This window comes from Patella vulgata, chromosome 6 (assembly GCF_932274485.2).
Source record: "Patella vulgata chromosome 6, xgPatVulg1.2, whole genome shotgun sequence".
Taxonomy (NCBI): domain Eukaryota; kingdom Metazoa; phylum Mollusca; class Gastropoda; family Patellidae; genus Patella; species Patella vulgata.
The window spans coordinates 72,311,712-72,383,800 of NC_065884.2; the positions used below are offsets into that span (position 1 = coordinate 72,311,712).

At 37.4% G+C, this 72,089-nt stretch overlaps 3 protein-coding genes and 1 long non-coding RNA gene across 4 annotated transcripts; 3 read left to right on the forward strand and 1 right to left on the reverse strand.

Annotated features, from left to right (window-relative positions):
• Positions 1 to 14,962: 14,962 nt before the first annotated feature.
• LOC126825225 (chymotrypsin-like serine proteinase) lies at positions 14,963 to 20,618 on the forward strand. The gene is made up of 4 exons (XM_056101982.1): positions 14,963 to 14,976; positions 16,225 to 16,392; positions 18,040 to 18,124; positions 20,379 to 20,618. Exons 1-4 carry the CDS (start codon positions 14,963 to 14,965, stop codon positions 20,514 to 20,516), a joined length of 405 nt encoding a protein of 134 aa, XP_055957957.1. The 3' UTR covers positions 20,517 to 20,618.
• A 17,602-nt stretch (positions 20,619 to 38,220) lies between these two features.
• Positions 38,221 to 40,028, reverse strand: LOC126825568 (tripartite motif-containing protein 30A-like). The gene has a single exon (XM_050555226.2). The coding sequence runs from the start codon at positions 39,770 to 39,772 to the stop codon at positions 38,453 to 38,455; it is 1,320 nt and encodes a 439-aa protein (XP_050411183.1). The 5' UTR covers positions 39,773 to 40,028; the 3' UTR covers positions 38,221 to 38,452.
• Positions 40,029 to 48,004: 7,976 nt separating this feature from the next.
• Positions 48,005 to 57,455, forward strand: LOC130013189 (uncharacterized). Its single transcript, XR_008788544.1, has 3 exons — positions 48,005 to 48,120; positions 53,590 to 53,684; positions 56,991 to 57,455. It is a non-coding gene; the product is annotated as an uncharacterized LOC130013189 (long non-coding RNA).
• A 1,020-nt stretch (positions 57,456 to 58,475) lies between these two features.
• On the forward strand, positions 58,476 to 59,911 carry LOC130013188 (uncharacterized; the record flags this gene model as incomplete). The annotated part of the gene is made up of 1 exon (XM_056101902.1): positions 58,476 to 59,911. A coding segment is annotated over one exon (1,227 nt), but the record flags the coding sequence as incomplete, so codon positions are not given.
• Between the last annotated feature and the right edge of the window lie 12,178 nt (positions 59,912 to 72,089).

The following is a 72,089-nucleotide window of genomic DNA, read 5'->3' on the forward strand; positions in this document are numbered from 1 at the left end:
ATCCACTTGATTGAAACTAATACCAGCGGTTCCAAATGTTCCTGATCTCAATATCCGACTATGTTCATACCCCATCTCTCTACAGACAATATCAGCCTCCACAGTATCAAAACCTTGTGCACAAACTGCCCGCCAACTGGTTGTAAATATCGACACGATACCGCTATCGACCGTTCCTTTATAAAGCCGTACTGTAATACACGGGATAAACAGAATTACAAAAAAAGTAAATTATCCTACAGTTCTGTTCTGACTGGGATAAACAGAATTACAAATGAAATAAAATAGCCTACTGTTCTGTTCTTACTGGGATAATGAGAACGGCCATAACCCCAAAGGCTACAGTGTGAATTAAATTTTGCCCGGGTAGCGGCGCTACGGCCTACTCTTATATCGAATTCCCACTGCCAAATGATCTGTTACGTACATATCAACGTGTACATGGGACCTCGTTTTTTTTGTCCCATCCGAACGACTATCCGATGTCTCTTGCCAGACCCATTGTCCTGCACAACTGACATCCCGACAAACTTTCTCATCCAACACAGGGATCGAACAAAGGACATCCGGGTCAGCAAGCCAATGTCTTACTGACTGAGCCACCACGGCTTTACTACACTAGGATCTGGAAGTGTTGTTATATAACCGGCCTTTTTGATTGAAGTGAGGAATTGGCCAATCAATTTTTTACAACATTTATGTCGTTTGAATGTTGAGTTCTATGCTCATATTGGCAGTAGAATTATCAACTGTTTAAACACTCTTTTCGATGGACCACCCAATCCATAAAAATGTATTGAACAGAACATAAATAGTTTTAAATTTCAGAAAACCAAAACAATTACAGAAAAAGCAACACATCCCCAAATGCAAAAAGGGTCTTGTGTTGGTCAAAGTTCAATCGTTTTTTATTTATCAGAAATCTTACCGTCGTTATGACAACGCACAGCCATATCATGAGAATGATCCGAGCACGCCGAACTAACTGACAACCATTGTGACGTCATTGGACAATCAAAGATGGAGGGTGCCTCGCATGTGTCGGTTTCCAAATACACGGGTCCATTACTAGAGCCGAACGACCCAGGAATTAGAGCCGTTCCACGTGTAAAACCCAGCTCGTGACACACAGTTGTAGCATATTCATCGGATTGGCTGTTATCACATATCGATCCACGTACACCATCAAATATCAGCTCCACTCGCCCATATGTAGATGTTCCATTCACCAGTACTATGCGTGGAGGCTCTATAAAACAATACAATCATTATCATAAACTAGTTGGGCGGTCAAGTGATCTAACGGCGTCAAGTTGAATGGTTAAAATCCCAATATTAAAGGAGCTAAATCGCTAATATTTGGGACCAAGAAATTGACACAGATTGGTCGCAAACGCATATAATATAATCTGGTTGTATATAAACTGATTTACATTCAACTGTGTCCATTTTGACACAGTTATATCCAGCGAAATACGGAATGCGTCTCAACAGAATGACAATTTCTAGCGTCTGGTTATTCCAGTCTACTGCGCTTGCTTCCAGATAAGACATGGCGTCACCGTTCTAGGAATCCCTTATTACCAATGGCGCTGAAATGCATTATGGTACACGAAATCGTGTACCAATGGTTCAATGTTTATGTTGTCTTAAATATTGGATATCAGAAGTTTACCTTTTCCCGGTAAGATCACAACATCAATGTTGATTTGAATTGACAAATAGTTCGTGTTTTCAACATGTAAGACTTTGGATGATATTGAGTTAGAGACTTAGCTACTTTAAAGTATCAACTATCAAGAAGTGTCTCAAGAGGTGGGTACAAGCAGTTGAGTCGTCCACTCAACCCGAATTACACTTTTTGTAAACCGGACTACAAATAAAAATACTAAAATCAAAACATTACAACACATTCGCCTCGTTCCGCCAGATATAAAGGTTTCGATTCCCACAATTTGGCATACCATTCGTATAGCATATAACTTCAGCAGCATCACTTGATACAGAAACGACTTCTCCCCATGTAACAACACACTGGTCTAATTGAGTCTCATTTCCTATGCAATCTAGCTCGGTTATCCAGAAAGGTATACCATTTACTCCTGTCGAAGCTAAAACAAGCAGATAATCATTATTGGAAAACGTTAATAATGCGTGTGATTCTGTGGAGGGTTGTGGATGAGTGGTTCCTGATTAGCTTTGCTCTTGGGTCTGATTCCTTCCTAGTATTAGGGGTATGCTTCTCTGAGGAGAAGAATGATGTTAATCAAGATGTCGGGACTCAACTGTGGTTCAATAAAATAAAACCAAGTACGAAAAATCCAAACCATTTGACAAAATTCGAAGTCTTAAAAAACGGTATAGGCAAAATAGTGTAATGGATTGTTCACCGTGTACAAAATACACGACAAACAGTGGTAACAGGTGTTCGGAAGAGTAAGCTAACCCTGCCTGGCGCCACACCCGCCATAGCTGCATCCAAACCATTAGACGAAATCTCGGTAAAATAGCGTAATTGACCAATGGACTATCCGTACGCAATGGACTATACGCGTCAATTAAATATATCTAAAATAATAGCCGGAAGAGACATAGTATATTTATTTATTGATTTAATTTCCAGCGAATATAGTGTACTAAAGGACATTATCCCTAATAACCATTGTTAAGTGTGTCCGGTCAAGTGAATGAATTGATGTTTAATGTCTTACCAGAAATAATGAAAACAGCCTTAAAGCCTATTATTATTTCGAATTCCTACTCTAGTGCACTATAAATTCATTCACGGAATCTAGTTTTCTTTGCCCAAGCGCAACTATCATAAGCTTCCTACACCACAGACAAGGGTAACCCATGTGAGTAAATCCCTAGAAACTTACATTTACTTCAAGTAACTTTCAGAAGAATAGCAAATAAAACGGGTTTTACCTCTTTTGTACAAAACTCCACCGGCAAAACCCATGCTCTTGCAAGTTATATTGGCGGCCACCTTGTTCCAGCCAGATGATCCAACAACTCGACCCCAAAAACCGAACCGTCTTACCTGAACACCCCCATATGACCCATTTTCTAAACGTATTGCGAAGTCTGCAAAAGAAAACGGGATAAATTTAAACTGTTAATGACAATAATGTCATCAGTAATACAGTCGGAACCAGGCCCGTAGCTAGCGTTGGATTGGGGTGGGAGGGGCAAGATGGACAGCTGCCTCCTCTGGAAAGAATCGGTATCCCCAATGGGCGCCTTTGGCGACCTTTCCATTGGACGCAATACGAAGTCGTGTTGGTTTTTGATCGCGTCTGTAGAATCATGAGTGGTTATCAGCTCATGTTTCTCTAGGTTACATAATTTGGAAATGTTGGATGCAGTGGAAGAAATATAATATTTCAGTCAATCCTAAAAAACAATCAAATTTCATTATAGTTCGGACTCTTCCAAAGTCGTTCTTGTGCTTATTGCTATTGTGTTGGCTGACAGTCAGTAGAGCAATAAGGGTAAGGTCCCGTTAATGTACCAACCTTGAAGAGAGAGAGAGGGGGAGAGCGAGAGAGAGAGGTTAACAATGACAGACCTTTTGATGCAGCAGCGATCTACCTCCCACCCCCAGCACTCCACAGCCTTGCAATCTTAAAGGTTAGTCGTCGTAACAGTTTTAACATACCTAATTAAGTTAAGTTATTTACAGTTCCAAAGATGGCAGTAATTTTTGTGATAAAATTGACCAATATTCAGTTTTATCGAAACATGTCAAAATATGATACGCTGTAAGAAGGTCTTGTGTGCTACTTTAGGGTCCAGAGTGCCATCCCTGTGTTAACCGAAACGGTCTTCATTATTCCAGTAGGAGCAGAACAGTAGGACGTTAAACTCCATTTCAGTTTAGTCATTTCAAGTGCCTACAACCGTAGACACGGGACGTCGGTGTTTCGTCTATCCGAACGATTATCGTCCTGTACCACGTACAAAGAGAAACCAAACTCACTGACAGATCCTGCCAAACTGCCTAGTCAAACAGTGGGATCGAATCCGTTAGCGGACCAGGTCATTCTACCGTTCTCGTATTTCACATTTAATTAGATTACAACCTTCCTGTAAAGTTATGATCCCAAATAGTATATTACCATTATTCACTTCATCCAATGAAGTATTGTAACAAATAACAGACGCCAGGTGTTGGGTCGGACAACCGCCACGCTTCCTGGTATACTGACAGGTCTGTAAACTTGTGTCGTTATTTGTACAATTGAGATTGGTATATACAAAACTCCGTGAATCAGTACTAGGATTACGTGTTAGAAAGGTCAGTTTCGAACAACATAGTGCTTTTCCAGACACAAATCCCTTCTCTCTGCATACTACTCCAGCAGCAGTATTGTCCCAATCTTCATCGCATACATCTAGCCACCCATTGTTATCTTCCATTACCAACACTGCTCCAGCTTGAGAGGGCATTTTGTTGACGTCGGTTATTATTTTAACTGAAACGAACACCAAATACAATCAATAAAAACACACTTATATGATTGACGTGTTCAAAATCAACAATGGAATATGTGTGTGCTCGAGATTCAATGAAAATTAAACACCCAGCGGTATCAATAGTTTCCTGTAAACGTATCAATCAAGAGTAATTTGTTTAATTTATGCTAGGCTCCCACTATCACGATTCGTGCTACGATTGAAATCTTTGTTTTAAATTTGGAGTAATCGTTGTGATCCTATAAGGTGTTACCATGTATTGTTGTTAGTTGTAGCAATCGAGTTGATCATATCGAAACGTAGTCTATCCGAATGTATCTGCACGTATCAGATCCTGACGAACCGACGATCCAGTTATTGGGCATACAGTGACTTCAAAATCTGATTAAAACATGATCATTGGCTTATAGCAAGTTGAGTTCCATCAGGTCTTATCATATATAATTGGTTTCACTCAAAATTCAATCAATGGTTTGTTTCGAGCCATGAAAATAAACAAAAAACCCCGCAGCGGTATCAATAGTTCCCTATAGTCGCATCAATCCACATTACGTTTCTTTAAGTGACTACATGATTAATGGCACACTGAGTTCTGTTGGCCTTTATTATATACATAGCTGCAAAGTTATATATTCGAAGTTATACGAAACCTTAACTTTCTGATTTGGCCAGTTATCAGTAGACGGCCTTCACAGGTATAGAAAACATTTTTATATATTTTTGAGGAGGCCTTGGTGCTGAGAACATAGGACGGACTAACACAGGCATGATATCTTTAGTTTGATCCAAAGGGGTGTAATGTGGTCTACTGAGACGAAAATTGAGGAGTCTGTTTCACGAAATTTTAACTAAGATAAAATCCAAATTTTAGTAATTTGATTGGATTTTAGTAATTTGATTGGATAATATTAGATTGATTTTAGTGCTTAGCCAATCAAAATTGAAGTATCTACTAAAATTTGGATTTTATCTTTAGTTATAATTTCGTGAAACAGGGCCCTGACTAGCTGTAAAAGCAAACGCCTGGTGTACAGATTCGATGACGAGTACTTACCTGTATCGTTGGAACACGCAACGCCAACATCATTGGAGTGGATGGCTTTTAACCAACTACTTCCGCTTCCCCAAGTCAGTCTACAAGCAAACAGGGTTGACTCACTTCCAGAACAATAAGCAGATGATATTACAATAGGATCATTTCCTTTACCGTATACAGCTTTTGTTTTAGCCTTAGAAAAAAAGGAAAACATACGATAAATAAAGGATGCTATAAAATCATTATAAGCACATTATTGAATTAGAACCATATGTTAGTCCCGAAATTACCAATTGTCATCACGGCTGTGTACATGGAGGGGTTGAAAGGTGTAGTGATTAAACGCGTGTGCGTGAAATCATAAGGAGTAGGCTAACCTGTCCAAATTCGTGGTTTCCTGGCGACGCTAAAGACCCCCACGCGCAAGCGAATTATTAAAATAAAATGGAACCATAATGTTAGTTCCGAAATGACCAAATTTGTGTCGAGTGGACGCTAAATGGTAAATACCATCAAATTGTGTAGGAAATGATTTAACTAAGCTTGAGAAAAAAGGATGTTCGATATTTTAGTACCGAAGTAATGCTAGCTAGGTTCCCACTGTCGGGCGATGCGTTACAATAGGCTTGTCCCTATTGAGTCTACGATCTAGTCCAAATACGTTTCAATACAATCAACACGATTGCCACGACCGCACTCAATATAGGATAAGACCTGATAGGATCGCCACGATTATTCCAAGATTAAAAGTACGATTTCAATCGTAGCGCGAATCGAGATAGTGGGAACCCCTAGCATAACATACAATACTCTCTCTTCCCTCTCTCTCTCTCTCTTTCTCTCTCTCTGTGATTTGGAACTATCGGTAGAGGGGATAGAATGGTCTAACAATATACCAGTGGCACACAGTGTGTATTGATCTATGAAACACTGCTATTAATTTCACCTCTCCATATCGGTAGTTCAACATTTTACACACTACCGCGGCTTCTTCGCGACCCCATCCATACTGTAGTGCCACAGTGCCCCATGAATCATTGGCTGTTCTTCTCACTTCAACACGGCCATACGACACTCCATCCCCCGCCGCTAACCGTATTTCCTCCCCTGAAATAAAATAAAATAAATAATTGTAACATGCTTAAGGAAGAATCTTGCGTTTTGATTATTGGTCAATTAGACACTGTTTATTGGACAATAACACCCCTCTGGTTTAGTAATTGCTTTTAAAATCCTAAAATAGCATGTTACAATGTCAATAAACACTTTCTGTTTCGCCTTTAGAGGGGTGTTATTGTCCAACAGACATGTCCTGAGATTTTACATTAGAACCCGCGACGCTAAATGGAAACAGGAAGTGTTTATCTCCTAAATAAGGTCTGTACTAATACTACTACTACTACTGTGATTGTCACCAATACACTACTGCTACTGCTACTATGCCCATACCAGTACTGACAAAAGCATTTCAGTGCACACAACTCAATTTGCCGACTAACAACTATACCATCCTTGAGCTGAATAGCAACAATGCCATCGATCCATGCTCATCCCTACTGCAAAAGTCCGGCGTACTGTCTATATTCCATGAACCAGGGCCCTGTTTCTCGAAATGTTAACTAAAGATAAAATCCAAATTTTAGTAGATACTTCAATTTTGATTGGCTAAGAACTAAAATCAATCTAATATTATCCAATCAAATTACTAAAATTTGCATTTTATCGTAATTAAAATTTCGTGAAACAGGCCCCGGGAAATTATGTAGTGCAGGTATTTTTATTTTTGCCTAGTGATGGTAATGCTCCTATACTGGGCTAATGAAGGCGGACATACGCCATACAGTGTGCTATGAGGGAAATTTTGCGCGGGCAGCGGCACTATCTCCTACTCTTATATCCAATTCCAACTCCAAAGGGATCTTTTACGTGCATTCCAATGTATACATGTGACTTCGGTTTTTTCGTATCATCCGAAGGACTAGACAACTGTCCTTTCGAGAGAAAGACAATTGTTTATCGATTATAGAGAGTATCTATATGTAGATTACATTGATGGTTGAATGAAATGTTCACTGTATGTTTCACTGCTGATATATATATATATATATATATATATATATATATAGAGATAGAGAGAGAGAGAGAGAGAGAGAGAGAGAGAGAAATGGGTTTAACGTCCACTCGACACAAACAAGGTCATTTCGGGACTAACATATGGGTTAATTTTATTTCAATAATTCGTTTGCGCGTAGGGGTCTTTAGCAGTGGGAGGAAACCGGAGGACCCGGAGAAAACCCACGAGGTTGGACAGGCGACCCTACTCCTTGTCACCTACAACCGGGGATTCGAAACCCCGCCAGTTAACTCAATGACAGGCCTTATCACTGCTGATATATAGTATAATAAGGACAATAAGGATTAGTAACAACACCCACCTGAAGTGAAAGAATAAACAAAGATTGTAATTCAAACTGCCAATCAGGAGCTAATCTCCAATTGATTGTGGATAGTATGTGATTACAACGGTCACTATGTGTCGGATAAAGGACGAGACTGGGGTTATGCTTGGAAATTATAAACCTGTAACGGCAAATCTCTTTGATCTTTGGGGTATATTCTGTGTAGGATAAAGCACGAGACTGAGGTTATGCTGGGGAAAGAAAGACTGAAGAAAATAACCTGAGTAAAAGAAAAACCGAGGCCGGCAGGCCGATGTTTTTCTGTCGAGAGTTTTTTCTTCACTCTTTCTTCCCCAGCATAACCGAAGTCGAGGACTTTATCTTGCTTATAAACCGTCTATGTTGACATGTACGCAAAATGAGAATACCCCAGAATTCCAATAAGAAAAACCTTAGATCATGTTTTCCTATGAAAAAAAACCCCACCCCGAAAGAATGTAACAAATTCCCCTGTGTATATCCAAAGCCGCCCCCGACTTTCAGACCTCAAGTTATTCCGGGTATAGAATATACCCCAAAGATCAAAGAGGGGTCGTTTCACGAAATTTTTAACTAAGATAAATTCAAAGTTTAGTTATTTGATTGGATAATATTAGATTGATTTAAGTGCTTAGTCAATAAAAACTTAAGTATCTACTAAAATTTGGATGTTATCTTTAGTTAAGATTTCGAGAAACAGGCCCCGAGTTTACAAAGCATTCTCAGACTTAAGTTGAGAATTTACTCAACTTTCAATCACTGTTTATGAGAAATATTTTTGGTGCAGAAACACAAAACTTTGCACATAGTTTCTTATTGATGTATTTGATACATTAAAACAACAAAATTATTATAAAGGGCTATATTTGAGTTAAAATAAGGCGAACAATTTTGATTAAATTCTCAACTTAAGTCTGAGAATGCTTTGTGAACTTGGGTCCAGGGCCCTGGTGTTGTAACTGTATGGGTTTGAAAGATGAATTGCTAGTAAAGATAACTAGATAAAAGTCGTAATCAATCCAAAAAATAATTGGCCTGTATAATTGGTTAGTGGGCGTAAATAATATGCTGAAATAATATCTGATATATCATAGGCTGATAATACTTGTCGTACTTTGTATCAAAGAAGTTTTCCCCTTAAGAACTACTAAAGTTTAATCTGCATGATAACTAATCCGACAGATCTAGAGTTTTAAAAATAAAGCTTTAACGTCCTGCTGCACCGTAATTAAGATCGTTAGTTAAAGTAGCTAAGTCTCTAACTCAGTATCATCTAAAGTCTTCGACATTAAAATCTCGAATTATTTGTGACCGTGAAGCAAGATAAAAATAATTTTTTGTTTCATGTTAAGTAGCCACACAATGAATTGTCACGAGAAATGTAAGCTGTATAGCTAATGGTAGCAAGTGCTCTATTGTGAAATCACCAATTTTGTACTGGTTTCAAATTTAACGTGTACTAGGTCGAGGGTTAAACACAAATTAATCCGATTACAATGGATATTAGACCTTGATACTGGTTCTATTATAGCTATTATAAACGTGTAAATTGCTATTGAGAGAGAGCGAGAGGGGGGGGGGGGGAGAGAGAGATGTTTAACGTCCACTCGACACAAATTTTGTTTGAGTTATTCGCTTGGGCGTAGGGACATTTAGCATTGGGGGGAAACCGAAGGACCAGGAGAACAGTACGAAGACAATGAATATACCTTTTTCCAAACTTATCTAAATCTTTTAGAGACTGACATATAGTACACAATTTGAGATGACCTTTACCATTGGGTGTGTGTGTGTGGGGGGGGGGGGGGCGGAATGGTTAGCACGTGCGCGCTGTGATCGAAACCACGTCAATTGACTCAATGACAGACCTTATGATCTGAAGCGATTCCCCGTTTTTTCTCCGGGTCCTCCGGTTTCCTCCGATTGCTAAAGACCCCTACGCGCAAGCGAATTTTTGAAATAAAATTGAACCACGTGTTAGTCCCGAAATTACCTAGTTTGTGTCGAGTGGACGTTAAACCCCATTTTTTCTCTCTCTTTCTCTCTTTTTCTGTCTCTCTCAAACCGACAATCTATTCAACCAACTAGAAACAATCCATAACGTAAACCCATGACTGTGTGTAAGCAGTAGACAATAATTTAAACATACATCATGCAGGTCTTTCTTTAGGTCTTAAATGTCACATAAATCATTAATTAGACATTTATTAGAACGGAAAGACTTTAATCAACACTCGAAGCAATTTTCACTGGATTTGAACCCGATCTGCTGCTCAACGCTCATTGGTGATTAAATGCAAAAATGGATAATCGAGACAGGTTTGTTTTATCGTACCGACGTTGTAATGATGATCAAGGCTTGGCATATAATTCAATCGCTAATATCTCGATTTAAAGTGGAGCAATTTGATTGAAATTGTCAGCATATTCCCTTTACATTATCTAGTTTTTAACTATTATAGTGAGAACTGCCGTCTCTTTATCTAATCTTCCACAATGCCCCTTTAAGTAAGGACTATAACTTCAGTTAGGATAAGTTAATTCGAATCATTTCTTTAACACTATATTTCTTTAAAGGCTCAATACCACTCTTGTTGTAACTGAATAATATGTCCCAATCTTTATTCTGGTCAACAAATTGTACTATTTTACAATATTCCAATTAATTGATGATACAAATTTCATCTTAACACACCTAATTTCAAAATTGGAAAAATTCAACTAAATGATTGGAAAAGCCTGACGTAAAGCTTTTCAAATGTGACTTGGATTTAAAAATATTTTTGAACCCTCTGGACAAGTAAAATAGGATTTAATGGATAATTTACACAACAGGTAGGACACTAACACATCTAGTACTTAGAATAAGGCTATTTTTTTTATTTTCTGGAGCTGTCAAGCCAGCAAGAGTGTTATTGTCCCTTTAACACTATATTTGTGGGTACTGGCGGTTTGTCAAGGTGTAAAATATACATTGTCCTTGGGAATGGACTCTCGAAATGCATGAAATATGTATAATGTGGAGGATGTTATATAGCTAATATGTATAATGTGGAGGATGTTGTATAGCTAATATGTATAATGTGGAGGATGTTATATAGCTAATATGTATAATGTGGAGGATGTTATACAGCTAATATGTATAATGTGGAGGATGTTATATAGCTAATATCTAGTCACACAATGGAAATTTACTAGAATTATGCGCTTATACGTGCATGGAACGGCTAATCATTAAAGATGACAACCCGAAAAGGGCAAATTTCATGCAGGGCTACGCCCATCGAATTTGCTGGTAGCATGATGTAGAAAATGTGCATATCTAGGTCCAAGGTTAGGGTTGGGATTAGCGCCAGCCCTGTTTACATCTCGTGACCTATGACGAAAAATTGAGCTGGCCTTATCATTTAGCACTAACCTACAACGAGCAAAATTCGTATACAAGGATGTGACGTCACAATGTTTTAGTAATCTCTATCAAATATTGACTTCCCGCTATTTTTCAATTCCGTCATGAAGTATATTATAATAAAAAGGTTCTTTCTATTCACTATGATGATTCTGGGAGACATCTCAACATACTGTTCAACATTCGTATAAGATCACGACGTCACTGAGCCATATTTCTCCTATATTTATCGGCGGGGGGGGGGGGTATGGTCGAATGGTTAGAGTGCGCGGTGTATCATAAGGTTTGTCATTGAGTCAACTGGCGTGGTTTCGAGTCCCCTGTTGTACGTGCCAAGGAGTAGGGTCCCACCTCGTGGGTTTTCTCGGGGTCCTCCCACAGCTAAAGACCCCTACGCGCAAGCGATTTATGTTAGTCCGAAAATGACCTGGTTTGGGTCGAGTGAACGTTAACCCCCCCTCCCCCCAATATTTATCAAATATTATGGACACCTATAGAATAGCTCGGATTTCACAATTTTACCACACTTGTTTCTAAGTAGAAAATACTGTTATTAATTAGCCGAGTTAGTATTTATCTTTCTTACCTTGTGCTGTTATAATTAAAATATAAATAACAGAAAGAAAAATAATCAAATTGTATTCCATTATTTTCTAGGTCAGCATCAATCTTTCACCTTTCCTTCTCTCCACACTTTCCTCCATCAAGCGTAACTCGAAATGTCCTTTACTATACTCTAATCATCTTAAACCGATCAGGCGATGAATCAATTAACAACTGATAGCTATTGTCCAATATCCAATTACCTGTGATTCTCAACCAGTGTGCCGTGGCACACGGCTGTGTTGCGAGATCTTCCTACCTCTGGCGCGAAATATTGAACGACACACTTAGAAAATTTCTCATTAAAGATGCTAACTATTTGACTGATGAAATTCGAAACACTGCAATAAAATAAGCTCATAGCTGTGGGTTTTTTATTTAGTTTGAGTCATTCTATGTTTCTATGGCTAGTCTGTATCTACGGATGTATGCCGTCCATGACTTGCTATGTTTTTATTTTGCAAAATTCAAATATTTTTTATATATATTTAGCCAGGTGTGCGGCTATTTTTTTCATGTTTCCCAAGGTGTGCCGTTGGCAAATCCAGGTTAAGAACCACTGGTATAGACGCATAGAACACATTATTTTATAGCTGCACAAATTCCCCCGAAAAAAAAATGGTGTTGGATAAGCATGTATACAACATAAAATTATTATCCAAAAGTTTAGCTACATGAAGACCCCGATAGCAGGAATGGTATAGGGGGTTCATGTGATGAATAAATGACAACAGAAAACTAGTTTCCAATCACTATTGCCAAATATTTCATTAATGATCTAAGTATAGATGCACAGCAAACTTAGCTACATGAACTCTCCGAAATGAGAAATGATATCATATATTCCAGAAAGGGTCAGCATATATGCCAGTCCGACACTGATTATATCTAAAGATTAGCGAGAGATACCTTGGACTAAAATTAACAGTCATGAAAGCAAATAATACAAAAATGGTATACTGACTTGGAGTTCTCCAATACCAGAGGCACCCCACCTTTGCACAGTCATCTTAGTTCAATGTTTTCAAACCTGAGGTCCAGGGAATTAAAGTCCTGTTTTTCTAACAAAGACGTGCGTACGAATTGCAGTGTGCTATTGGATAAATGTTGCCCAGACAGCATACTGTTTTAAGGAATTCCAACTTTTAAAGGGATAGAGAGATAGAGAGAGGGCGGAATTAACGTCCAATTTCAATAATTTGCTTGCGCGTAGGGGTCTTTTAGCAGTGGGAGGACCCGGAGAAAACCCACAAGTTTGGACAGGTGACCCTACTCCTTGTCACGTACAACCGGGGAATCGAAGCCACGCCTGTTGACTCAATGACAGACCTTATGATGCAGCTGGCATGCGCTAACCATTCGGTCATCCACTCCCCCTCCAACTTTTAAGGATTCACTTACATACACGTCAATCTGTACACGTGACTTCAGTTGTTTGTCCCATCCGTACAACTAAACAGTTGTCGGTCGAAAAGCGTTGTCGGGGAACACTAATTCAACAAGTTAGCAGCAATTGAGTGGTGATTGGATCCAACGGGATGGGAAACTTCAGTTCAGTTTTAGCATACACTAGACAGGGTTCAATTTTAGCCTAGACTAGACAGAGTTCAATTCTAGCCTAGATTAGACAGAGTTCAATTTTAGCCTAGACTAGACAGAGTTTAGACAAGAGTTCAATTCTAGTCTAGACTAGACAGAGTTCAATTTACTGAAAGGGAACACGAGAAGGACAAATTCCAAGGAACCTTCTCAGTCAACGCTGGGACTTAAACCCGGTCGTCCTTACTCATAGAACCACCGTGGCGCCCTTACTTATAGAGCCACTGTGGCGCCCTTACTCATAGAACCACCGTGGCGCACTTACTCATAGAACCACCGTGGCGCACTTACTCATAGAACCACCGTGGCGCACTTACTCATAGAACCACCGTGGCGCCCTTACTTATAGAGCCACTGTGGCGCCCTTACTCATAGAACCACCGTGGCGCACTTAGTCATAGAACCACCGTGGCGTCCTTACTCATAGAACCACTGTGGCGCCCTTACTAATAGAACCATCTTGGCGTCCTCTTCAATTTAAACGTTTCACCTTTGCTCGTAAACATTACTAGATTTAACATTTAAATATGTATATCTTAAGGTCTTATGAGTAATAAAGTTTGAAAAATGAATTATAAAGAACTAATTACTTATAGAGCCACTGTGGCGCCCTTACTCATAGAACCACCGTGGCGCACTTACTCATAGAACCACCGTGGCGCACTTACTCATAGAACCACCGTGGCGCACTTACTCATAGAACCACCGTGGCGCCCTTACTTATAGAGCCACTGTGGCGCCCTTACTCATAGAACCACCGTGGCGCACTTAATCATAGAACCACCGTGGCGCACTTACTCATAGAACCACCGTGGCGTCCTTACTCATAAAACCACTGTGGCGCCCTTACTCATAGAACCATCTTGGCGTCCTCTTCAATTTAAACGTTTCATCTTTGCTCGTAAACATTACTAGATTTAACATTTAAATATGTATATCTTAAGGTCTTATGAGTAATAAAGTTTGAAAAATGAATTATAAAGAACTAATTGCATGTGTGTATGAATGAATAATGACCAAATGAAATATTATAATACCATTTTGTAACTATAATTAATAGCTAATTGTTAAAACTTGAAGGGTAATAAAGAGTCATATTAAGTAGGTACCTACCATCTTTGACTCTACACGACAGTTGTTGAAATCCCACGCTATAAAACAGTAAAATTAACCAAGTTTAGATCTTATTCATTTAAGTATAAAAGTTAGTGTTATCCTTCTGACCTTTTCTCATATATGAAGTATCAATTAGTATAATATCGTTTGTTGTAAATCACTCTATGGAAGACTCTTCAACATGATCTATACAGTATATAAGACATCCGTTAATAGATGGAAGTCGTCATCATCTGTACACAGACTGAGATACCATTCGTCAAGATGCAACTCTTTATGTCTATGTGCTTTGGCTGGTAAGTTACGGTTTTATTTTGATTGTTAAAAGAAGGACGGATTGCTAGTAACGACACCATTAGAGTTAGATCAATAACCTCACGGTAGCATCCTCGATCCGGGCTGTGTGTCAAAAGATTTTATCCTTGAAAAAGATACGTTGCAATTGTCTTCCATGTTACCAAGCTAAAATTGGGTACTGGTAATGTAGCATACAATTTCATAAGAGTTAGTCAGTTAGATCTTTAACCTCACGGTAGCATCCTCGGATCTTGCTGTGTGCCAAATGATTTTATCCTTGAGTAAGACACCTTATAATTGTCTTCCATGTTACCAAATTAAAATTGGGTACTGGTTTAAGATTGTCCAAATCCAATGTAGCATAAATTTTCAGTATCATAAATATGACGGTTTTATAGACAAAAGTTCGATCCCTGCATTGGCCGATAAAGTTCGTCTGGATTTTCCGACGTGGTTTCCCCTTGTCAGTGGTGCAGAATGGAGGGCCTGACAAGGCCAGCTGTCTAGTCCTTCGGATGAGACGAAAAACCGAAGTCCCGTGTATACATTGGAATGCACGTAAAAGATTTCTTGGCAGTTGGAATTCGATATAAGAGTAGGCGATAGTGCCGCTGCCCGGGCAAAATTTCCCTCATAGCACACTGTATGGCGTATGCCCGTCTTCATTAGCCCAGTATAGGAGCAGAACAGTAGGACGTTAAACCCCATTTCATTTCATTTCATTTATAGACAAGAGATCTCCAAAGTGAGGGAACAATATCACCGATAATGCATCTTTAATATGATACCATTTTTAAAGTTGCAATTTCATATTTTTAAGTTATATTTTAAAAATTTATTATAATAAAGCCTTAAAATAGGTAGTATCTATAAACAGTCCTACCTTGTTAAAGAATAATCCTATTAATCCCATAATTCACTATTGCCAATTGAGAAATTGGCAAAAATATCATTTTCATCTTCAAATTCCATGGTGGAGAATAGAAAACAAGGGAGGTAATTGGGAGGTTATTGTGTTATTATTTCCGGTGTAAATGAGTTTTAAGTGTGAGAATGACACCTATGATCAAAAGACATAGAAATAATTTTGTTTTGACTCTCTTAGAAAATATGAAATTGTAACTTTAAGAAGTAATAATTAGACTCTCCCACATATTCTAAACATATGGACATTACCCGTCCTAATCCTTTCTATGGTCTCGAGCATAAAGTTGTTTATATTTTTATCACGTAGGAATTGCCTCTAGTGAATTATCACAGAGAATTGTTGATGGAGCTAATGCCTATGCTGGACAGTTCCCGTGGCAAGCGTCTCTCCAGAGAAATTCTAGTGGCAGCTGGTCTCATATCTGTGGTGGAAGTTTGATTGCCAACAACCGAGTTTTAACAGCGGCTCATTGTGTTACTGCCTCAAGGTTTAAATAATGTTTCTACAAATATCTCCAAATTCCATCTAAATAATAAACTGTACGCGATCAATACAAGTTAAAGTATTCCTTCGTATACGTTAAGAAGTCAACCAGGGGCGGATTGGGCCATCGGGCCGAAGGGCCGGTCGGACAAAAAATGAAAAAAATAATTTTGTCCAATCCGTCTAATAAAACTTTTTCTGCTGAACATTATATGGGGGGGGGGGGGCATTGGACCGGCCATGGAGCGATGATGATCATGTTGTATGTGGCCGGTGGCTTTAATGGGCCGCCACGCCATCACTGGAGTCTGGAATGGGCTGGTATAATAGACTTTCTGGGCCGGGTGTGCTGGGTGTGGGCCGGAATTCGGAATGGTCTAAATTTTCTCAACTAGTCCAATTTTTAAACCAGTTAAATTCTCTTGACTCTTGACGATACAACGATAATACGTTAATTAATAATATGACGATATGATAATTTCACAGGTTGATAGTTGTAAATTACTTGCAGGTCGGAGTTTTGGCCTAAATTTATCGATTTATGAGATATATTATTTGACCGAGATTATAATCAGATATGCCATCAAATCGCATATTTGGGGTTCATTTTGCAAAATTTTCCCGGAGGAGAGCCCCAGGATCCCCCGTCCGGGCTCCGCGGTCAGTAAAAGGGGGCGCTCCGACACGGGAGCAAGGGCGGGTTCCCGGCCCCAATCCGCCCCTGAGGTCAACACAAGGAAGAAAACGCCGTCAAAAGCCATTGATCCTCATTTGATTTTGATTAACAATATATAAATTTGCACGGTTTAAGCTGGGCTAAAATGTGATAATTGAAGATTTTTTAATGAACGACATTATAAACATAGGCACGGAAAAACTTTATAGTTGCTGGCTTATGTTTTTAGTATTCTGTATTATAGTTTGACACAGTTTGGGACGGACATTCCTTTTATAGATTCAACTTTCACAACATTGTACGTGTCGTTAAAATGTCCCCTAATAACCACCAAGGCCTTTAATAAAACGATGGTGAATATTAGCCTCCTTGGTAAATGACACCATAACCACAGATACAATCAATTCCCATCTATATGTCTTAAAATGGTTAAATTTATAATTTACGAAACATTAAACCACATTCCGTTCATTTTATTTTATTTTTTTTATAAATCTAAATTTGATAGCTTACGCGTTTATACACGTTTCACATAAAATAGTAAAGGTTTGAATTTGTTACGCCCTTCGTCTAACTTCCGGTAGGGTCTAGTTTGATTATGGCCATTTAATACAAAGCTAGAATACGCGATCAACCAGTATTTACTCAATGTTACCCAGTTTGTGATTCCCTCCCCTGTTTTAATTTGATTTTGTCAGCCCCGGATTATACCAAGTTGTTACTTAACAATAATGATAATACAGAACAGACTATCTACATCAGTTCTATTGTAAACGTAAGTAATTTTATAATTTATTATTTTAGTTGTACACATGGATAGCAAAATTAGCTCCATGAAAGTCTTTGAAGATGGGAATTGATATCAGAGCACTAAACAGCGAGAATACATACACTATCTTGTACATGATACTCGTTACCGTCTAGAATTAAAACAAATTTCAATATATAATTTACCATATTTTAATTAAAGCATCCAAACTACAATGGTAATGCCAATGGATACCCTAACGATATTTCTGTTATGAGACTTTCATCCAATGCCAATACCGGAAGTTCAGCTGTAAGTATCATCGATCTCGCTAGCTCTGGATCCAATTTTGTAGGCCAGAAATGTACCATTAGTGGATGGGGCAGAACATATGGTACGTATATCTACTTGATTATATATTGATAAGGCCCTCTTTGTCTATATTATAGGTTCTAGCGGACTATGTATTATATGACTAATTGCTTTGGGTTCTAATAAACAACGGGAGTCACGATGGCTAAGTGGGTAAGATGCTGGCTCACTAATCTGGATGTCGCGTGTTCGATCCCTGCATTGACCAAGAACGTTTATTACGGATGGAACGAAAACCCTAGGCACCGTGTATACATTGGCATGCACGTAAACGATCCCTTGGCGGTTGGAATTCGATATAAGAGTACAGGCAAAATTTCCCTCATAGAAAACTGTATGGCGTATGCCCGTCTTCCGTCTTCATTAGCCCGGGTTAGGAGCAGAACAGTAGGACGTTAAACTCCATTTCATTTCATTTCATGCCCGTCTATATTAGCCCAGTATAGAAGCAGAACAGTAGGACGTAAAACCCCATTTCATTTCATTTCTAATAAACAATTGACCTGTTTACTAATTAATTGTGTTATGGAATATAACTGTCTATCTTGTGGAATTATGTGTCATTTATATTTTACCCCCCATTCCAGTTTGTGAGCCGTGGTGACTCACTTAGTAAGACGTTGGCTCGCTAATCTGGAAGTACCGTGTTCGATCCCTGTGTTGACCAATAAACTTCATCGGGATCTGCTGTCGTGGTTCCCCCTTGTCTGTGGTGAAGGACGGAGGACCTGGAAAGGGATAACGTATAGTCGCTCGGATGGGACTAAAAACTGAGGCCCCGTGTACACATTGGCGTGCACGTAAAATGACCCATGACAGTTGAAATTCGAAATACGAGTAACTACTTGTGCCGCTGCCCGGGCACACTGTCCCACATAGCACACTGTATGGTGTATGCCCGTCTTCATTAGCCCAGTCGGTGCAGAATAGTAGGGCACTAAACCCCATTTCGTTATTAATATTATGTTGGTTTTTGCCAGGCGGCAGCAGTATACCCAACACCCTCCAACATGTTGCTATGAACCAAATCTCACAGAGTGAGTGTACAACCAGATGGGGTAGTTCTTACATCAACAGTGGACATATCTGTGTTTTTGAGTCTCCTAAATCAGTCTGTAACGTAAGTTGTAACATGGACAAGGAATCTTCCTTTGTTCTTTTCGTTGAATAAGCAGATTGTTTTCCCCCTGTAGATTGGAGTGGAGCTTAAGCGTGCAATAACTAGACATGTTCAATGTTATTGCACTCTTTTGCTGGTTTACACTAGTTTTACTAGAAATCATATAGAGAAGTGGGGTGGATTTTCTATGCAATAACAACAAGCATGTTGAGCAGGTGTCAATGTTACAAGTCATCGTTAGCACACTTCATTCGTTAACAGGTTTAACATCTCGGCCTACGGCTATAAATATAACTTCACTTTCTAAAATTTGTATCTCCGTATTTCTTCCGTGGTAAATACAGTTCTATTAACTGTACTTTAAAACTAGATGAAACTTAATTAATTGTTTTAAGTGCTGGGTGAGCGTTGTACAGTATTGTGTTTAACTGTACTTTAAAACTAGACGAAACTCAATTAATTTTTTTAACTGTTGGGTGAGCGTTGTACAGTTTTCTGTTTTACTGCAGGATGATACCTGTATTAATACAATATACAAGTGATAGTTGCATAATGTTTTAAACTATTGTTTCACAGTATTAAAAATAAACCAGGTAAACTACTTGGTAGACAGTTTTGTCATAATGTTTTAACTGCAGAGCCGCTGCCCGGGCACAATTTCCCTCATTGCACACTGTATGGCGTATGCCTGTTTTCATTCGCCCAGGGCCCTTATTCACGAAAACTTAAACTAAGATACAATCGAAATTTTAAGAAATACTGCAATTCGATTGGCTGACCAGTAAAATCAATTTGCATATATCCAATTTGCATATTCGTCAGCCAATCGAATTGCAGTAATTCTTAAAATTTCGATTGTATCTTAGTTTAAGTTTTCGTGAATAAGGGCCCAGTTTAGGAGCAGCACAGTAGGACGTTAAGCCCCATTTCATTTCATTTTTAACTGCAGAGGGATAGTGGTATAATATTGTTTTAACTGCGGGGTGATAGTATTGTGTTAACTGTAAAGTGGTAGCAGTTTAATAATTCTTGACTGCAGAATGATTGTAATACGATATTATGCTTTAACTGCAGGGTGATAGTGGTGGACATATGGTCTGTAATAGTGTTTTAGCTGGTGTTACATCATGGGGAGCAACAGGTTGTCCTGGTACATACCCTAGTGTTTACACTCGTGTATCTGAATATCTTAGCTGGATCGCTTCTATTTAACATGTAAATAGTTAGCTGGGTCGCTTCTGTTTAAGATGTATATTGGTAAATGGATCGCTTCTATTTAACATATAAATTATGTATCTATGTTTATCATGTACATTTACGACCTATAATAAAATTATATCATAAATTCACCCTTTCTTTCTTTAACCCTCAAAAATGTGTTCATCGCTATCAGTAGTCTGTGTCTGATGAAACACAATTATTAATCCTCTACTCATATGCCTATATATACTCTTCAAAAAAAGTAGGGGATATTCAGAAACAATACAAAACTGCGGAAATGCACTGCTGTTTTTATAAGAGGTAACCAGTGTATGTTAATAAAAGGCCAATTGCCTACACATGAACATAAACAGTTCATATGGGCGGCTTATCTGACGGCCCCATTTCACTCGCAAAGAGCTACACTGTCAAAAGTGAAAATGGACGTTTTTGATTTTTGTCTTAATAATGAGTCATTGCTCCACCAATCCTCAGACATTTAGCAATTCGTCGTGGCATGCTCCTTATCAATTGCCCAATCACGATTTGGGTCAATCTGACCCACTCCTCTTGCAGTGCCACGGCCAATTCTTGCAGTGTCGTCGGTTGACGTTGACGTCGACGAACACGTCTCCCGATCAAATTAAACACACTAAAGCAAAGATACGCTAAACAGTAAATCTTATGGAAGAACCGATCGGAAAGCAAACATGGATAGGATAAACCAGCAAGCGACAATTTTCATCAACTCTTCCTTGAAGTGTCAAATTTGACAATGAACCCCTCCCACGTGAATGGCGCTATTACGTGTCGCACATGCAGCTCAGTGGTTCTGTTGGGGCGATAAGTTCTTCATTTGTGAACATACTCTCAAAGCATGTCAAGTGTCCATGACTATTTACAATATCACAACCCGTATAGGTATTTGCATTTCAATATCCCCTACCTTTTTGAAGAGTATATAATATGCTAGTCTGATGGTCACTGACAGTCGTCTATGTGGTAGCATGCCGTGTCAAACTATCCTGCTGTGGACTTTAACATTCCAATCTCTGTGGCCTTCACGTTGTGAATTTTAATACTTAATCATTTATAACTCTTAACCAAGGTATTGTTGACAGAATTTCCTTTGTATAAGAAATACAGTTATGATATTATGTATCAACCTCATCGGACAAGTATGCCTCTCTCTCTTTCTCTCTCTCACTCTCTCTCTCTCTATGAAAACCGCATGATCTCTTGACCTGTACCAGGGCAACTCCTTTCAAGGATAGCCCCCTAATTTACCGAGGTACGTTTATCTTCTTAATCGGAAAGGGACGAATGGCATATGCCGCCCAAAGATCACATTCAGATTACCAGCCTATGACGTCATTGACCTAGTTTAATCTGCAAGGTGCATTAATAGCCAAAATCTAGCTATCATCCATTTGTAGGTATCGAATTCAATACATTAAGCAGAACACCATTAAGAGAATTTAAATAACCTCTATGGATACACATGGAATGACATTTGTTTGTCAAACATTTCACTCCGTTAGAGAGACCAAGACCGGTTGTTTTACGCCTAGGCACTACAACGACATATCTACAGATAGTAGGGTCTTTGAGGGAGTGCAAGATTCTACAACACTACTCAAGTATTCAGGGGCTGTAACAGCATACGTTTATCTCGGAAGTCAATGCTTTCTAATTCTATACTGTGAAATATTAACAACTAGTTCTTCAATGTAATAAACTTTATATATATTAACAGCTAATCAGTCTAAATATCAACAGTTCACACATCAGTTTATACCAGGTTACACATGGGCCTAATTAGAGAATTCGAATACGGATGAATTCAGAGGGAGAGAGAGATGGTGTTTAACGTCCACTCGACACAAACTAGGTCATTTCGGGACTAACATATGGTTTAATTTTATTTCAATAATTCGCTTGCGCATAGGGGCCTTTAGCAGTGGGAGGAAACCGGAGGACCCGGAGAAAACCCACGAGGTTGGACAGGCGACCCTACTCCTTGTCACGTAAACCGGGGATTCGAAACCACGCCAGTCGACTCAATGACAGACTTTATGATACAGCGCGCGCACGCTAACCATTCAGCCATCCAACCCCCCCCCCCCCCGGATGAATTAATGTGTAATAATTCTGATTATATTCTAGGTGCTGAATATTAAACTGAAGACACGCTGAAGATTATTGACGATGTTGAATAATACCGATGATTAGTATATACTCATAATTATATTCTGAAGAGAGAATTGGGTTTAACGTCCACTCGACACAAAATAGGTCATTTCGGGACTAACATATGGTTCAGTTTATTTTAATAATTCGCTTGTGCTTAGGGGTCTTTAAAAAAGGAGGAAACTGAAGGACCCGGAGAAAACCCATAAGGATGGATTAAGCACCCTACTTCTTGAAATCTACAACCGGGGAATCAAAACCACGCAACTTAACTCAATGACACACCCAATAATACACAACGTACGTGCTAACCATTCGGCCACGCAATCCCATATATTCTGGGGCGAAAATCAACGTCGAAAAATCCCAATTATTACCAGCTGGATCTGTTAAAAATGAACATGTTTCACTCCCTGTACAAGTTGAAATTATCTATGAATGCATCGAAATATTAGGTATTTACTTAGGACCAAACTCCAATGGATGTAACCATAAAAACTGGGATACCCAATTGTTTTAAAAATATACATGTTATTTGAATTATAAATATAATATCATGACAACCCGTCATCCAGACATAAACACTCAATCTGTGTCAGCATCACAAGCCTTTATTATCCAGTTCAAAGTTACCTATATTCCCCATAGTAAACTTGTTCATCCAGCCCTCCAAAAAATTTAACATGGGAATTTGCTATTGCAAACCTTTTCATCAGAATTTCTTAACAATTATTTAAGTATAAACATTTTTCTTGTCTATAATATCTTTATTATCATTTAAAGTCACCAAATATGTTAATTCCTATAACTTTAAAGACTATATTTTAATTTTAAAGCTTATTTTTCTGTTAGACACACAAAAACCTTTTACTAGAAATCATATTGTTAACCTGTTTTTAAGAAATTATTTGTAAATCCTTAACTAAATTCATCTCTTTTACTCACAATAGTTTTCATTTATGTTTAAAGTCACCAAAAAATGTAATAATTGTAGCATTTAGAATTATAATTAGTAATCGAAAACATATATTGTCATTGATACTAGCCGCACCTAAAACGTTGTAATTATCTATTTCTATAATTGTGTATATGACAGGCATAGATTTTAATTGTACATAATATATTTTATTTATTCTTTTTACTCTTTTATACATACTTGTCTCTCATTCTATACATATTATAAATAACAAAAAATATTTGTTCTTATTGTACACTGTACATTACTGTTACTGTAAATTAGATTTGCCTGTATATACATAACTTAGTATTTTTCACTGTGAATAGATGTAAAGTGAATAGAATGTTGTAAAATGTTGTAAATATTATAATGAATATACTTTCTGTGAATAAACATTTTACAAGGAAAAAAAAGAGAAAAAAGCACGTGCGTGCTGTATCATAAAGTCTGTCTTTGAGTCACCTGGCGTGGTTTCAAATCCCCGGTTGCACGTGACAAGGAGTAGGGTCGCCTGTCCAACTTTGTGGATTTTCTCCGGGTCCTCCGTTTTCCTCCCACTACTAAAGACCCATACGCGCAAGTGAATTATGACAATAAAATTGAACCATGTTAGTCCCGAAATGACCTAGTTTGTGTCGAGTGGACGTTAAACCCCATTTCTCTCTCTCTCTCTCTCGAAGACGATATTAAAAGGGTGGGGTCAAAACAATCCATAGCCACCTATAATCCTCGTTAAAATCTTTAGATGGACCTGTTTTAACCCGTTTCCTTTCAATATTTACAATGATGAATTGGAAATTTGGTAAAATTCCGAAAACACTATAAAAGGTGGCTAAAATCTTTAGACCAGCCTGTTTTAATCCCATCGAATACAATTCAGGAGATTATTGACATTCGATATGTTGATATTGCTATCATTTTAGCTATCTTAAAAATGCATATGACGATCTGTGGCTTAAATATGAATGTACACATGGTGTAGATATCACAACTTTTATTTGTATTGATATTTAATATCATCAATATCTAATGTAACTTACTCTACATGTAAGAAGGTCAGGGAGCCGCGGTGGCTCAGTGGGAAAGTCGCTGACTCCCTAGTCTGGAGGTGTTGGGTTCAATCCCAGTGTTTTCCGTGGCGTAGGAGGTCCTGTGTACACATTGGCGTACACGTAAAATAACCGCTGACAGCCGTAGCGCCGCTGTCTGGGAAATAATTCCCTCAAAGCACACTGCATGGCGTAGTTCCGTCCTGATTAGCCCAGGCGGTTTAGAAAAGTAGGACGCTAAACCCCCAATTTCATTCATTTAGTAAGAAGGCCAAACAATACCCTCGTGCATCGTCATCAGTATTATTTGTTATGACAAAGACAACCACATGCTGATAAACCCTCCAACATGGATATGACATAAAATGTGTTTTAACGTCCTACTGTTCTGCTCCGACTGGGCTAATGAAGACAGCAACTCTGGAAGACTAGCATGCATTAATAGTATCATCACATGTAATTCTCCATCTGGAAAGGTACATTGGCCTGTAAGCATATTCAATCAGCAGTGGTTATGGGCATTAGCAGTTCAGCGCTTGGGGGGGGGGGGGGGGGTTAGAGCATGCGTGTTGTATCATATGGTCTATCAATGACTCATAGGGTCGCTTGTCCAACCTCATGGGTTTTCTCCGGGTCCTCCCACTGCTAAGAAAAAAACCACGCGCATGCGAATTATTGAAATAACATTGACCCATATGTTAGTCCCGAAATGACCTAGTTTGTGTTGATTGGAGATTAAACGCCATTTCCCTCTCTCGGCGGCAATTAAAGCACAGAAATCCGCAATAGCAGACAGGGATGGCGAAAGAGTATTATAACAAATGTATTGTAGGCGTATACAAATTAGTTTAATTTAACAACATATTATCTATCACAGCAAATTTGTTAATAACGTGATCAGAACTTCATCAAGTAAATTTTAAAACGAAAATGTGGCATGGTTTCCTTCGCGACATCGTATAATCTCCACTGGAAAATGTGAGTGTCGGGAGATAACTCCATTTATCAGACAATGTCTATTCAGTTACATGCAATACAACTAATCGAAATGTGAAATCTCTTTGGTCGTCTACATATCCAAGAGAAGGGTTCTCCAGTTCTTTCATGCTGATTACATCCTCCCAGATATATGATTCTTCTGGCTGAATCGTCGTTTCATGTTTTTTGTTTTTCTGGTGATTCCGTTTGTTCAACAGTTCCAGGTTAATTGATATTTCAGCTGGCAATAGTCCAGTAAAGGAATCGAGTTCCCTTAACTTCAACCTGAGAGACAGTATATTGTCACGAAAAAATGCAAAGGACCACCAGTCAAGTCCACAATGTGTAATATCCGAGTTTCCGATGTAATGTATTTGGTTCTCGTGATTTAAATTAAATTGGAAATTGCATACCCTTTGTATGGCGACATCTGAGTTTAACACGTTGACGTCATTTGTTACATGCAATACAACTAATCGAAATGTGAAAACACTTTGGTCGTCTATATATCCTAGAGAAGGATTCTCTAGTTCTTCAATACTGACTATATCCTCCCAGTCATATGTTTCTTTCAGCTCAATCGTCGACTGTTTCATTTTGTTTAACTGGCGATTCCGTGTATTCAACAATTCCAGTTTCAATAATACTTTTTTTGACAATAGGCCAGTAAACGAACCGAGTACCTTTAACTTGAACTTGAGAGACAGTTTATTGTTTCGTATAGATGCATATCGCCACAAGGAAAATCCGCCACGTTCAATATCCAAGTTTTCGATCAAGTGTATTTTCTTCCCATGCCTTAAATTAAATTGGAAAATGCCTGCCTTAAAGATGGCCACTTCTGAGTTTGACAAGTTGTCATCGCTTTCACCCCCCGATTCAGAGAAGTTAGGATTGCTTGCTATCTCTGTATCATTTTTCTTCATTCCTGTCTTTATTTGACCAAGTTGGTTAGTTAGTTGTATTTTGTTCATTTCACCTTCTTGAAACAAAAGTATGCTGGGTTCTGGAACGATGAGGTCCTGTTTCCCATTTTCAATCTTCTGTAGGACTTTCGTTTTTAAAACCAATAATTGTGATAACCCGATATGGTCTATATCATCTGTTACTTCTTTTACAGGGTTCTTTGTTTCTGTTGATAATTTGTTGGCCAGTGATTCTAACCTCGCCGTCTCCTCGGATTGACCATGGCTTTGCTTTACTTCGTTGTGCATTTTACTTCCAATATCATGGAGAGCTGCGCAAAGTTTATCCACTCTCTTATCAATCCTGGTACAGATCTGTGAAGTTTGTGTCTCGATCTCTTTCTTCTGATGCTGGATGGATTCAGAATATTGTTGGTATTTCAATAATGTGTTCTCTAGCTCACCTCTCAGTGATTGGATCTCCATCTTTATCTCGAGTTTAAAATCGTTTAAATCACTGACCGAGTGACCATTGTGATCAGCTATAAAACATTTATAACACATGGATACACTACACCGTTTACAATATAGATCTATTTCTTTCTTGTGATTACTACAAATGCTACTTTCACTTTCATCATCATTAACGGTGGAAATGTTTCCAGATATGGCGTCTGTAGATTCATTCGCGCCTGTTTCTTGTAAGAGATAACTGGTAGCAAATGGTTCGGGAATCCTTATTTCACTTTTATCATCCGGAATGGTGGAGACCTTTCCACATATGACATCTGTCAATTCACTCCCCTCTGTTACTTGTGATAGGTAAAAATTGGTAGTAAATTGATCAGGAATCCTGATGACTTTACGACAAATAGGACAAGGAAAATGGCCGTTCTCAGATTTGTTTAAAATATAATCATCCAGACAGGTTTTACAAAATGTATGAAAACAGTCAATTATTTTTGGATTTGTAAAATCACACAAACATATACTACACTCCATCTTGGTCGCCATTTTCGTACGATTTAGACTTTAAAGAATATCCGTTTATATAAACGAATAAACAATATTCGTTACATGGAGGCAAATACACAGGTAAATAATTACGATTACCTTACATATCGTTACAAACCAAGCAAGCAAAAGGAGCTAAATCGCTAATATTTGGGACCTAGAAATTGACACAAATGGGTCGCAACGCATATAATAATGTACTGTGAATGTATATAAACTGATTTACATTCAACCGTTTCTGTTTTTACTGTAATTTCTAATCAGTTGTGTTCGGCGAAATACACCAGAAGTCTCAATTGAATGGCAATCTTTAGCGTCTGGTTATTTATTGCGCATGTTCACCAGATAGAATATAGCGTCACAATTTGCCATGACTTGTGGAATAAGTCTAGCCGCGTTCTTTGAGTCCCTTGTTCCATTTTCTACACACGAAATATGTCTCGCCTCACCAATGTACTACACTATTCTACACTGATAAGTACTAACCAATGAACAATATTTGATACTTGCTTTAGTATTATATTATCTTCCTAGCCAAGGTTAAATCCAAACCATTTGATCAAACAAGAATTCCATATGGTTGCAAATTAAGCTGTCAACAGAAATCGACTTTAATCATTCAATATTAAACAATAATTTCATATGGTCTTAAAGCAAGCTGTCAACATAAATCGCCATATCAATTCTCAAGCATACTGTGCATTATAAAGTTTATTGAGTATACGCCCTTCAGTGTAAGACGACACTTCACTGATACATAAATAATATCTACATTCTACATATTATTCGCCTTAAGCCCTGTTCGCTTGCACAACATAATGTAAATTTACTCATATGCATTTCGCGCAGGTGTTTATTTGTAAATTTAGTATGGTTTTAACTAAGGTGTGTAAATCTCAAGAGGTGCTTCGAAATTGTGTCCCAAATATGTCCGTTCAGTTTTCGTCTTTCATAATTATGGATAGTCAAAGGATAATCCGCGACAATTACCTCGATAGCTAAGGCTGTGATGGATAAAGAGAAACAAATCCCTCTGGGCAATAATGTTTGATATAGTCTCGAACCGTGTATTTTCCATAATATTTGAAATTGAAAACACAAATTAGAATTCAATATTGGTGCATTTCAATCCATATTGATGTTGTTATGTTGCCGTGAAAATGCGGGATCCTAATACGCAATATTTAAGATACAATGAACGTTTTCAACGTGTACCATATCGTTTCGTACGCAAAACAAATAAACAAAGAAAAACATATCCTAAATTACAATGCGGCAGTAAATAGTAATGGCCGATTCACAAATGATAAAATAATAATAGAAAACCAGCGGCTGCCAGGCAGGATACGCCCACATTTTCGAGAGATGAATAGAGAACAAGCTAACAAGAAAGTGATTTTTCCTACAATCAAGAACCATAATTCAGGAAATTACAATTCGATATGCGCAAATATCGAACGGAACTGAGATCTTTGTGTTATAAACTTACATTTCAAGTTTCAACAAAATTGGATAAAAATTGTGACCTCTATATAGGGTCCACAGCCTTGATATACCATATTTTTACGCTATTTGAGAACGAACGGCAGCCATTTTGTCTGTCAATTTTGGCCCAATGTTCACGAAATTCGAACTCAGTCGTCCATAGGGTGTAACGATGATATAATAATACGTTTTTTTTAAATCGGATAAAAATTATGACCTCAATAGGGTCCACAAGTTAAAAACGCGATTTTTCGTACAATCAGGGGCCATAATTCAGAAAGTTACGGTCCAATATGCGCAAATATCAAAAGGAACCGAGATCTTTGGCTATAAAAATTGTGACCTCTATAGGGTCCACAACCTTGATATACCATATTTTTATGCTATTTGAGAACGAACGGCAGCCATTTTGTCTGTCAGTTTTGGGCCGATTTTCACGAAATTGGAACTCAGCCGTCCTTAGGGTTTAACGGTGGTATAATAATACGTTTTTTTAAATCGGATAAAAATTATGACCTCTATAGGGTCCACAAGCTAAAAACACAATTTTTCGTACAATCAGGGGCCATAATTCAGGAAGTTACGGTCTGATATGCGCGAATATCGAAAGGAACCGAGATGTTTGGGTTATAACATACATTTCAAGTTTCAACAAAATAAGATAAAAATTGTGACCTCTATAGGGTCCACAACCTTGATATACCATATTTTTACGCTATTTGAAAACGAATGGCGGCCATTTGTCTGTCAGTTTTGGGCCGATTTTCGCGAAATACGAACTCAGGCGTCCTTAGGGTTTAACGGTGATATAATAATACGGTTTTTTAAATCATATAACAATTATGACCTCTATAGGGTCCACAAGCTAAAAACGCGATTTTTCGTACAGTCAGGGGCCATAATTCAGGAAGTTACGTTCCGATATGCACGAATATTGAAAGGAAGCGAGATTTCAAGTTTAAACTAAATCGGATAAAAATTGTGACCTCTACAGTGTTCACAAGCTAAAAACGTGATTCTTCGTGCAATCAGGGGCCATAATCCATGAAGTTACAGTCCCATACATGCCAATATCGAAAGGAACCGAGATCTTAGGGTTATAAACCTATATTTCAAGTTTCATTGAAATTGGATAAAAATTGTGACCTGTCGACTGTTCACAAACAATTGTGGACGGACGAACAGGGGCGACGACAATATACGTCCACGTGAAAATGTGGGCGTATAAAAACGCGATTTTTTGTACAATCAGGAGCCACAATTCAGGAAGTTACGGTCTGATATGCGCGAATATCGAAAGGATCCGAGATCTTTGGGTTATAAACTTACATTTCAAGTTTCAACAAAATCGGATAAAAATTCTGACCTCTATAGGGTCCAGAACCTTGATATACCATATTTTTACGCTATTTGAGAACGAACGGCAGCCATTTTGTCTGTCAATTTTGGTCTGATTTTCACAAAATTCGATCTCCGCCAGATTTTGGGTGTAACAGTGATATAATACTACGGTTTTTTTTTTAAATCGGATAAAAATTATGACCTCTATAGGTGTTACATAATCAGATCATCTGATGTTAAAGACGCTTCCTGCCAACTTGACACCTGTTCGTTATCGACATGCCTGGAGTCCTTGGTCTATGTGATTATGTAATGATTATGTAAACGTTAACTTGCTGGCATGTTTTATTTAAACTTTCTTTGTCTGATTAGTATGTATCGAATGTTAAACTATATATGATACATTAGCCAGATGTCTAATAAGATTCCTTTGTCTGGAATGGTTTATAAACCCAGATTAACAAACGAAAAGGGCAGAGAGGTCCAGGCAGGACATGAGAGCAGTCGGAGGCTAGGCGACGTCTGGTAGTTAACTCCAGGCCACGCTGGTTTGGAGTTAAGACCGGACAACGGCCAACTAATGTAAGCTAGTTATGGAGCCTTTAAGTTTTGTATATAAAAGTATTTTAAGATGTTAAACTAGTCTTGTCATCCAGAACTTGATTAAAGAACTAATACTGTCACATATAAATTGGTGCCGTGACCAGGATCAACGTTTTGAAGTCCTACCACTAGATAGAAGATCACAGGCCACAGCAATTAGTATTCACAGGTAAGTCTTTTTCTGATCCTACCATGGCCACGGTTAATAATGACATTGTGCTATAATGTATTATAATTTAACTGGGAAATCAGCAGTTTATCATCACGCTTTATTAAATATCATGGTGTAGTTACTTAATTTAATATAATTTTCAGGCTAGTAGTGGAACAGTCCTGAACTATTTGTAGGAAAATGACTAAAACAAAATTGTATATATATTGTTTGTTTTACAATAGGTCATGTTGTTTTTAAAAGATTATAAATGATAATTGTTTGTTTTTGAACACATATTTTGGCATTTAAAAGTAGTAGTAACAGGTTAATATCGAAAAGTAAAATGTTTTGTGATTGTTTAACTAGAATTGGGTTAACAGTATCGTAATTTGGAATTTAACCCAATAACATTCACAAAGTATTAACGCGTTTATCTCTAAGGTTTTTTTTGTTGTTGTTTTGTCTATATGTGTCTATTACCCCAAATGTTAATGGGATGCCCCGATATTTACGGGAGAGAATTTTATTTGTGATACCCCTAATGTTAATATGGGATGCCCCGATATTTACGGGAGGGAGGTTTTTTTGTGATACCCCTAATATTAATAATGGGATGACCCGATATGTACGGGAGAGATTTTTATTATTTTTTTTATTTTGTGATACCTCAATACTATGAAATTGGGAGGTCCCGATATGTTACGGGAAAATTTTTATGTGAAACCCCAGTCAGGTGGGATTGGTTTAACCCCAGGAGAGGGTCGTGCTCAGAATTACGAGCGACCGTATTGTCTTGTTTTGTGTTGTGTTTCAAAAATTATAGAAATAAACCGTTATTAATTTTGATACGTTCTTTCAAAATATCTTATTAAAGATTGTAAAATGTGTTCAGAAAAAAACAAAACAATATGACATCCTAATTTCAATTCTATCCATGTAAATAATAATGTAAATATCGTTAGATAGCTAATTAAAGTCTGTTCCACTTGCTAATTTGATTAACTATTAATTAAGTTCACTCCATGATATGATAAACAGATGAAAAAACTTCACATGGGTTGCAGTTATAATACTTTTCATAGCACATGTCGCACCGTCCCGGCCAGGCGGTATGGAAAAGATAAGACTACCGGAAGACACCGACTCCTTGCCATTACGGGAAACTTATACAAGAAGACGACGGAATGAAGGAAGGAAAAAAAAAATTAATTTGTATCTCCCTACAGTGGACTTGTGCGAACATTAGAATAGTTACAGTGTTTTTTTTGGTTTTTTTATAATTATTAGTGATTGTGTGCGAACATTAGAATATTATAGTTTTACAGTATTTTTTTTTGTTATAATTATTAGTGATTCAAATAACTCACGTGTGTGGAAATTCAAATATTTTTCATTATATATGCGATTCCAGGAACTCGTGTGTGTGATCAGTAAAATTATCTGCGACATATTATGTGATTTCAATGTCGCGCGTGTATGAACACTGTAGTATATATGTATGAACTTTTCAACCAGTATCTTATTACTTTTCAACCAGTGTTTTATTCTTTTGCCATTTGCATTTTTTTCTTTTTGTTTATATAACTTTTAATCAGCTTATAGTTATTTTTCGTATTTTTGTTTATATATTAATTAGGGTAGTTACCATCGACTCCATTTATATTTAATTTTGTAATAGTCTTTAAAAGTTATTTCATATAATTCATAACTTTATTCAAAGAAAAGGGAAGGTATGTTACATAATCAGATCATCTGATGTTAAAGACGCTTCCTGCCAACTTGACACATGTTCGTTATCGACATGCCTGGAGTCCTTGGTCTATGTGATTATGTAATGATTATGTAAACGTTAACTTGCTGGCATGTTTTATTTAAACTTTCTTTGTCTGATTAGTATGTATCGAATGTTAAACTATATATGATACATTAGCCAGATGTCTAATAAGATTCCTTTGTCTGGAATGGTTTATAAACCCAGATTAACAAACGAAAAGGGCAGAGAGGTCCAGGCAGGACATGAGAGCAGTCGGAGGCTAGGCGACGTCTGGTAGTTAACTCCAGGCCACGCTGGTTTGGAGTTAAGACCGGACAACGGCCAACTAATGTAAGCTAGTTATGGAGCCTTTAAGTTTTGTATATAATATGTTAGAAGAAGCCGAGAATAAAAGTATTTTAAGATGTTAAACTAGTCTTGTCATCCAGAACTTGATTAAAGAACTAATACTGTCACATAGGGTCCACAAGCTAAAAGCGTTATTTTTCGTACAATCAGGTGCCATAATTCAGGAAGTTACGGTCTGATATGCGCGAATATCGAAATTAAAGGAACCGAGATGTTTGGGTTATAAACTTACATTTCAAGTTTCAACAAAATCGGATAAAAATTGTGACCTCTATAGGGTCCACAACCTTGATATACCATATTCTTACGCTATTTGAGAACGAACGGCGGCCATTTTGTCTGTCAATTTTGGGCCGATTTTCACGGAATTTGGACTCAGTCGTCCTAAAGGTGTAACGGTGATATAATAGTACGGTTATTGAAATCGGATAAAAATTATGACCTCTATAGGGTCCACAAGCTAAAAACGTGATTTTCGTACAATCAGGGGCCATAATTTGGGTTATAAACCTATATTTCAAGTTTCAACAAAATCGGATAAAAATTGTGACCTCTATAGGGTCCACAAGCTAAAAACGTGATTTTTCGTACAAACAGGGGCCATAATCCATGAAGTTTCGATCCGATACATGCAAATATCGAAAGCAGCCGAGATCTTTTTGAGATAAACCTATATTTCAAGTTTCGTCAAAATCGGAGAAGAATTGTGACCTGTAGAGTGTCCACAAACAAATTGTGGACGGACGGACTGGGGCGACGGCATAATACGTCCACATGAAAATGTGGGCGTATAAAAAACGGAGAAGAATGGGCTAAGTAGGCGTAAACGATTGTTGTTGTCCCCCGCCTTTCGAAGAAAGCAGGGGACTATTAAAATGGGTTCGTCCGTCTGTCTGTCCGTCACACTTTTTGGGACACAATAACTCTCTTCCTAATTGAGCTAGAATGTTCAAACTTGGTGTATGTGTTTATTAGGTCAATGCCTTGATGGAGTTCGAAGATGAGCATTTTCCGCTTAGGGTAAGCAGAGATAAGCAATTTGATTGGTTGATGCTTTGGGACACGATAACTCTCTTCCTAATTGAGCTAGAATGTTCAAACTTGGTGTATGTGTTTATTAGGTCAATGCCTTGATGGCGTTCGAAGATGAGCATTTTCCGCTTAGGGTAAGCAGAGATAAGCAATTTGATTGGTTGATACTTTGGGGCACGATAACTCTCTTCCTAATTGAGCTAGAATGTTCAAACTTGGTGTATGTGTTGATTAGGTCACTGCCTTGATGGAGTTCGAAGATGAGCATTTTCCGCTTAGGGTAAGCAGAGATAAGCAATTTGATTGGTTGATGCTTTGGGACACGATAACTTTAGTTCTAATTAAGTGAGATTGATGAAACTTGGTGTATAGTTTCATTACAGTAATACCTTGACTAAGTTTGATAATGAGCATTTTCTGCTCAGGGTAAGCAGAGCGATACGCAATTTGATTGGTCGAGACTTTGGAAAACAATAACTCTCCTACTTTGATTGTCCCCCGCCTTTCGAAGAAAGCAGGGAACTATTAAAATGGGTTCGTCCGTCTGTCTGTTTTTCCGCTTAGGGTAAGCAGAGATAAACAATTTGATTGGTTGATGCTTTGGGACACTATAACTTTAGTTCTAATTAAGTAGATAAACAATTTGATTGGTTGATGCTTTGGGACACTATAACTTTAGTTCTAATTAAGTGAGAGTGATGAAACTTGGTGTATAGTTTCATTACAGTAATACCTTGACTAAGATCGATAATGAGCATTTTCTGCTCAGATTAAGCAGAGCGATAAGCAATTTGATTTGCTGAGACTTTGGAACACAATAACTCTCCTTCGAATTGAGTTAAAATGTTCAAAATTGGTGTGTATGCTTATTGTCCCCCGCCTTTCGAAGAAAGCAGGGGACTATTAAAATGGGTTCGTCGGTCGTCTGTTTGTCTGTCTGTCCGTCACACTCCTTCGAATTGAGTTAAAATGTTCAAAATTGGTGTGTATGCTTATTGTCCCCCGCCTTTCGAAGAAAGCAGGGGACTATTAAAATGGGTTCGTCCGTCTGTCTGTTTGTCTGTCTGTCTGTCCGTCACACTTTTTGGGACACAATAACTCTCCTCCCAATTGAGGTAGAAGGTTCAAACTTGGTGTAGGCCTTTATTAGGTCAATGCCTAGATGGAGTTCGAAGATGAACCTTTTCTGCGCAGGCTAAGCCGACATAAGTCATTTGATTAAATATGTAGTATGCAATAATGAATTGACATTTAATGACAGAAAGAAAACAGTGAACTTTGCACAACTTGCAGCAAGATGGAAAATAGACCCGTTGATACAACCAAACTCTAGATCTGTAGGCATAGAGCATGTTTCCCCCTTAATATGCTATAATTATTCCATCAAAAACATTGTATGCTTAGACTATAAGTAAAGATATACTGTTTGATTGTTCAATACTTTGTAAAAGATAATTTGTGATAAATTTATATGTGTCCTCTAATTATTTTCCTATTTCGGCGGGGGACATCAGCCTCACTGTTGGCTTGTTCAGTTTGGACTATTCGCATTTTACACCGACACGATAACGAACGGTATACCAATTCGCACATTCATTGAAAGGGCATTAATGCCATCTGTACAAAAATGAAAACATATTATATGAAATATATAGCATCCATAATGTATGTGGTGTGTTAACTGACCATCGAATGGACACTTATAAAAAACGTGTGTGTCATGTGTAGGACACTATTTGCACGTGTGTAATATACACAGGTGTGAGTATAAATTTGCACTACTAACTAATTTGATATAAAATTCATCCTACTGCAAATTTGCACACGTATGCAATTCTGGGCGCATGCCATGATTTGCACGTGTGTTTATTTAGCACACCAGTGTGAACAGGGTATGTAAAACATAAACATGCCACCGAGTGGTATATACGTCAATATAAAACAGAACGGCAAATATTTAAATAGGTCATATTCTTTTTTTTTCTAACACTATTTATTCAGTAAATATTTACATAATATCAATTATAAGCCGGAGCTTATATAGATTCACCCCCAGGTCACATTCATTTTATACAATAAAGCCCATACTATATAGTGTAAAATGTCAACAGGTATGCACATATTAATCGCATCTTTGTAAAGACCCATATTGTTTAGAGAGAGAAATGGGATTTAACGTCCAGTCGACACAAACTAGGTCATTTCGGGACTAACATATGGTTTAATTTTATTTTAATAATTCGCTTGTGCGTAGGGGTCTTTAGCAGTGGGAGGAACTCGGATTACCCGGAGAAAATCCACGAGGTTGGACAGGTCCATGTTTAGAGATCTTCCCATGTACCATCGTACTATGGACGAGAAACTGACTATGACATATTTGGAAATTTGTTTTTCGAGATGTTTTTCGTTGCATGTTTCTGATGAAATTTAAATGTAATTTAAAAGAACTTTTATCATTATATTAAAATATAATTAAATTAAAGAAAGTTAGAATTTACAAATATTGATTTTAAGATATAAAATGTTAAGTTTAGTATAGAAATGTCTGAATACGATAAATGAAGAACTGACAAGATGACTAGTCATCACCAATCCGCGCCCTTGTAAGGAAAAACAACTTCTTGGAATATCATCAATGGGACCTATAGTCAGAAGATTCATACTCTGATCACAGTAGCTCGGCAATGCAGGGTCGCTACTCTCTGTAATGTTTGCACAATAACCTTTGCCTATCTCAATCACCTGTTGTATGTTAAACAATAAGCTTAAAATAAAATAAATCCTATAATAGGTTGGTGTTTGTACAACGTTTCAAAAGGACTTCTTGAACGGATAATGAAATATGCTCCGGAATCGAAATCGGGACGGCCATCAGAAAATAAAATAATAGGTTGATGAATGTAAAAGTGTTATAAAGGTATCTTGAAAGTCCATCAGAAAATAAAATAATAGGTTGATGAACGTAAAAGTGTTATAAAGGTATCTTGAACGTCCATCAGAAAATAAAATAATAGGTTGATGAACGTAAAAGTGTTATAAAGGTATCTTGAACTCTTTCTGAGATATGCTCTAGAATAATAATTATATACCAAAACCAAGTCAAATGTGACAAGCCGATGTTTTAGTTTATAGAGATAACAATCGGTTAAATAGGAAACAAAACAAACCAGAGCCACCTATAATCTAGGCCTGTTATTATCCTGTCAAGTACAGGAGATTATTTACCTTTGTTATCAGGGCAGGGGGTACATTGCACCCAAGAACTGGCGCCCCCAAAACAAATTTTACTACCTTTCAATTATAAAATTATACTCTTGATTATGATCAAACAGTGATGCTCTTAAGGCACTGATAAGTACTAGGTGTACGAAAGTGCATTAATTAGCGCCCTGATGAGTCGGTCCGTTTTAGGGGCGCCCACATGCCTATGGGTACCTGGTTCGTTTGCCCTGATCCAAACTGTCTTATATCACTTATGTGGAGGCTATGGATCCAAGGAGGGACGGGGGGCACCAGGAGCAAATTGCGGCTCCACGTGCGTGGAAAACGCGTTTGCGCTCCGTAACTTAAGCATTATATCGGCGGCCCACCACTCTGCTGCACCCCCACTTTTAAAATCGTACATACGGCCCTGTTTGTTATGTTGATATTGTTTTCATAATGAAATGTAAAATAATCAATTTGAGGAGCCGTAGTGGCTCAGTGAGCAAGTCGCGGACTCCCTAGTCTGGAGTTCTTGGTTCCGATTCCGGTGTTTTCCACCTGTAATTCTCCAATTGAAAGGCACATTAGCCTGTAAGCATATTCGATCAGCATTGGTAATGATCACTAGCAGTTCAGTGCTAATTAAAGCATAGATCGTTTCTACTAAATTTTGACTGACGGACAGGAATGGCGACAAAGTACTATATCTAATGTAATGTGGGCTTATACAAATTTGTTTAATTTCCATAGTAGTGGGTGTAATTTAACAACAAATGATCAAAGCGAATTGGTTAATAAAGTGATCAAAACTTCATCAAGAAAATGTGGCATGGTTTCCTTAGCGACATTGTATAATCTCCACATGAGATTAGCAGTGTGGGTAACTAACTCCAATTATCAGACAACCGTCTATTCAGTTAATTGTTACACGCAAGACAACTAATCGAAATGTGAAAACACGTTGGTCGTCTATATATCCAAGAGAAGGGTTCTCCAGTTCGTCCATGCTGATTATATCCTCCCACTTATAGCGTTCTTTTAGCTGAATCGTCAACTGTTTTATTTTGGTTCTCTGGTGGTTCCGTTTGTTCAGTAATCTCAGATTAATTAATATTTTAGTGGGCAATAATCCGGTAAACGAATCGAGTACCTTTAACTCTAACTGGAGAGAGAGTTTATCGTTTCGTATGGATGCATATCGCCAAAAGGACACTCCGCCATCTTCAACATCCGAGTTTCCGATGAAGTGTATTTTCCTCCCATTCCTTAAATTAAATTGGAAAATGATTGTCTTTTGTATGTCCACTCCTGAGTTATGGTTGCTTGCTATCTCTGTGTCATTTTTCTTCATGCCTGTCTTTATTTGACCAAGCTGGTTAGTTAGCTGTATTTTGTTCATTTCACCTTCTTGAAACGACAGTGTGTTGGGTTCTGGAACAACGAGGTCCTTTTTACCATTTTCAATCTCCCGTAGAAGTTTCGTTTTTAAAACCAATAATTGTGATACCCCGATATGGTCTACATCATCTGATATTTCTTTTAAAAGATTCTTTGTTTCTTTTAATAATTCATTGGCCAGTGATTCTGAGCTCGTCGTCTCCTTCTCGGCCTGAGCATGACTTTGCGTTACTTCGTTTTGCATTTTACTTCCAATAAGGCGAAGCGCTGCGCAAAGTTTATCCACTCTTTTATCAATTTTGGTGCATATTTGTAAAGTTTGTGTCTCGATCTCCTTCTTCTGTAGCTGGATGGATTCTGAATATTGTTGGTATTTCAGTAAGGTGTTCTCTAGCTCCCCTCTCAGTGATTGGATCTCTAATTTTGTCTCGAGTTTAAAATCGTTTAAATCACTGACCGAGTGACCATTGTGATCAGTTATAAAACATTTATAACACATGGATACATTACACTGCTTACAATATAGATCTATTTCTTTCATGTGATTAACACACATCCTACTTTCACTTTCATCATCAGGAATGGTGGACACGTTTCCACATATGGCGTCTCTAGATTCACTCCCCTCTGTTTGTTGTGATAGGTAAAAATTTGTAGCAAATTGTTCAGGAATCCTGATGACTTTACGACAAGTAGGACAGGGAAAATGGCCGTTCTCAGATTTGTTTGAAATATAATCATCCAGACAATTTTTACAAAATGTATGAAAACAGTCAATTATTTTTGGATTTTTAAAATCACACAAACATATACTACACTCCATCTTGGTCGCCATTTTCTACACACGAAATATTTAAACCCTCACGAATAAACAACAATCGAAACTAGTATCACAATTATTTTATCTTTCTGTTCAAGGTTCAATCCAAACCACTCGATCAAACAACAATTCCACATGGTTGTAGTATATGCAAACCACAGAAATAGTTCTATAGCCAGCTAAACATTAATAATTATTGTATGGTTGTAAAGCAAACAGCCACTTCTCAAGCCTACAACAATCGAAACTTGTATCACAGTTATATTATTTTACTCAAGGTTCAGTCCGACCTCTCGATCAAACAACAATTGCAGTCAGTAGAAATCACTTCTATAGCCCACTGAACATCAGTCGATAAAACAATATTTACATATGGTTGTAAAACAAGCAAGCATCTCAAATCGGCAAACCACTTCTCAAGCCTACTGTTCATTATTGAGTATACTCCCTTCAGCGATAACACGTAAGACGACACCTTTGCTGATACCTACAAACATATTAAAATAATCGTTCGGATGAATTTTAAGTAAGGTGTATAAATATCAAGGGGTATAAAATGTGGGCGTATAAAAATGTACAAAAAAATATCACAAAGTGTTATAAAATATGAAATAAGTAAAACTTGTGAAAACTATTTAAAACATAACAATTCCAAACGGTTAAAGTTTGCCTGAGAAGGCTAAATAAATCCGAAATTACTCGCAAAGACCTAGTTTTCTTTCCTTAAACAGCTTTATTTCCAATATCTAACACCTGATAGTAGCTTTAACTATAACCTGATTGGGCAAGTAACTGACGTAGAAACTGACAAAGGTGACACAAAACAATTTTGGCCAGTCTCCTGAGAGAGGCTTAATGGGACGTTGGTTGTTTACATCGACAAGATCCCATGGCAGTAGCAAGCGGCCATAAATAACATCATTAATACGGGATTTAAAATCCGTGTATGGAATTAACAAGCAGTTGCCATGCAAGGTGCGCCCACATTTTGCAAGAGATAGACAGAGAACTGGCTAAAAAAGGCGACTTTTTGAACAATCAGGGGCCATAATCCCGGATGTTACGCTCCGATATGCATGAATATCGAAAGGAAACGAGTTAAACTTTCATCAACATCGGATAAAAACTGTGACTTGGTACTTTTACCATATTTGTTTACAAGGAGCAGCCATTTTGTCGGGCGGATTCCATTTTCACGAAATTCGAACGCAACCCAAATTAGGGTGTAACGGTGATATATGTAAACAAATTGTGGACGGACATTGGCGACGACAATATACGTCCACATGAAAATATGGGCTTATAAAAATCGGATAAGGGCAAATCTATGACAGACTTGGCAACCAAATCTGCTTTGTCATTCTCTGTTATATCCGTATGACAAGGGAGTCAGCAAAGAACTATGTCCTTGCTAATCAACTAGTATGATAGTAGTTGACAATAAATGTGTGCTGCTAATGGGTGGTCAAGCTTGTAAAGAGGACACAGAATCAGAAAACAATTTGGGTTTCAAATCGGACAAGGTCTGAATGAATGCAAGAAGAATGACCCAGAGTCTAGCTGTATGGATGGAGGCAGTATTCGGAAGGTGGAATGGACACCATGCCACTTGGCTCAATGACGGAACGTATGATCGAAATCATACACCTTAGACCATTCGTCACCTAACCGGAGTAATTAATTAGTCTGGTATCCATTGTCCGTATCTTCTTTATTGTGGTGTTAAAATCATTCCAAGTATTTTGAATATCATGCAAACTACTATATCGTGAACGTTGAATCTCTGAAAGGAATATCAGTCCCGAAATGGTCGGATTCCTATCAATATTTACAAAGATATGATAAATTGGAAACTTGGCAACATTTCGAAAATGATCAAAACAAGTCAGCGTCACTTGGACTCGTGGTTAAAATCTTTAGATCAGCCTGTTTTAATCTGATCGAATGATACGATTTAAACAAGGGGGGTAACTACTGTATTCACAGAAAACTATTTCTATTTCACACTTCGCTATGCAGCAAAAGTATTCGTAAAGTGAAAATATGCAGATCTAAATATCCTGCCTGTGCTTTTTCCAAATCTGGTTGTTGTAAGGTCCTTGTTTATATACGAAATACAGAAAACTACAACATCTGAAATGAAAACCAAATCGAATTTTTGAAATACAAGTAATAATAATAGTAACATTATTCAGTGTTCAAGGCCTCCCGTCCATAGTGCATTATGTTACAGTAGTATATTTACAATTGTAATTTTCATTTAATATTATAATAACAAAAATATTACTCAAAATAGCTTTACCCTATAGGTCAAACCCACTTTTCCAATAAAACCGAAGACTGCATAACGATTCGACAAGACTTAGAAGTATTATTAATACTATTATCTCTCCAGATCAGTCATGTATTCCTGGTCGTGATATTTCAGATAATATTGCTTCGATAAGAGATGTTTTAAATTATGTTGATTTTGAAAATATACCATGTTACATTTTAAAACTTGATGCTCTCAAAGCTTTCGATCGAGTTTCACATTCCTATATTTTTACTGTACTAAAACATTTTAATTTTGGTGATAGTTTTATTGATCACGTTAAAATATTATACTCCAATATATACAGTAGTGTTAAAGTAAACGGCCATATATCTCGCCCTTTCCCGGTAACCAGATCTGTCAGACAGGGTTGTCCACTTTCAGCACTTTAGTACGTACTTACAGCAGAACCCCTCAATGCCCTTATAAAATCTAATCCGAGCATAAAAGGAATATGTATACCAGGTTCACCCACCCCATCCCTCCTATACCAGCATGCAGATGATTGCACCCTTACGCTATCAAACACTGATTCTATTATAAAAACCTTTTCACAGATAAAACCATACTGCAAGGCCTCTTGGGCGAAAATCAACGTCGAAAAATCCCAATTATTACCAGCTGGATCTGTTAAAAATGAACATGTTTCACTCCCTGTACAAGTTGAAATTATCTATGAATGCATCGAAATATTAGGTATTTACTTAGGACCAAACTCCAATGCATGTAACCATAAAAACTGGGATACCAAACTAAATAAAATTAAGAGAATTTTAAATAATGGGAAAATCCTGTGTCATTAATTCAATATGTATGTCCTTATTATGGTATCCCCTAAGGGTCTTGAATATACCTTCTTATATTATTAAAAAAGTTGAAGAATTTATAAAAGATTTTATGTGGTTTAATAAAACACCTCAAGTCAAGAGCTCCACCATTATAGGTTCATATGATCAAGGCGGTCTAAATATACCCAAACTTGTTTTAAGACAATATGCTTTCAGATTAAATGTTTTAAAGAAATACAATGATAGTACTTTTCATGCTGTATGGAAGCACCTTTTTACTTATTTCCTTAATTCATACCACAACATGAATATAGATATTGAAATTTTCGCATTAAAACCTATTTCAAGTGGTTTACTAAATATACCAGACTTCTATAGATCTATTTTAATTGCATGGAATAACATTAATAATAATACAAGGAGACCACCATTAAGTTATAATGACATTTTAAACCAACCATTGTTTGATAACCCCTTTATATTGTATAATAATAAGTCTCTCCATTATGACATATTTATTAGCAATAAGATTGTAAAAGTTTCTGATATTTGTTATTGTGTTATACCAGGTTTGCTCCCTTTAATTCATATAATTGATTTATTTACCATTAATAATGATGATGTTGATATTGTTAAGATTGAAAAATATTATAAAACCATATGTTCATGCCTACCAAATGACTGGCTTGTCATGATTAATAACGAGAGTCATGTGATTGATAAGCATATTATTCTTCATATACAAACTAATGATGATTATGTACCAATTACAAATTGTACATCTAAGCACTTTTATAATGTTTTAAGAAAGAAATTTTATAAAGAATCCACTAGTATAAATTTTTGGAATCAGCTTAATTACGATATTGATTGGAAAAATGTATGGAAATCCATAGGTTATTACTTAAAAAGCAATGAATGTATAGAAAATGATTTTAAAATAGCTCATAACATTATATATACAAATGAGAAACTCTTCAAGTATAAAACTATTGATAGTCCTCTGTGTACGTGTTGTCTCTGTTTAGGTGATATAGAGAATATGCAGCATTTACTTCTTAATTGTCCAAAAATTTCAGAATTTATTAAGAATCTAAAATCTATATTAATTAATTTCTACCCTGAAGGATTTAGCTCTGTCTATTTTAATAAAATATTGTTGTTTGGTGTCCAATCTATTAAAGGTAATAAAAAGAATAATATTTTAATTCTACTACTATCTTTTGCCAGACTAGCTATAATTAAACGCAGAAATATGTTTCTAAAGACTGATAAAATTGTAAATGTTTTCAAACTTTTTATAACAATGTTACAACATCATTTTCAATACCTATATTTTTATTTAAAAGAACAGAAATTTAATGATTTAATATGTATACCAAATCTTGTATATATAGAAAATAATGAAGTTAAATTATGTATAATCTAATGTATTTACAATTGACTAATTCAGTCCACACGCCACCTTTAGTAGCAGACGAATCTTCACCGTCTGCGCGGAGTATGACCTAGTTGCATAAATACTCAACAGTCTCTTTTATCCAGCTATAATGCTACAGCATACATCTCTGTAGACTAGTACATCCAAAACTCTTTAAACTACAACATGTAATAAAACTGTTTGAAGCATTTTCTCCGTAACTTTCTAATCATATATAACTTTTTATTTGTCTATTTTATCCAATTGTTTTAAAAATATACATGTTATTTGAATTATAAATATAATATCATGATACAAGTTTACTATTATTGTGACCCACTTTACAACCCGTCATCCAGACATAAACACTCAATCTGTGTCAGCATCACAAGCCTTTATTATCCAGTTCAAAGTTACCTATATTCCCCATAGTAAACTTGTTCATCCAGCCCTCCAAAAAATTTAACATGGGAATTTGCTATTGCAAAACTTTTCATCAGAATTTCTTAACAATTATTTAAGTATAAACATTTTTCTTGTCTATAATATAAGGTTGTAAAGAAAGCAGTTAACACAAATCTTTACAACCTTATGTAACTATTGCTTTATTGAATGGTTTGTTTTCGTATCGCCGTAGAATAGTAGTCCATTCAAGACAAATAAATAACGACAGGTTTTGTTGTCTGTGTTAAAGGCTCATATCATTATGTATGTATTTATGTGTCCATTGCATTGTCCTACGTGTAAGGCTTATACTCAACAAATGTTATATGCACAGTGGACTTGAGAAGTGACTGTTTGCTTTACAACCATACAATAATTATTAATGTTTAGCTGGCTATAGAAGTGATTACCACCATTTGGAATTGTTGTTTTATCGAGTGGTTCGGATTGAACCTTGAGTAAGATAATATAATTGTGATACAAGTTTCGATTGCTGTTCATTCGTGAGGCGAGATATTTCCTGTATAGAAAATGGCGACCAAGATGGAGTGTAGTATATGTTTGTGTGATTTTAAAAATCCAAAAATAATTGACTGTTTTCATACATTTTGTAAAACCTGTCTGGATGATTATGTTTCAAACAAAACTGAGAACGGCCATTTTCCTTGTCCTATTTGTCGTAAAGTCATCAGGATTCCTGATCAATTTACTACCAATTTTTACCTATCACAAGTAACAGAGGGGAGTGAATTGACAGATGTCATATGTGGAAAGGTCTCCACCATTCCGGATGATAAAAGTGAAATAAGGATTCCCGAACCATTTGCTACCAGTTATCTCTTACAAGAAACAGGCGCGAATGAATCTACAGACGCCATATCTGGAAACATTTCCACCGTTACCCAGCGGGCACGCAACGTTGTTACAACATTGTGACAACGTCAATATTGGTCGTGACGTTGTACAACGTGTTTTCGACCAATATTCGACGTTGTATTTACGTCATATACAGGTTGTTGACACAACGTTGTCACAACGTCATCAAAACGTTATCAAAACGTCATATACAGGTTGTTGTCACAACGTTGTCACAACATTGTCACAACGTCATCAAGACGTTATTCTAACGTCATATACAGGTTGTTGTCACAACGTTGTCACAACGTTATCAAAACGTCATATACAGGTTGTCGTCACGGCGTTGTTACAACGTTGTTACAACGTTGTCACAACGTTGTAACAACGTCTTCAAAACGTTATCAAAACGTCATATACAGGTTGTTGTCACAACGTTGTCACAACGTCATCAAAACGTTATTCAAACGTCATATACAGGTTGTTGTCACAACGTTATCAAAACGTCATATACAGGTTGTTGTCACGGCTTTGTTACAACGTGGTCACAACGTTGTCACAACGTCTTCAAAACGTTATCAAAACGTCATATACAGGTTGTTGTCACAACGTTGCCACAACGTTATCAAAACGTCATATACAGGTTGTTGTCACGGCGTTGTTACAACGTGGTCACAACGTTGTCACAACGTCTTTAAAACGTTATCAAAACGTCATATACAGGTTGTTGTCACAACGTTGTCACAAGGTTATCAAAACGTCATATACAGGTTGTTGTCACGGCGTTGTTACAACGTGGTCACAACGTTGTCACAACGTCTTCAAAACGTTATCAAAACGTCATATACAGGTTGTTGTCACAACGTTGTCACAACGTTATCAAAACTTCATATACAGGTTGTTGTCACAACGTTGTTAAAACGTTGTCACAACATTGTCATAACGTTATCGAAACGTCATATATAGCAGTTCGAACCTTGACCTCTGATTGTCAAACCAAGGTCACCACGAGACTCCCAGGGGTCAATTTAGTTTAAATAGCCACGACCTCAAGGTCGTCGGATCCGATTTGGGATGGGCGAGTTATCTGCCCTTAGACCACACCGCTGTAATGCTCGGCTATTTCACTTTCTAGGGAAATTTGCCCCAAAAATGTCATCCGATCGCCCCGGGGTTTGGTGACCCGATAGACTGACCCAACATTTGTTCTTCATTTTTTAAAATCGCCAACCAAAAGTCGTGACCTTGACCCGCTAGGGGCCCCGGAAGTATTTTGTTTTTTGAACCCTAGGGGCCCATCTAATAAAGTCAGGACCACTGGACCTTGACCTTCCAAAATGTCATCTTGGTCCACATGACCCCGGTAGGTCAAGGTCATCAGAAAGGGTCAAGGTCACCAAAATATCTACTGAGTTCGATGCTCCCGGGCACATGGTGGGGCCCCTGGTCTGCGCGGCAAATCAAAGGTCATGACCATGGATAGGCAACTCATTGACCTTTCGAATGGGGCCTTGACCTTTGACCTGACCCTTGACCTTGGGATCGAAAAAGTCCCAAAACTTCATGAACAACCCAGATATCACGAATAAATCTCAAGGTCAAAGTCGTGACCCGCACCCGCAAGGTCAATTTTGGGGTTGTAACCTGAGTCAAGGTCATGACATTGCCTGACATTCCCTGTTCCCGGCAGCCATTTAGGTAAAAAGTCACATTCAAAATCCCGAGAGAAAGTGAAAGCGGAACTTTCAGAATGTTATTTGGAAGAAAATATTTTGCTTTCTTGTCAGTCAAATAAAGATCCCCAAATTCGATGATTTTTAAGTATAATAAAACATTTTCACTTTCTTGTCATTGAACACGGCGAATTTGTACTGCATTGATCGCGGATTGAAACATTTCGTCGGGTCCCACTCGGCGGTGTGCGACATCGGTCAGTTATTTGTTTTATAATTTTTCGGAAATCATAATTTCCTTTAATGCATTAAAGTTATTGGTGTACTAAATAGGCAATACTGGCTTGCTTTCATGTTGCTGAGCACACGGGTTGGGAAAGCAAGAAAAGGCGTTTGCGTCCGTCAAGTATTATAAAAATGTATTATGAACTTTAAACGAGATGCCTCTCCCGCACCTAAATGTCGCTGTTTTTACATCCGGTGTTTTTCAATTGAAATAATAACACAAAACACAGAAAATGGTGATTAATGCATATTGTGTAGTGTGCAGCGTTTGCTACACAAATTCAGTGCATAAAACAGGAATTGCAATGCGCTTATCTATAGAAATTGACGTATGATCTTGGGTACAGTTGTATTGGTTAACGACGTAGATCGAGATTTAATAACACAATACAAACTATAATACATTTTATTTAAGGCTTATTGTAAAACAACTAGAAGCTGACAAATATTCTGGTTAATTCTTCAGTAAATTATCTGGTAACACTAGCGGTTTTTTTTCCCGCGGAAACTGATAACGTGACTCTAAATGTTGCCGCGAAAGATGCTTCTGGGACGCCATATTGGTTTTTTGGTTCGTGCCGAAGGTAAGTTCTATTATTTTAACTCTCAACCGGGTATGTGGAAGGGATATAAAAATCGTCAATTGCTTCTTCTAAGGCTAATATAAGATCAGATAAAATTATATTGTATCTTAACACCCCATTAGGCTATTAGAGACAGCATACAAATACAAACAAAACATTAGGCTACCTACGCAACAGCATTATCAATGGCTATAAAACAACAAAAACACCAACTATATTTACATGTATGTAAAACACGCGCACCTATACATACATCATGTAGTAACAGAGACTATTATTATTAAGTTGAATATGAAAGCCCCTCGAATTTGATTACCGGCAATGTAGGTTTGGACTTTGTTGACTACCGCGATGTAAGTGGCGACGTTCATTTCAAAACACACTCAGACTGCAGCTGTGCCGAGTGAATTTCATATTTTTAAGTTATATTTTTAAAATGTATTAAAGTAAAGCTTTAAAATAGATGGTATCTATAAACAGTCCTACCTTGTTACAGAATTATCCTATTATTCCTATAATTCACTATTGCCAGTTGAGAAATTGGCCAAAATATCATTTTCAACTTCTAATTCAAATGTTTGCAGATAGTTTTTCCATGGGGGGGGGGGGGTAGAACAACAAAGGTGGTAATTGTGTTATTATTTCCGGTGTGAATGATTTTATAAGTGCCATAATGATACCTATGATCCTATAATATTGAGTTGACAGCCTATTGAGCAAAAGATATAGAAATAATTATGTTTTGACTTTCTTAAAAAATATGAAACTCTTGCTTTAACTTTTAAAACTAGCTGGACCAGCTGCATGATTGTGTCAGTCCGCTCAGAATACACGAGTCTAGGCCAAGCGACGTAGAATTTAGAACCGACGTGATCTGCACTTGTCTAGGCTAGACATTTGCGTTGATGTGTTGCGCAAGTAGATCTAACTAAATGAAATCTCTCATCATTAGTTTTTTCATATTACTCATATACATTGCCGTTAAACGAATAATTTGCGACACATAGCAAGCCATTTGATCTATTCTACACGTCACTGGGCTATTTGATTTGACGGAGTTTTGTTACCCACGGCAAAATCTCGATCGACGTAGACTTAACGCAATTTTTATCATTCGGCTTCACTAAACAAATTATTAATAAAAACAGCCGTAGATCGACATCTAATAGTGCTAATGTAAATTTAATAATACTATTCCGGTATAAAAAAAAGAAATAATAATAAAAGAATAATGAAATCAATTCAATCTCTTTTAAGTATTCAAATGATCATTTTAAGTAGATACCGTTATATTACTGAGCGCCATGGAAAACGCATCACTTTTTTTCCCAAATATTTTATTACTAGTTGGTTTTGTATGTATAATATTATGCAATACTATGAACTATTGTTTCACACAATGCTCCCAAACGCCAAAAAATTCGGCCCGTGTGCACAAAAAAAAATTGCATGAGATGCACATGAAAAACCCAATATTCACCTGCAGCATTGTGTGTGAGCCCTTTAAAAGCATGTTTTCAACTTAATGTGCTGTACATGAACTGTGAAACGTGAATTTGTCGTAATTTGTTGTTGGACGTGTGAAGGAATCGAGCTAGAGATGCCGAGACTTACTGAAAATCAACGGAATGAAGCCATGGGAATGTCCAGGGCTGGCATGTCTACGCGTGCTATTATTGCCAGACACCTCAATTGTCATCAGTCCACTACTGTAAGGTTGGTGGAACGTATTCGAGTTACTGGATCAACGCGTGACCGTCAACGTCCTGGTCCACAACGCGTTACAACCCAGGCTCAAGACCGCTACATCCGGGTCACTCATCTGCGTGACAGATTCTGCCCAGCGACTCAAGCATGTGCGGCAGTCGTCGAAAGAAAAGGACCAGTAAGTGCCAACACCGTAAGACGTCGTCTAAGAGAAGTAGGACTCGACGACGACCTTATGTTGGAGCTATCCTTAGGGATCATCACCGTCAGCGGCGTTTGATATGGGCTCAAGGACACACCAGGCATGGAGAAGAGTAGACTGGCAAAGTGTGCTCTTCAGTGATGGGAGTCGCTTTCATCTTTATCACGCTGATGGCCGTCAACGTGTGTGGAGACGTCTTGAGGAACGTCTTGCAGACTGCTGCGTCTTCGAAACGAATCGATGGGGTGGGGGAAGTGTAATGATGTGGGGAGGCTTCACATTTCATCACCGGACCGCCCTACACATTTGCAGGGGTCGCGTTAATGCTGTAGCCTACCGTGATGATGTCTTGCAACCAATTGTTGTTCCGATGTTTCGAGCGCACCCACAACTTCAGCACTTCCAACAGGATAATGCACGTTCGCATACCGCCCGTTTTAGTATGGACTTCCTGGCTGCTAACAACATCAATGTCTTGAACTGGCCAGCCATGTCTCCGGACATGGCACCAATAGAACATGTTTGGGATGAGATTGGACGCCGTCTGTATCGGAGACCACAGATGCACACCATTGCTGCTTTAGAAGCTGCTCTTGTCCAAGAATGGAACAATTTGCCCCAGGCCTTCTTTCAAACATTGGTTAATTCCATGCGACGTCGCTGCACAGCGTGCGTAAAAGCCCGTGGAGGACACACGCGCTACTGACATCTGTGCCGTACTTTTGGTTTTGACCCCTCTGACTTTGTACCGTTGATTACAGATTAAACATCCATAAGTGTACAAATGTGTTGTTATTGATGTGTTCCCATTTGAATATTGTTCACAATAAGAAGCAAAATAAATAAGATATGTTTACAGGATCATTTTGTTATACGAAAAACTAAGTGATGCGTTTTCCATGGCGCTCATTATATATAAGTGTGAAACCTGGCCATTATTTAATTAATTACAGTTCTAAGTGAATCCCAGCAAGCACAAAATATTTCAAAAACGTTTTTTGTTTTTGTTTTTGTTATTTTTCTTGTTTCTAAAAGGTTATGTAAAAAAAAAATATTTATTAAACGTTTTTTAAATGTTTTAAGTGTAAGTTTTTCAGAAGTTTTCGATAAATATTGATAAAAATGTTTAATATAATATGTTTAGATAACGTTCATAATTGATGTTTTCTTACAAAATTTTCCATTAAAACGTAGTACCGTAAATATGATTTTTTTAAACGTTTATGAACCGTTTATAAAGAACCCGCAATGAATAGGTAACAATTACCTATACACGCCATTTGAAAAAAAATATTTTTTAAAAAACATTTATTAAACGTTTATTACACCTTTAAAACTTAATTACGTTCTTAACTTAATTGCAAAATATCTATATTTAATGTACCGGTATATAAAAAAAACCCAATAAAGGTCAAGATTAATTATCTTATACATATTTTATTTTAAAACACACCCAAGGTTGACAGTTGGCCCAATCAAATTTAAACATCTTTCCGCCAAAAAGGAATCCCAGCCAAACCTGCATGGCTGCTTTTATAGAGCTGTGATAAACTGTCGAGTTTTATAAGTTGCTAGAAGGCGTAACAGTTGAGAATTAGGTATGTTACGATTAATTAATATTTTGTGTCCATTTAGAAATAATTATGATATAAAAGAATTAAATGTTTCGGTAATTGTAGATTATTTTCTACTGGTGCCATTTCCACGTAGTCGAACTTCTATTGTCATTTCATTATTGAACCCTCCTTGCAAAGTAAATTGAGTATTTTAAATATGTTTTATTATCTCTTAAATGATTTATTTTAGTTCTGAAACTTTAGTGTTTTTATTTTATAATTGTATTGCATTTTAATCATTTAGTTTTTGGTCATTTGCTATGTCTGGATTTGGAAAGAGCTATTTCAATCTATGTCTGGAATTGGAAGGGGCCATTTCAATATTTATAGTATTGTATAATGGACTTTCCCATTATCTATTATCTTTAAATTTATAGGGTTACCAATTTCATGAATTGTTTAGATAAGTTGATACTACCCCAAGCTTTGCAGGGAGTGTTAATAATAATGTAACGTGTACAAAACTTCGAGCGGGAATTAATAAGACATTAATTTCCCGTGATATATTACAAATGACAAATGCTATATGAACTTTGGGCTGTATGAACTATTTATATAGTCTTTAGTGAATGAAAACATTTTGGCTACCATTCCTGGTTTTGAATGTCAAATATGATATGAAAACGAATATCGGTTTGTAATTTTTTTAACCGTTTCACCAGTAGTAACCGATGAACGGTTAACCAAGTCGCTGTATACATCTTAATTATTAGGCAACCAAGTCTACGATCTTAATTAAAAAGATAGGTTGACACGCAACAAAACATATATGCTCTGAAAATTAAATCTTGTACTTTGTCGATCTACGGACAGGTGGATATAATGCCGGGCTAGTGCGACTGTTAACACCACAGCTCTTTAATTACATGCTTGTGGGTTTTAGATTTAATTCAAGTGAAGGGTAATTTTATTATTAAATGTACAACATCAATATCCATGAGCATACACCTGCATAATTGAACTGACATTGATTGTAAATATTACAGTGATTGAAATATAATAATATACTAGATGTGTTTCATTTATTTCATGTTATAGCTATAGGTAACCCATCTGATGAGCCTTGGTGGTTACCAGTTTAAAGTCGTATTCTTTCTTTTGAAAACAAATTGATAAAATAATCGTACATTCGTTTTCCAATCGTCTTCGTCTTAAAGGAGTCAAGTCTCTAACTCAATATCATCCACAGTCTTCGACATTGCAACCATGGGACTCATTGTTTAATTAAACCCAACATCAATGTTGTAACCGTGAAAAGATGGGCTTCTAATGTCCAATATTTAACACAAAGTTAAAGTTTTGAAATTGCCACACGAATCGCGCGCAAGAATGCTTTCAAATTTCATTTGTAATAGAGAGACTCGAAGAATGAAGTTAAATATACCCAAGAGAATACTATATGCGGGTGTAAACTTGAATAACCAGACGCCAAAGACTGGCATTCAATTTGGACTCTTCGCGTATGGGGGGTTGGATGGCCGAATGGTTAGCACGCGCACGCTGTATCATACGGTCTGTCATTGAGTCAACTGGCGGGGTTTCGATTCCCCGGTTGTACGTGACAAGGAGTTTGGTCGCCTGTCTAACCTGGTGGGTTTTCTCCGGGTCCTCCGGTTTCCTCCCACTGCTAAAAAGACCCCTACGCGCTAGCGAATTATTGAAATAAAATTGAACCATGTGTTAGTCCCGAAATGACCAAGTTTGTGTCAAGTGGACGTTAAACCCCATTTCTCTCTCTCTCTTCGCGTATTTCGCCGAACATAACTGATTAGACATTACAGTAAAAACAGAAACGATTAAATGTAAATCAGTTAATATACAAACATATTACATTATTATATGCGTTGCAACCCATTTATGTCCATATCTAGGTGTCAAGGAATGGAAAGTCAAAATTCGTGGTATTGTCAAACGCATAAACAGTATGTCTTTTTATTTTAACAGGTTGATGTCTAATTCCCTAATGGCCCAATTTAATTTAAAGGGAAATAAAGGGAGGCGGTCCATAATGGACTTAGAAATTTACAAAGTTGTCCGAGGTTTGTTTTTATCATACTCAATTTACGAACATATCCTTAAATATCTGATAATCAAACATGGTATGGGCATACACGAGTTTTTATTACTTCATCGATGAGTGTTGATCTTTTTATACGCCGACATTGAAATGTGGTCGTATATTGTCCTCGCCCCCGTCCGTCCGTCCGTCGGTCCGGCGTCCACAATTGCTTGATCACTTCAAAAAATCTTGGGGACGCTCTAGAGGCCAAAGTTAATATCCGATTGACTTTAAATTTATACACAGTGTTTAAGGTCATGAGACGAAGAAGCCTATTGATTTTCAGCGATTTCCGATAATTACTGCCAGAGTTATGGTCCTTGATCACTTCAAAAAATCTTGTGGACGCTCTAGAGGCCAAACTTAATATCCGATTGACTTTAAATTTATACACAGTGTTTAAGGTCATGAGACGAAGAAGCCTATTGATTTTCGGCGATTTCCGATAATTACTGCCAGAGTTATGGCCCTTGATCACTTCAAAATATCTTGTGGACGCTCTAGAGGCCAAAGTTAATATCCGATTGACTTAAAATTTATATACAGGGTTTAAGGTCATGAGACGAAGAAGCCTATTGATTTTCAGCGATTTCCGATAATTACTGCCAGAGTTATGGCCCTTGATCACTTCAAAAAATCTTGTGGACGCTCTACAGGCCACAGTTAATATCCGATTGACTTTAAATTTATACACAGTGTTTAAGGTCATGAGACCAAGAAGCCTATTGATTTTCAGCGATTTCCGATAATTACTGCCAGAGTTATGGCCCTTGATCACTTCAAAAAATCTTGTGGACGCTCTAGAGGCCAAACTTAATATCCGATTGACTTTAAATTTTATACACAGTGTTTAAGGTCATGAGACGAAGAAGCCTATTGATTTTCAGCGATTTCCGATAATTACTGCCAGAGTTATTGCCCTTGATCACTTCAAAAAATCTTGTGGACGCTCTAGAGGCCAAAGTTAATATTCGATTGACTTTAAATTTCTACACAGTGTTTAAGGTCATGAGACGAAGAAGCCTATTGATTTTCAGCGATTTCTGATTATTACTGCCAGAGTTATGGCTTTTGATCACTTCAAAAAAATCTTGTGGACTCTCTAGAGGCCAAAGTTATTATATCCTATTGACTTTAAATTTATACACAGTGCTTAAGGTCATGAGACGAAGAATCCTATTGATTTCCAGCAATTTACGATAATTACTGCCAGAGTTATGGCCCTTGATCATTTTGAAAAATCTTGTGGACGCTCTAGAGGCCAAAGCTAATAACCGATCGACTTTAAATTTACACATAGTGTTTAAGGTCATGAGACGAAGAAGCCTATTGATTTTCAGCGATATCCGATAATTACTGCCAGAGTTCTGGCCCTTGATCACTTCAAAAAATCTTGTGGACGCTCTAGAGGCCAAAATTAATATCCGATCGATTTTAAATTTATACACAGTGTTTAAGGTCATGAGACGAAGAAGCCTATTGATTTTCAGTGATTTCCGATAATTACTGCCAGAGTTATGGCTCTTGATCACTTCAAAAAATCTTGTGGACGCTCTAGAGGCCAAAGTTAATATCCGATTGACTTTAAATTTATACACAATGTTTAAGGTCATGAGACGAAGAAGCCTATTCATTTTCAGCAATTTCCGATAATTACTGCCAGAGTTATGGCCCTTGATCACTTCAAAAAATCTTGTGGACGCTCTAGAGGCCAAAGTTAATATCCGATTGACTTTAAATTTATACGCAGTGTTTAAGGTCATGAGACGAAAAAGCCTATTGATTTTCAGCAATTTACGATAATTACTGCCAGAGTTATGGCCCTTGATCACTTTGAAAAATCTTGTGGACGCTCTAGAGTCTAAAGTTAATATCCGATTGACTTTAAATTTATACACAGTGTTTAAGGTCATGAGACGAAGAAGTCTATTCATTTTCAGTGATAATTACTTCCAGAGTTATGGCCCTTGATCACTTCAAAAAACCTTGTGGATGCTCTAAAGGCTAAAGTTAATCTCATTGACTTTAAATTTATACACAGTGTTTGAGGTCACGAGGCGAAGAATCCTATTGATTTTCAAAGATTTCTGATAATTACTGCCAAAGTTATGGCCCTTGATCACTTTGAAAAATCTTGGGGACGCTCTAGAGGCCAAAGTTAATATCCGATTGACTCCAGATTGATACACAGAGTTTAAGATCTTGAGGCGAACAAGTATATTGATTTTCAATGAATTTTTATGACTTGAAACAGCTAAATCCATGATACAGTATTAAAAGTTTTGTATACAAAACGTTAGCATGGGGCAGAACTTTATAAAAACCTAACAAATTCTAATGGTTTTCTGAGTTGTTGCTCTTAATCAGATTTTAGTGTATTATAAATGTTTCATTACCGAAAAAAGTAAAAATATGTGACAACTGTTGTTGACTGCCTGGACGATTTAGCTACTGTGGGCGTATGTTTCGTTGCCTGGCAACCTATCTTTATGACTTGGACAGCTAAATCCATGATACAGTATTAAAAGTTTTGTATACAAAACGTTAGCATGGGGCAGAACTTTATAAAAACCAAACAAATTCTAATGGTTTTCTGAGTTGTTGCTCTTAATCAGATTTTAGTGTATTATAAATGTTTCATTACCGAAAAAAGTAAAAATATGCGACAACTCTTGTTGACCGCCCGGACGATTTAGCTGCTGTGGGCGTATGTTTCGTTGCCTGGCAACCTATCTTTTTTGTAATTTAACACCCATGCCTTTCTTACACGTACAAATTTATGGAGAATATGAAAGTAATAACACAAGCGATGTCTCATATAGAATGTGTTATTGGGTCATATATAATATAATTCATATGGGGTTTAACGTCCTACTGTTCTGCTCAGACTAGGCTAATGAAGATGGGCATGCGCTATACCGCGTGCAATGAAGGAAAAATTTACCCGGGCAGCGGCACTATGGCCTACTCTTATATCGAATTTCAACTGCCAAGAGATCTTTTACTTGCACGTCAATGTGTACACGAGGCCTCGGTTTTTCATACCATCCAAACGACTAACAGTTGTCCTTGTCAGGCCTACTGAACTTTCTCGGCAAATGTAGGGATCGAAAATGCGACCTTCAGACAAGCGAGCCAGCGTTTTACCCAATAAGCCACCTTTGGTCCATAATTCATGGGATGCAGAATTATCTGTTACAGCTTCAGGACCACCTTTTTGATCGGACTGAATTATATAATTTACAAAATTTGACAGAGTAAATATACAGTTTTTTGTATTCTTCAGATAGTGTAATGATCAGTCAGCCGAGCTGCAATGAAGCCGAGATAATAACAGCAGTTTCGGCTCATCTAAAATATGTGCCGGACAGAAGAGGGACCAATTAAGTACATGTACAGTTTAAATTTGTTTATTACATGTCATATTTTATTATAATCTTTATAAGCCATTTTAAGTTCTTTTATCATCCATTTAATTTTATTTTATTTTCTATGTGTGATGTCCACAAAATGTTAACTGCGCCATTGAGCATTGAGTGTTTTATATTGGTAATAGGCGCATTATAAATAATAAATTATTATTATTATTACAGTACCAATTGCATTAAAATTACTTTCTCATTTTTAGCAATATCATTCATTACCCATTACATTGAAAGTAAATAATTACATTTTATTACTATTTAAAGATTAGTGCTAATTTAGCATTTAATCAATCAGATTTAAAGACATGCATACCATTGGATAGTTCGCACTGATGTTTATATATATATTCATATCTTTCTCATTTTATTTATTTGTGTATATATGCTTGAAAACGACTTGTGAAATCTTGTTGAAACGTTGCAGTGAAATAAACCATAGTAATTGTTATTCCATAAAAGTGCGTTATTTGATTATGTTCTAATTACTAAATGCCATTCAAAGAATGCGCCATTAAATGTAATTGAAATGTAATTGACCATTACATGCTTTTCGGAATGTAATTAATTACATTTCCATTACTCATTACTTTTGAAATCTTCCATTACTCATTACATGACCATTACTTAAAATTTAATGATCAGATTCTATTACCTTTACCCATTACTGCAAAGTTATATGACTCTAGCATTAATATTGTCTGTAATATAATCGTTTGAATTGAATGTTTTGAAACTACGTACTGTCCTATTAATTAGATTGGTTGTGATGGGACACAATAACTTTGATTCTAATTGAGTGAGAGTGTTGAAACTTCGCGTATCGTTTCACTATGTCAAAACCGTGGCCCAAATCTGTCGGGCATTTAAGCCCCCCCCCCCCTTCCCCGCACACACACCTAATTTAACTTCCATTCTGCCCGGCCGCCTATTCCCGTCTTCGTTAGTCCAGTAGGGGCAGAACTGTAGGGAGTTCGGATGGGGCTTATACTGGGTTTTATACAACCTCAAAACAACAAATTCTGACGTCGTGACAACTTTTCGCCAACCACCACACAACGTTGCAAAACAACAAATTCTGACGTCGTGACAACTTTTCGTCAACCACCACACAATGTTGTGACAATGCTGCTTGAACGTCCGTACAACGTTGTCACAACTTTTCGTCAACCACCACACAACGTTGTGACAATGTTGCTTTGACGTCCGTACAACGTTGTCACAACTTTTCGTCAACCACCACACAACGTTGTGACAATGTTGCTTTGACGTCCGTACAACGTTGTCACAACTTTTCGTCAACCACCACACAACTTTTCGTCAACCACCACACAACGTTGTGACAATGTTGCTTTGACGTCCGTACAACGTTGTCACAACGTAAGAGTTTGTTGCAAAACAACCTACAGCTGACTTATTTCAGACGTTGTGATACAACCTCTGAAAAACGTTGTCACGACGTTCTGTGCCCGCTGGGTAATGATGATGAAAGTGAAAGTAGCATTTGTAGTAATCACAAGAAAGAAATAGATCTATATTGTAAACGGTGTAGTGTATCCATGTGTTATAAATGTTTAATAGCTGATCACAATGGTCACTCGGTCAGTGATTTAAACGATTTTAAACTCGAGATAAAGATGGAGATCCAATCACTGAGAGGTGAGCTAGAGAACACCTTACTGAAATACCAACAATATTCAGAATCCATCCAGCATCAGAAGAAAGAGATCGAGACACAAACTTCACAGATCTGTACCAGGATTGATAAGAGAGTGGATAAACTTTGCGCAGCTCTCCACCATATTGCAAATGAAATGAAAAGCGAAGTAAAGCAAAGCCATGGTCAGGCCGAGAAGGAGAGCTTAGAATCACCGGCCAATGAATTAGCAACAGAAACAAAGAACCTTGTAAAAGAAGCAACATATGATGTAGACCATATCGGGGTATCACAATTATTGGTTTTAAAAACGAAACTTCTACAGGAGATTGAAAATGGTAAACATGACCTCGTCGTTCCAGAACCCAACACACTGTCGTTTCAAGAAGGTGAAATGAACAAAATACAACTAACTAACCAACTTGGTCAAATAAAGACAGGCATAAAGAAAAAAGACACACAGATAGCAAGCAACCAAAACTTGTCCAACTCCGGGGCTGCAAGCGACGACAACTTGTTAAACTCAGAAGTGCCCATACATAAGGCATGCATATTCCAATTTAATTTAAGGCAGGGGTCGAAAATAAACATTTACGGAAACTCGAATGTTAAACACGGTGGTCTCTCAGTGTGGCGATATGCGTCTATTAGTAAAAACAAACTGTCTCTCCAACTTGAGTTAACGGTTCGCGATTCGTTTACTGGACCATTACCAAATAAAATATTATTGAAACTGGAATTGTTGAACAAACGGAATCACCAGTTAAATAAAAAAAAACCGTCGACGATTCAGCTGAAAGAACGCTATAAGTGGGAGGATGTAATCAGCATGGACGAACTGGAGAAGCCTTCTCTTGGATATATAGATGGTCAAGGTGTTTTCACTTTTCAATTAGTTATATTGCATGTAACAACTTAAAAATAGGTTATCTATCCACACTCCCATTTTCTGGTGGATTTATACGATGTCGCGAAGGGCAAAATGTGACATTTTATTTTTATTAGTTACTTGATGCATTTTTGACCAGGTTAATGACCACAAATAGAGGAATTTCTGCGATATTCTTTTGTTGAATTATTCGGAAAACTATTGAAATCAAAACTATTGAAATTAAACTAATTTGTAAACGCCCTCATTTGATGTGTTATTTTATTGTCGTCATCCCTGTCCGTCATTTCGTATAACCAATATTATGTTTTAACTAGATCTGTCGTCGAAACAAATTTGATATTTGTTATACAACCGAATCACTCACTTATACATTAATTACAATATCTAGTAGATTAATATGTATTGTTGTCCAGGTTTCTTTTTAAGAATTTTACAGAAAAAGAATTGCTAAAATGCATCAAAAAGTCGCTGTGTTATACAGAAAAGCATTTCAGCCAGGCAAAATATCTTGATTTTTGGGGTATTTTTTACAAGCACATGTTACGTACATTTATATTATAAAATAAAATAGATTGTCCAGTATAAACGGTTAATTACACGGGTTCCTACTATACACAGATCTAAGTACATACATTCATCATTGGGGAATCGTTATGGAGGAAATCTTAAAAAGATATTTCCATTTATTTATGTTTGATTCCAGCGATATCTCAATCTCCAATTTAGCATGTTCTACTAAAAAGCATTCATACTTATCAATATTGAGTATTTCTTTTCGTAGTTTAGCCCGATATATATATATAGAACTTAGTTAAAATATCAACATTCTAATTCCACCGTTCGATTTCCATATAGTGAAAATCGAATAAGAATTGTGGGACGAGATAGATTTTAAAGATTGACTTCTGTTTTCAAAATGGTGGCACGTCCTGTGAATTTTGACTTGATGAGATACTCCAAAAACTTGATTTTGATTAAACGTTCAAAATAAGCACCAAATAAATTAATTAATCGCTTAGCGTCAACATTTAAACTGATTTTAAAGTTATATATCTTTTTAAAAAATTTAGTTTAAAGACGTCACTTAGAAAAATACCATGTAGGTCAAATATTTGTCAAGCCTAGTTTATTTCGTCCTACGACGCGACAAAACTGGCGGCGACTGAAAATCGTCGACGGGTTTACGATAAAGTGGAATTGATCAGTCGTGGCTACCTGGGCGGCGTGAACGCCGTCCAGTTTTTCGGAGCCGCACATGTTCTACTCCTACGGCTGGTGACATCTAGTTATCTCTAGTCGCAAGCGACATGAGCGTACCTACGACTATCTTGAGTCGGCGCCTCGCTGAGGTAGCCTATAAGATTCGGTTATTTAGTCACATGGTGGACAAGTGGAACGGGGCCATGTTGAAGGTTATCACGTGATCAGTTGTTGCTCCGATTCTGCAACTGAAGTGGGGCGACATGAGCGCGCATACGACTATGATCAACTGGTTGCTCGTGGTTGCATCCAGTCGTGGATAAATTCAGTCATAGCGACATAAGCTCTCAGTTGCCGTTATTAGTCATCGTCAGTTTTATAGCGTCGTAGGGCGACATAAGCTAGGCTTAAGGTATTAAAGCTGTGTGTATATTCATTTTTTTACGGGCTCGTTGCAAAACATTTGTGCCACATCCACACAGCTGAGAAAGAACGATTCTAATTAATATACTATTCAAAAAAAGTAGGGGATATTTGATTTTGGGGGCATAATACTAAAATATGCAAATGACTACGAAAAAAGTCACTATAGAACCTAACAGAAGAAACATTTCCAGTTACATGTGACGCCCAAACGCACCAATAGCTACCGCATGGAATGCAGGTGACGCTTGGGATCATCATGGGGGTCCAACCCAAGATTTGCACGACTCTGACTTTGAATGTTACAGTCATTGTGGCATTGAATTCCAGGGTGGAAACATCAGTTTAATTGTTTTAGTGACCAGAAAACAAATTTTGATATGCGTCGGCTTACCCAAAATGAAAGGTTACGTGCCCTTGGCATGCTACAGATCGGCACAACACAGGCGGTTGTGGCGCGGACGATGAATGTTTCTCAGTCTGTCATAAGCAGGCTATGGTTCAGATACCGTGATACACAATCTGTACAGGACAGACCACGCTCAGGTCGACCAAGGGCGACAACTCAAGCCCAGGATCGATTTATCCGTACCTTGGCCTTGAGAAATCGTGTCATCACAGCAAATCAGATCAGCGCTCGTCTTCAAACAGACACTGGTGTGAGAGTGAGTGGCCAGACGATTCGGAATCGACTGCATAGGGGTCACCTTCGCGCCCGACGTCCTCGCGTGATCCCTTGTTTGAGAGATCATCACATTCAGGCAAGACGTCGTTGGTGTAGGGATCGTCAACACTGGGATAATCGACGCTGGAGCAATGTGATGTTTTCAGATGAGTCAAGGTTCACTGTTGATTTTTTGGACAGACGTAGGAGGGTGTGGCGTCGTCAAAACGAGCGCTTCCAAGACGTTAACGTCATCAGACATGATCGATTTGGGGGTGGTTCTGTTATGGTGTGGGGAGGCATCACTGTTGCTGGAAGAACGGCTTTACATGTTGTTGCAGGGCGTGTTACAGGCCAGTACTACCGGGACAACATCTTGGCAGTCCATGTTGTGCCGTTCGCACGACGTCATGGCCGCCGTTTCATCTTCCAGGATGACAACGCAAGATGTCACAGGACCAGGATCGTTACAGGTTACCTCCAACAACAGAACATCACCACATTACCTTGGCCAGCACTGAGTCCCGACCTCTCCCCCATCGAGCATGTCTGGGACATGCTTGGACAGAGGTTAAGTCAACGTCAACAACGTCCTGACAATGTCCAAGAACTTGCTGCTGCGTTGCAACAGGAATGGGACAATCTGGACCAAAATGACCTTAGACGTCTCATTAGGAGTATGCCACGTCGGATCAATGCTTGTTTGGCAAACAGAGGAGGATTTACCCGTTACTGACTTGGTTGTGATGCTGTGGTAACTTTGCTGTTTGACCCCGGGTATCATTTTACCCTTATAATGGTCAGTCTGTGCCTTACTTAGTCTAACGATCATTTGGAATAAATACATGAATGTGAACTTCATTTCATTTTGTCATTTGTTTCTTCGTCAGTTTCATTAGCTGACTTTAATAACACTTAAAAATCAAATATATCCCCTACTTTTTTTGAATAGTATATTAAATATATGGTCTTTAATTGTGTATCTACTGATCCATACAAGCAAGCCAACAGCGGGGTATATGTTCCCCCCCCCCCCCCGCTTCCATCCTCACATTCACTGTAAATTATGCTCCTTAACCAAAACCAAACACAGGTCTAGTATGATGTTTAGTATATATGGTCTTTAATTGTGTATCTACCGATCAATATCAGCAAGCCAACAACGGGGTATATTGTTCCCCCCGCTTCCTTCCCAACATTAACAGTAACCATACCTAACCCAATCCACGCACAGGTGTAGTATTCTACCCCAAAATCACAACTATATTCATTACCACAACCCACTCAAAAAGCCACAACAAAGCCATCTTCAATAGAAGGCTTGATCTCGCCTTAACTACGTACATCTTATCAAGCCCTTCACGTAATACCCCGCATATTTTAGCACTAATTTTGATTGGGTATAAGCCCAGCTTGTGATCCTATCAGATTCCTTCGTTAAAAATATCGTTACGATTATCAAGTCTCGCGCTTCTAGCTAAAATCTGTACATGTGACAATCGAGTTGCAAAGTTCAAGGCTCGATCAATGTCAAGGTTGCAGGAAATCGTGGTTGATCAACAAAGGCTGTAAACTTGTCTATTTCATTTTCTATGGAGGCCGCCATATTTGTTTACAGTGTGTTATGTGCCACGACTTCTGATTGGACAATGCTAATTAGTCAGTGTAAACACAACGAGCGCAAAAATTCGGGAATTGTTGAGTTCTGAAGTAACGGCTAGATGTTGTAAAACTCGCGGTCGTTGCTTCAGGAACACGCAACAAAGCATACAAATAACGTGTCTTCTTAGGGTATCGAAGTCATTGTCAATGTGGTTAAAACACCTATCCTATTTCGTTTCGTTTCTATAGTTCAAAATTTCGTTTTACTTGTCTTTACTACACTTGGATCTGGAAGAGTTGTTATTCAACTCGTGTTCTGAATGGTGTCAGGGATAAGCCAATGAAACGGTCTGTGACGGCGAGCTTTAGGCGTGTTTTTCACTGAACTGTGGGTAATCAACTAATAACATCAATGCTGATTGTTTAATCAAATGTCTGACATAGGGTCATAAGTCGATCTTTTGACCCCTGACGTGACCTATCGCTATAACTTGTCAGATCTTCATGTAGTGTAGGCCATGTAGTATAAAAAACGAAACGAAATATAGATCTGTATTTTAATCAGATGGAGTCATTGCCTAAAACTGGTCGATTGGGGTTTAAATGAAGTCATAAACTTGAACTTGGTACTGTAGTACAATCTAGAATATTCTAGAATAAACAATATGGAAGATCAAACACCTCTTTGTTCAGTGTTTTTAAGTTAGGTTCCCTTGGTCATCATTAACCAAGTAATGTTGTGTATATGTATATAGTGTCTTGTTATATTCTCATATTTTATTATTGCTTGATAATGACTAGAGAAGCCTAGTCGAAACGTCACTCAGTAATAAGCAGTAATTGTATTCAATAGAATTGTGAATGGTATTATGTTATATTTTATTATTGCTTGATAATGACCAGAGAAGCCTAGTCGAAACGTCACTCAGTAATAAGCAGCAGTTGTATTCAATAGAATTGTGAATTGTATAATGCTTATATATCGCTCCTTAGCCTAAGCAGAAATTTCTGATCATTGTACTTAGTCAAGGTATTGATAAAAATAATCTATACTTGGAGTTTCCTCGTTCTCAACCAATTAGAACCAAAGTCATCATGTTCCAAAGTCTCAAACAATCGAATTGCATTTCCTTGCGTAGCCTTCGTGGAAAATATGCATGATCTAACTCTCTTATCAAGGCATACGCCTAATAGACACCTACACCAAGTTTAAACAGTCTGCCTCAATAAGAAGGGGGGTTATGGCGTTCCAAAGTCTCGACCAATCAGACACGAAGTTTCCCCACTATCACTCCATTGGAATCAAAGTTGTTGAACTCCAAAAGAAAATGAAATGGGATTTAACGTCCTACTGTTCTGCTCCTAAACTGGGCTAATGATGACGGGCATACGCCATACAGTGTGCTATGAGGGAAATTTTGCCCGGGCAGCGGCACTACGGCCTACTCTTATAGCGAATTCCAACTGCCAAGGGATCTTTTACGTGCACGCCAATGTATACACGGGAGCTCGATTTATCGTCGCATCCGAACGACTAGACAGTTGTCCTTGTCGGGCCTGCCGTCCTGCATCACTGACAAGGGGAAACAACGCTGGAAAATCTGGATGAACTTTCTCGGCCAATGCAGGGATCGAACACCCGACCTCCAGGCTAGCGAGCTAGCGTCTTACCCACTTAGCCACGTGATAAATAAAAACAAATATCACAGTAAATATCAAATAAAAATAAATATCACAAACTTTATGTATATATATTTAAAACATAAAAAAGTGGTTGAATTGTATTTCAGTAATTCGCATGCGTGCAAGGGTCTTTCATAGGGGTAAGGGGAACCGTACAAGCGGGGAATCGAATCCACGCCACTTCGACAGACCTTCTGATCCAATGCGCACACGTTAGCCATTCGGCCCCCCAACGTCCTTCCATTTATAACGCTCGGTTGTTTTGTTGTTTGTGTTAAAGAATAATATCAATATTATTAGATCCTTTGGGTGGCTGGATGATCGAATGGTTACCACGTGCGCGCTGTATCATAAAACCTGTCATTGAGTCAACTAGCGTGGTTTCGTATCCCCGGTTGTACGTGACAAGGGTAGGGTCGCCTGTCCAACCTCGTGGGTTTTCTCCGGTCATCCGGTTTTCTCCCACTGCTAAAGACCCCTAAGCGCAAGCGAATTATTGAAATAAAATTAAACCATGTTATTCCCGAAATGACCAGTTTGTGTCGAGTGGACGTTAAACCCCATTTCTCTCTCTGTCTATTAGATATTATGTTACAACGCGACACTCAACTCAATGAACTACTAATTTTTATCTCGCGCACCAAACAGAGGTGAGTGAATCTACCGACGCCATATGTAGACACGTGTCTCCCATTCCCGATGATAAAAGTGAAAGTAGGATGTGTGATGATCATATGAAAAAAAAAATAGATCTATATTGTAAACGGTGTAGTTTTATAAATGTTTTATAGCTGATCACAATGGTCACTTGGTCAGTGATTTAAACGATTTTAAACTCGAGATAAAGATGGAGATTCAATCACTGAGATGTGAGCTTGATAACGTCATACGGAAATGAAATGAAAAACGAAGTAAAGCAAAGTCATGGTCAAGCCGAGAACAAAACAGCGAGCTTAAAATTACTGCCCGATGACTTATCAACAGCAACAAAGAATCTTTTAAAAGAAATAACAGATGATGTAGACCATATCGGGGTATTAAAATTATTGGTTTTAAAAACGAAAGTCCAACAGGAGATTGAACATGGTAAAAAGGACCTCTTCTTTCCAGAACCCAAAATACTTTTGTTTCAAGAAGGTGAAATGAACAAAATACAACTAATAACCCAACTTGGTCAAATAATGCCAGGTATGACGAAAAAGGATACAGAGACTGCTAGTAACCATAACATGTCCAACTCGGGGGTTACAAGCGACGACAACTTGTCAAACTCAGACGTGGCCATCAATAAAACATGCATTTTCCGATTTAATTTAAATCATGGAAAGAAAATACATTTGATCGGAAACTCGGATATTGAACATGGTGGACTATCAGTGTGGCGATACGCGTCTATACATAATAATAAACTGTCCCTCCGACTCGAGTTCAATGTTCTCAATTCGTTTACTCGACCATTGCCAAATAAAATATTATTTAAACTAGAATTGTTGAACAAACGGAATCACCTGTTAAACAAGATAAAACAGTCGACGATCCCGCTAAAAGAATCATAAGACTGGGAGGATAGTTATATTGCATGTGACAACTAAAAAGTAGGTTCTCTGTTGTTAAATAGAGTTATCTCCCGACACTGCCATTTTCCAGTGGAACTTAAACGATGCCACACGTTCTTTTTAATGACTTGATGTTTTGATCACGTTACTGACCAAATATAGATAATTCGTAATTTGTTGTTAAATTACTCTCAACACTATGGAAATTAAATGTATTGTGGGTGTATACAAATTAGTTTTTTATAGTATGTTGTCGTCACCTCTGTCCACATTTCTTATAACCGATATGCTTTAATTTGCACTGTGAACAGAACTGGTAATGCCCATAACCACTACTGCACGCATATGCTTTTTACAGGCCACATTCTTCCATAAAATGGCTGTTGATGAACTAGATTATCGTTTGACCTTCTTACATTTAAAACAAATTACATTATACAAAGATAATATTGTGTATATTTATAAACCAGAGATAAAGGGTGTGATATTATCTACATATACGCTTAGAAACACTCGTGTGTAATGAAGCGCTATATAAATTGAACAATAATATAATAATAATAATTATTAAAGCCACTGATTTTTGTATGTGTTCTTCAGACCACAGCTAATCTGTCAGGGCTCGCAGATAAATTTATGTATAATTGCTATAATAGTTGAAACATAGATAATGCAAAATTAAAGATACATTATGTAAGACTTAGATAAAGAGCTAGCCATTCTGGCTATAATAGTTCGAAAATATACAATGTAAAATGAATAATTTGAAACGTTCATTCAAATTACTCTATTGCGAGCGAAGATATTAGCCTTTGAAGGTTTGACAAGATGTGTGCAATAATTTCAACCACCGTACTGGTTGTTCGAAGCTACGTCTCGCTCTTTCATTTTAAATTAAATCAAAATATCTCTGAACCGTGTGCATTGATTGTAACCACCGTAACTGGTTGTTCGAAGCTTAGCCTCGCTTTCCCATTTTTAGATTAAATCATTAAATGGCCGAACCGTTCTAATCCACTTAATACCGGAGATACCCGATGCCTTCGGGGTTGATTATGGTCTTGTCGTGTTAATAAATGTCTAATTAATAGTTTACGTAACATTTAAGGCCCAAAGAAAGACCTGCACTAGGCAGATGTAGCTCTTGTATATTGCATGTTTAATCCACGCTAAATTGTACATTTCATTATGAAAACAATATCAGTAGTATATAATCTCCTGGCTTGCATTCGATGGAATTAAAGCAGACCCATCTCAAGACTTTAGCCAAGATTATAAGGGGTTCTGGCCTGTTTTGACTTTGGACCTTTTATATCGTTTTCGGAATGTTGCAAAATTTCCGATTCATCATTGTAAATGATAAACGGAATCCGACCATGTTAGGGCCGATATTCGTTTTAGAGATGCAACGATCACGATATTGTGGTTACTAGTTTGTAAGTTATTCAAATTCCTGGAATGGTTTTAATACCAAAATAAGGAACATGTTGACATTCCCTGCATACTTTGCCATTTTGAGACCGGCATGTTGTAAATTTATTTCTCAGATTACTGTGTAGATAACTCAGCCACCGGATCTTCGTCAATTTTCAAAGACCATTGGATCTCATATATGCTTTTGAATTGCCAATTTTTACCCGGGATCTCGGTGATTCGGTTATCAAAACGACTAGATAATTATGCTGAAGAATGGAAGGACAGGTGGACCCCAGTCAATACCGATCCTTTGGGAAACTCCATGGGACAATATCACACAGAAATCTTTAAAGGCTTATCCGAAGTTTAGAACTTAACTGTTCTAAAATGTCTTAAATTAAGTTGGCAGCCATATTTTAAACAAATGGCCAAGATGTGCGTGCGAGCCCTTTGACAGCCCAACAATAGCGTTCTCTGTGGTCATAATATTCCTGTTAGATAAAATGTGTTTTGACGATGGTTTTGCAAGATTGGTATTAGGTCACTTTTACTTTGAAATTGCTGTTCGAGATTCGTTTACAATTTACAAATATTGATTTTAAGAAGATACGTTCTTTGTATGCTTTGTTGCTTTTTGAGTGCGTGGTTTTGGTTAGGGAGGATGTGGGGATGGAAGCGGAGAGAACATATACCCCGCTGTTGGCTTGCTTGTATGGATCAGTAGATACACAATTAAAGACCATAAACTTAATACTATTTAGCATCATTCTTTCTCAGCTGTGTGCGTGGGTAAAGAAATGAATATGCGCACAGCTTTAAGGCCTTACACATAGTTTGTTCATACTAGATTTAAATTACAACACGCTAATATATAGTCAACACAGTTTTTTCAGGGTTAAAGAATTTATTATGGATATTCACTCTATATGATAAGCGAGTTTTGAATGCATTTTATGCGAGCCGCTTGAATGCATATGCTATGGGCCTACTTAAATATCTGTTGCCCTGCTGCATTCAGTAAGAGGGATATATGACGCTGCATATTCTTTGTTATTTCACTATTTCAACCTTTTTAATTCAATTCAGCATAATATATTATGTTTGATGGGTGTGTGTTTAAAGTAGCTATGTCTCTAACTCAAGACATTGAAAACACGAATTATTTGTCAATTCAAATCAACATTGGTCTTGTGATCTTACTGAGAAAAAATAGGCTTCCGATATCCAGTAATTAAGACAAAATAAACATTTTACCATTGGTACACGAATCATGTACCAGAATGCGTTTCAGCGCCATTTGGAACAAGGGACTCGAAGAACGCGGCTAGACTTATTCCACAAGTCATGGCAAATTGTGACGCTATATTCTATCTGGTGAACATGCGCAATAAATAACCAGACGCTAAAGATTGCCATTCAATGGAGACTTCTGGTGTATTTCGCCGAACATAACTGATTAGAAATTACAGTAAAAACAGAAACGGTTGAATGTAAATCAGTTTATATACATTCACAGTACATTATTATATGCGTTGCGACCCATTTGTGTCAATTTCTAGGTCCCAAATATTAGCGATTTAGCTCCTTTAAATGAAAGGCGTCCAACACTATAGTCAATACACGTACGTCACGTATTTAGTTAAGAAGCTCCCTGTGTTATATAATAAATAAAGGCGAAGTAGTGTGGTGTGCGGAGTCTATCCTGATTGCTTGGTTTGTAACGATATGTAAGGTAATCGTAATTATTTACCTGTGTATTTGCCTCCATATAACGAATATTGTTTATTCGTTTATATAAACGGATATTCTTTAAAGTCTAAATCGTACGAAAATGGCGACCAAGATGGAGTGTAGTATATGTTTGTGTAATTTTACAAATCCAAAAATAATTGACTGTTTTCATACATTTTGTAAAACCTGTCTGGATGATTATATTTTAAACAAATCTGAGAACGGCCATTTTCCTTGTCCTATTTGTCGTCAAGTCATCAGGATTCCTGATCAATTTACTACCAATTTTTACCTATCACAAGAAACAGAGGTGAGTGAATTGACAGATGTCATATGTGGAAAGGTCTCCACCATTCCGGATGATAAAAGTGAAATAAGGATTCCCGAACCATTTGCTACCAATTGTTTTCTCTTACAAGAAACAGGCGCGAGTAAATCTACAGACGCCATATCTGGAAACATTTCCACCGTTAAAGATGATAAAAGTGAAAGTAGGATGTGTGTTAATCACAAGAAAGAAATAGATCTATATTGTAAACGGTGTAGTGTATCCATGTGTTATAAATGTTTTATAGCTGATCACAATGGTCACTCGGTCAGTGATTTAAACGATTTTAAACTCAAGATAAAGATGGAGATCCAATCACTGAGCGGTGAGTTAGAGAAAACCTTATTGAAATACCAACAATATTCTGAATCCATCCAGCATCAGAAGAAAGTGATCGAGACAAAAACTTCACAGATATGTACCAGGATTGACAAGAGAGTGGATAAACTTTGCGCAGCTCTCCATGATATTGGAAGTAAAATGCACAACGAAGTAAAGCAAAGCCATGGTCAAGCCGAGGAGACGGCGAGGTTAGAATCACTGGCCAACAAATTATCAACAGAAACAAAGAACCCTGTAAAAGAAGTAACAGATGATATAGACCATATCGGGTTATCACAATTATTGGTTTTAAAAACGAAAGTCCTACAGAAGATTGAAAATGGGAAACAGGACCTCATCGTTCCAGAACCCAGCATACTTTTGTTTCAAGAAGGTGAAATGAACAAAATACAACTAACTAACCAACTTGGTCAAATAAAGACAGGAATGAAGAAAAATGATACAGAGATAGCAAGCAATCCTAACTTCTCTGAATCAGGGGGTGAAAGCGATGACAACTTGTCAAACTCAGAAGTGGCCATCTTTAAGGCAGGCATTTTCCAATTTAATTTAAGGCATGGGAAGGAAATACACTTGATCGAAAACTTGGATATTGAACGTGGCGGATTTTCCTTGTGGCGATATGCATCTATACGAAACAATAAACTGTCTCTCAAGTTCAAGTTAAAGGTACTCAGTTCGTTTACTGGCCTATTGCCAAAAAAAGTATTATTGAAACTGGAATTGTTGAATACACGGAATCGCCAGTTAAACAAAATGATACTGTCGACGATTGAGCTGAAAGAAACATATGACTGGAAGGATATAGTCAGCATTGAAGAACTAGAGAATCCTTCTCTAGGATATATAGACGACCAAAGTGTTTTCACATTTCGATTAGTTGTATTGCATGTAACAAATGACATCAACGTATTAAACTCAGATGTCGCCATACAAAGGGTATGCAATTTCCAATTTAATTTAAATCACGAGAACCAAATACATTACATCGGAAACTCGGATATTACATATTGTGGACTTGACTGGCGGTCCTTTGCATTTTTTCGTGACAATATACTGTCTCTCAGGTTGAAGTTAAGGGAACTCGATTCCTTTACTGGACTATTGCCAGCTAAAATATCAATTAACCTGGAACTGTTGAACAAACGGAATCACCAGAAAAACAAAAAACATGAAACGACGATTCAGCCAGAAGAATCATATATCTGGGAGGATGTAATCAGCATGAAAGAACTGTAGACGACCAAAGAGATTTCACATTTCGATTAGTTGTATTGCATGTAACTGAATAGACATTGTCTGATAAATGGAGTTATCTCCCGACACTCACATTTTCCAGTGGAGATTATACAATGTCGCGAAGGAAACCATGCCACATTTTCGTTTTAAAATTTACTTGAAGTTCTGATCATGTTATTAACAAATTTGCTGTGATAGATAATATGTTGTTAAATTAAACTAATTTGTAT

What these genes read in the sequence shown, in the direction of transcription:
- LOC126825225 (XM_056101982.1), top strand. An exon ending in CATTGTGTTACTGCCTCAAG is followed by an intron (nt 16,393 to 18,039) that starts GTTTAAATAATG and finishes ATTAAAGCATCC; the next exon opens with AAACTACAATGGTAATGCCA. An exon ending in CCAATACCGGAAGTTCAGCT is followed by an intron (nt 18,125 to 20,378) that starts GTAAGTATCATC and finishes CTTTAACTGCAG; the next exon opens with GGTGATAGTGGTGGACATAT.
- LOC126825568 (XM_050555226.2), bottom strand. Translation starts at nt 39,772, where the DNA reads ATGGCGACCAAGATGGAGTGTAGTATATGTTTGTGTGATTTTAAAAAT.